Source organism: Rutilus rutilus (genome assembly GCF_951802725.1).
Source record: "Rutilus rutilus genome assembly, chromosome: 8".
In the NCBI taxonomy this organism is placed as follows: domain Eukaryota; kingdom Metazoa; phylum Chordata; class Actinopteri; order Cypriniformes; family Leuciscidae; genus Rutilus; species Rutilus rutilus.
Window position 1 is genome coordinate 41,337,167 of NC_140222.1, and position 72,089 is coordinate 41,409,255.

At 36.4% G+C, this 72,089-nt stretch overlaps 3 protein-coding genes and 1 long non-coding RNA gene across 7 annotated transcripts in view; 3 read left to right on the top strand and 1 right to left on the bottom strand.

Moving 5' to 3' along the window:
• Positions 1-1,482: 1,482 nt before the first annotated feature.
• On the top strand, positions 1,483-15,629 carry ttc14 (tetratricopeptide repeat domain 14). 2 transcript variants are annotated; one of them, XM_084416285.1, is made up of 13 exons: positions 1,495-2,083; positions 5,530-5,568; positions 5,760-5,878; positions 6,082-6,281; positions 8,049-8,133; positions 8,238-8,367; positions 8,439-8,594; positions 8,677-8,748; positions 9,820-9,939; positions 10,038-10,160; positions 11,220-11,337; positions 12,290-12,396; positions 14,645-15,629. In XM_084416285.1, the coding sequence occupies exons 1-13, from the start codon at positions 1,950-1,952 to the stop codon at positions 15,342-15,344; spliced, it is 2,103 nt and encodes a 700-aa protein (XP_084272411.1). In that variant the 5' UTR covers positions 1,495-1,949; the 3' UTR covers positions 15,345-15,629. The 2 variants fall into 2 exon arrangements, with proteins under 2 accessions (XP_084272412.1, XP_084272411.1); XM_084416286.1 differs by lacking the exon at positions 5,530-5,568 and having other exon boundaries at positions 1,483-2,083.
• Positions 15,630-35,773: 20,144 nt separating this feature from the next.
• Positions 35,774-51,385, top strand: fxr1 (FMR1 autosomal homolog 1). Of its 3 annotated transcripts, XM_084417323.1 has the most exons (17): positions 35,809-35,946; positions 38,398-38,450; positions 38,535-38,625; positions 38,707-38,778; positions 38,860-39,008; positions 41,329-41,422; positions 41,502-41,618; positions 42,338-42,508; positions 42,585-42,663; positions 43,085-43,194; positions 43,283-43,369; positions 43,456-43,666; positions 45,480-45,695; positions 46,080-46,280; positions 47,645-47,722; positions 48,810-48,895; positions 50,433-51,385. In XM_084417323.1, the coding sequence occupies exons 1-17, from the start codon at positions 35,896-35,898 to the stop codon at positions 50,544-50,546; spliced, it is 1,980 nt and encodes a 659-aa protein (XP_084273449.1). In that variant the 5' UTR covers positions 35,809-35,895; the 3' UTR covers positions 50,547-51,385. The 3 variants fall into 3 exon arrangements, with proteins under 3 accessions (XP_084273450.1, XP_084273449.1, XP_084273451.1); XM_084417324.1 differs by lacking the exon at positions 47,645-47,722 and having other exon boundaries at positions 35,774-35,946; XM_084417325.1 differs by lacking the exons at positions 47,645-47,722; positions 48,810-48,895.
• Positions 51,386-54,276: 2,891 nt separating this feature from the next.
• Positions 54,277-59,075, bottom strand: dnajc19 (DnaJ (Hsp40) homolog, subfamily C, member 19). The gene is made up of 6 exons (XM_084417714.1): positions 58,941-59,075; positions 58,395-58,446; positions 58,221-58,291; positions 58,064-58,143; positions 54,527-54,597; positions 54,277-54,421 (listed from the first exon to the last, which is right to left on the bottom strand). The coding sequence occupies exons 1-6, from the start codon at positions 58,941-58,943 to the stop codon at positions 54,351-54,353; spliced, it is 348 nt and encodes a 115-aa protein (XP_084273840.1). The 5' UTR covers positions 58,944-59,075; the 3' UTR covers positions 54,277-54,350.
• Positions 59,076-62,732: 3,657 nt separating this feature from the next.
• The window catches only part of LOC311296054, a 148,309-nt gene continuing 138,952 nt past the window's right edge, over positions 62,733-72,089 (top strand). Inside the window, exon 1 of the long non-coding RNA XR_014628467.1 lies at positions 62,733-62,922. This is a non-coding gene — a long non-coding RNA (uncharacterized lncRNA). The remainder of the gene's footprint in view (positions 62,923-72,089) is intronic.

A 72,089-nucleotide genomic window follows, 5' to 3' on the forward strand; every position in this document is an offset into this window, starting at 1 on the left:
CATAAACAATTCAAAATTGTATTGAAATGAGAATGACATGGAGTTATAGTTATAGTTGCTCAGCCTGGTGGCTTTGTTGTCACATGACTGAGGCACTCTTGAGGTGTGCTAGGCAGGTATTTTGAATAACCAGAGGTGGACAGTAACAAAGGACATTTACTTGAGTACTGTACTTAAGTACACTTTTTGAGTATCTGTACTTTACTTGAGTATTATTATTTCTGGAAACTTTTTACTTTAACTTCCACTACATCTGAAAGACAAATATCGTACTTTTTACTCCACTACATTTCTGTCAAGGTCCTCGAGTAGAAAGTAGTAATGTCAGTCAGGGAATGATTTTGGTTGGAAATGAAAGTCAGGTTGACGTGAGAACACGGCATTCTGACGTCAACCTGATTTTCATTTTCAACGTTGGCTTTGGTCTTCTAAATGCGAATTTTGTCATTGTTTTGTTGCACACTAGCTTATAGATAACAGTAAGGCTAACATATTCAAAGTCAAAAAACTTTAAATAGGGCACTCTTTGAGGGAAGAGCCATTTGGGTGTCCAAAACCATTGTGGATGTTATTGAGTGCACTTATTCAATCTCACATTCAATCCCACTACTGGAACTGTGTTCTAGAAATAAATGTGATATTGATATGAGGGCAGGCATAGATTCAGAGGCATAAGGTACTGTAAGTATTACACACAACAATGCAACAATAATAAAACAATGCATTGACATTTACTTTTGATACTTAAGTACTTTTAAAAACAAGTACTTCTGTACTTTTACTTAAGTAAAACTCGGTCTTTACAACTTTTACTTGTAACGGAGTAATATTTGACCAGTAGTATCTGTACTTTCACTCAAGTAAGGAAGTTGTGTACTTTGTCCACCTCTGTGAATAACTACTTCTAAAACTGGTAAAAAAGAAAAAAGGATGTTCTATAATAGTATGAAGTGTGTGTAGAATGTAATCTATGGCATACTACATCCGTCATGTTGTCATAATCATGTGACCTACCAGCATCAGTTCACTGTCATTCATAAATCCTCTGGTTAAATGCCATATTGAATTTAAAACAGATGAAAATGAAGTTGTGCGGGATGGACGTACAGTCAGACGTACAGCATGCACTGTATAATCCTAGATCACGTAATTTTCACAGCTCACAACTTATAAAATGTTTTATGTAGATTTTGTCTACTGAATTATTATTTTTTTGTAAGATGCTTTTGTAAGTCTCATTTCAATTCCTCTCGAAATGAATTTATTTATTTATTTATTTATTTATTTATTTATTTATTTATTTATTTATATTCTACTGTAGTCTTTAGAATTCAGAGCATTTGAGATTAAATGTGATTGCAGTTTGAATAAAAAAAAATGTGTTAGTAGTGGAATAACTTTAATAAAAAATAAAATAAAAAAGCGTTCCTATTTTACTTTTATTTTGAAAACCGCGAAACCTGATCCTTTTGGTTTATCACCGACTTTAATTTTGAAAACAAGACAACAACAAAACGTTTCCCGTTTGTATCTCCTCTCGTGTGTTTCTTGTTTGGCTAATGCTCCGTTTAAGCGAAGCAAACTACAGTCTAAATGGCTGTATTTTAATGCAATTGCGAAGATTTAAAAAATATATATATCTTTAAGGATGTCCAAACATGTTTGAAGTAACGTTAAAGTCTTTTTCCGGTTCGCTTCCGGTTTCCACGTCTCGCGTTTGGCATAGTCACGTTTACAGTTGCAGTTATTTCTGCTCAATTTCATACACTTTTATCTTCTACAATCTTTGTCGGGTTTTCAGCAAGTATCTGAAAGGTTAACAGATGATAATAGTTAACTTGCTTAATCAGTTAAGTTGAAGTCTCCCCTCTATTTATTATCTGAGTTAATATTGGGGTGATATTTCTGCACACGTTTAGTGTAAAAATGTGGTGTTGGAGACACTGATAATGGAGAGAGATTTACTCAGACAGTCTGTATCGTATCATGGGGAAAACCTGTTGTCACTGTTAAAATGTGAACAGAATGAAAACCCAGACTTTAAAGATGTGGCTGCTGATCTCGCCAAAACTCTTAACCAAAGGTAAGATTTGTTTTATGATCAACCAAAGATTGTTTATAACCAAAGAATGTTTTATGATCGTTGTGCATGGGTCATTTGATCCCTAATATCATGTTTGCGTTGTGACCCCAAGACCCTATAAATAGCTCGTTAGGCTACTTAAAGGAGTAGCTATTCTGTCCAAAATAATAGAGTAATTAACAATGATAATGCTGGTTAATCAATTAGCTATTCGACTGCATGTCGTTTCAAACATGTATGACGTTTTTTTTTTTTCTCCTGTGGAAAGCGAATTGAGACATTTAACAGAATGTTCGTGTTGTTCTTTTCCGTACAATGAAAGTGAATGGAGACTAGAGCTTTATTATATTTAAAAGCAGCATAAAAGTAGTCCATACGATACGACTTGTATTACTACAATATGAATCTTTTCTGCCACTTAAGAAAACATTGACATAAAAAGACATAATTATGATATAGAAAGTCATAGTTTCGACCTTGTATCTCATAATTTTGACTTTTTAATCTTTTAATTATTACTTAAAGAGTTAGATCACCTAAAAATGAAAATTATTGCATCATTTACTCACCCTCATGTTGTTCCACACCCATAAGATTTTCATTATTGTAATTTTTTTTAAATGAAATCTGAGAGGTTTCTGTCCCTCCATTTACAGCTACACAACAACCACTTTGACACTTCAAAAAGTTCATAAAGTTGAGCGGTTTAGTAAAAAAAAAAAAATTTAAAGACAGGATTGTTTTACATGACAACCAGATTAACTTTAGGCTTTTATTCACATTAATCAGTAAACATAAAAGCTGAACCGTACGTGCTTGACCTCATTGGTTCTTGAGAATCTCAAACGTGATGCGTAACACGAGAATGAACCTCATTGGTTCTTGAGGAAGATCAAACGTGATGCGTAACACGAGAATGAACCTCATTGGTTCTTGCTAAAGCTCAAACGTGATGCGTAACACGAGAATGAACCTCATTGGTTCTTGAGGAAGATCAAACGTGATGCGTAACACAAGAATGAACCTCATTGGTTCTTGCTAAAGCTCAAACGTGATGCGTAACACGAGAATGAACCTCATTGGTTCTTGCTAAAGCTCAAACGTGATGCGTAACACGAGAATGAACCTCATTGGTTCTTGCTGAAGCTCAAACGTGATGCGTAACACGAGAATGAACCTCATTGGTTCTTGCTAAAGCTCAAACGTGATGCGTAACACGAGAATGAACCTCATTGGTTCTTGCTAAAGCTCAAACGTGATGCGTAACACGAGAATGAACCTCATTGGTTCTTGCTAAAGCTCAAACGTGATGCGTAACACGAGAATGAACCTCATTGGTTCTTGCTGAAGCTCAAACGTGCTGCGTAACACGAGAATGAACCTCATTGGTTCTTGCTGAAGCTCAAACGTGCTGCGTAACACAAGAATGAACCTCATTGGTTCTTGCTGAAGCTCAAACGTGCTGCGTAACACGAGAATGAACCTCATTGGTTCTTGCTAAAGCTCAAACGTGATGCGTAACACGAGAATGAACCTCATTGGTTCTTGCTGAAGCTCAAACGTGATGCGTAACACGAGAATGAACCTCATTGGTTCTTGCTAAAGCTCAAACGTGATGCGTAACACAAGAATGAACCTCATTGGTTCTTGCTAAAGCTCAAACGTGATGCGTAACACGAGAATGAACCTCATTGGTTCTTGCTAAAGCTCAAACGTGATGCGTAACACGAGAATGAACCTCATTGGTTCTTGCTAAAGCTCAAACGTGATGCGTAACACGAGAATGAACCTCATTGGTTCTTGCTGAAGCTCAAACGTGATGCGTAACACGAGAATGAACCTCATTGGTTCTTGCTGAAGCTCAAACGTGATCCGTAACACAAGAATGAACCTCATTGGTTCTTGCTAAAGCTCAAACGTGATGCGTAACACGAGAATGAACCTCATTGGTTCTTGCTAAAGCTCAAACGTGCTGCGTAACACGAGAATGAACCTCATTGGTTCTTGCTGAAGCTCAAACGTGATGCGTAACACGAGAATGAACCTCATGGTTCTTGCTAAAGCTCAAACGTGATGCGTAACACGAGAATGAACCTCATTGGTTCTTGCTGAAGCTCAAACGTGCTGCGTAACACGAGAATGAACCTCATTGGTTCTTGCTGAAGCTCAAACGTGATGCGTAACACGAGAATGAACCTCATTGGTTCTTGCTGAAGCTCAAACGTGATCCGTAACACAAGAATGAACCTCATTGGTTCTTGCTAAAGCTCAAACGTGATGCGTAACACGAGAATGAACCTCATTGGTTCTTGCTAAAGCTCAAACGTGCTGCGTAACACGAGAATGAACCTCATTGGTTCTTGCTGAAGCTCAAACGTGATGCGTAACACGAGAATGAACCTCATTGGTTCTTGCTAAAGCTCAAACGTGATGCGTAACACGAGAATGAACCTCATTGGTTCTTGCTAAAGCTCAAACGTGATGCGTAACACGAGAATGAACCTCATTGGTTCTTGCTGAATCAAAACGTGATGCGTAACACGAGAATGAACCTCATTGGTTCTTGCAGAAGCTCAAACGTGATGCGTAACACAAGAATGAACCTCATTGGTTCTTGCAGAAGTTCAAACGTGCTGCGTAACACGAGAATGAACCTCATTGGTTCTTGCTGAATCAAAACGTGATGCGTAACACGAGAATGAACCTCATTGGTTCTTGCAGAAGCTCAAACGTGATGCGTAACACAAGAATGAACCTCATTGGTTCTTGCAGAAGTTCAAACGTGCTGCGTAACACAAGAATGAACCTCATTGGTTCTTGCAGAAGCTCAAACGTGATGCGTAACACAAGAATGAACCTCATTGGTTCTTGCTGAAGCTCAAACGTGCTGCGTAACACGAGAATGATCCTCATCTGTTTTCGCACGTCAAGCGAACATGCTTGAGCTTCTGTTTACTGTAACTGATGTTTGCGTTGATGAATGTTTATGTGTGATTAAAAGCCTACATTTAAGTAGGTGAGTCTCTAAAAGTCTAGAAAATTTGGACTAAACCATATTCGGTTAGTTTTAGGATCTCTTTATGAACTTATTGAAGCATCAAAATTGCGTCAATGCATTGCTGTCAATGTATTGGCCCAATCTCTCAGATTGCATTAATAGATTAAAAAATATATATTTATTTGTGTTCTGAAGACGCAAGCAAGTTTGACGGGTTTGGAATGACATGTGGGTGAGTAAATGATGTCAGAATTTTCATTTTTAGGTGAATAAATTCTTTAATATGTCATAATTTCTACTATTTTATGTCAGAATTATCACTTGGTTTGTAATAATTTCCACTGTTCATCTCATAAATACGACTCAGCACGTCAGAACTTCGACTTTTTGTTTAATAAGTTTAACTTAGTATTATGATTTATCAAAGCATGATTTTGTTTTGTGGCAGAAATGGCCTTCCATGCGCATCAGAAGTCATGCAATTTAAGTAAGTTTTTATTTTGTCAAGTGAATTTATTTTTACATAATTTGATGGGAAATATTATTTTAACTCACTGTTATTATTTATACCCTGGGGCCTGTCTCATATACTATAATTAAAATACACTATATAAAATAAATACACACACGTGTAAAAGACATCTCTGATTGGTGGATGTTGTTCTTGTTTTAAAACAGGGATAAAGATGATACAAGCCCTGTTCTGGAACAGTACATAGCAAGGAAAGCTGATCTTCTGTTTGCACCATCATGGAAATCCTCCACACCAGCAGATGAATGGCAGGAGGAATCTGGAGGTGGACTGTCATCATTACCTTCAACTGAAATTCAAAATCTTAATTCTGTTTAAGGAAGATTTATTCACACTCATTTTGTTCCAAACCTGTTCCCAATTCACTTTAATTGTATGGAAATGAGCAACCAGGATATACTTCTAAAATTCTACTTTCGTGTTTCACACGAACTCTTTCTCTAATGATTGCGTATGTTGTTGTCTCAGAGGCGTTCGCCATCATGCCCCCGCTGGAGCAGTTCATGGAGGTGTCGTTTGAAGAGCGACGCGAGCTCTTCTACCGGGACGTGGAGCGCGGAGACATGCTTATCGGAAGGATCAATTCCGTACGAGACTTCGGCTTATTTGTAACGCTTCTCTGCACTGCTGGGGGACTGGAGAGGGATATCGAGGATCTTGAGATAAAGGTTGGGTTGATTTATCTGTTTCTTCTCTGAAGTGTGTAATTCTTCACCACTAATGGCCGGCATCAGCAACAGAATTCCAAATATAAATTTATTATTAATAAATAATTCACAATGGTTTTTGCAATTAATGATTATATGGAAGCTTGTTTCCACCATGTAATAAAAAAAGAAAAAAGGAAACTTTTATCTCAATTATTATTTTATATCTCAATCCTGAGAAAAAACTAAACAAATTAAAGCTGCAAGCAGCATTTATTGGGGTTCAAGCAGTTAAGGCCTTTAAGCTCAAAAGCATAAAAAGTTATTAAGTTTTATTTAGCAAGCATTTAACCACTGAAATAATAGATGGAAAAGTCCATTTACAGCCAATACAGGCAATTTACCATAGGAAATATATGGTTTTCACATATTTTTTACAGTTATAGCACCACCTATGGTCCGATCTCCATAACATTTTGCATGAATGTTTACTATGTTATGGCACATATGCCCACCAATTTTTGTGAAGTTCTGAGTTTTCATTTAGGATTTATAGGCTTTTTAGTGTATTTTGCCACGCCCCTTTTCTAAATTACCCTGTTACAGCCACCGAAATGCAAAAGTTCAAGGTTTTTTTTGATAATTATTGATCTAGAGAGTCCAGAGAATTGTCCTAGACTGGTCTGGTTCCGATCGGGCGAAAAACCAGGGACTAGTTCGCAAAAGTAGGTTTTGGACAAAATTCGAAATTCAAAATTCGAAATTTTTCCTGCCTAAATCGATATTGGAGATGCACATTTTGTCCGCCTTGAGCCAGGGATCACAGTGGTGTAAGACACGTAAGTCTAGGATAAACGGTTACAAACTAAGAGTTATGAGCGATTTTTGTACTTTTGGTTGCTGTAGCGCCACCTATGGGCCAATCGGGGTCATACTCTGATAGGTTCTCCCCAAATTGAGGCCTACCATCTGGCCAGGTTTCACGTCTCTAGGCCTTACGGTTTGGCCTGCACGATCAGTTTTACAAATCCTTACAATTACAATAGGGTTTCAGCATTTCATGCTTGAACCCCTAAAAATAACATAGCTAAACTTTCAAATAGGGTTGTCAGTAGGGATATCAATTTATATATATCAAATATCAAAGGTCTGGATTCTATCGCAGGTTTCATTGGCCAAGGACCGCGCAAGAGGACGTCTGACTGACATATAAATCAACCAGTCACAGTTTGTAATTATATAAATGTAATGTAAATGTTGATGTCCCTATGACAACAGACCGGCGTGCATCTAATAATTATTCATTCAAGAGTGTTGTGCAAGTTTACTGCGACAATACATGAACTTCACATACTTTAAAAATCCAGCGTTTAGTTGATCCTGATTAGCGCTCATTGTCACTGTTGTAAACATGACGGCTTTCTTCTTCCATGAGGGGGTTTGGCTTCACATTAAAGTAAAAAAAAATCTGAATTGTGGGATATAAACTTGCAATTGTGAGAAGAAAAGTCTGAATTTATAACTCACAAATTCAATAAGTTTATATTGACTTTTTTTTTTCTCAAAAATGTGAAATAATCTTGCAATTCTTACTTTTTTTTCCCTCAGAAATGTGAGATATAAACTCATAATTGCGAGATAAATAGTCATAGTTGCCTTTTCAATTTTTTTATTCTGTGGCGGAAACAAGCTTCCATATGATTAAGGTCAAAATGTAAGGAATATATTACTTTTTACTTGAGTCTTTAAATGGAAACTTTTGCTGAAATGAATGTTCTCTATCAAAAGGCCCTCTGTCCAATAAGAAATGTACCTTCGACTGGAAATCATGACGATCCTTTGTCTTATTACCAAATTGGGGATTTAATCAGAGGTATGGTGTTTTTTTGTACTCTTTTTTTTAAAAAAAAAGGAAAATCAGTGCATTAGTGTATAAACGGATTATTCGATTGGATAAAGTGATGTTTTATGCCACAGCTGGGGTGAAGGACATTGACCGCTACCACGAGAAGTTGACGCTATCCCTGTATTCATCTTCGCTGGCTACTCACTTGAATAAAGTCAAGCTGGGTGTCATAAGCAAAGAAGAGCTTCCTCTTCATTATACGTATGTTGAATCAAGAAAACGAACATTTATCTCAGACTTCCTGTTGTTGATTGTTACTTCCACTCTTTCAGCCGGGGTGAAATGGTGGCCACAGATTGCAACGAGACTTATGAGAAGCTTTTGGAGGACTCGCTTGGCTTGTCCAACCCCTTAAATGTGGACTACCTCATGGCAAAGCTGGGAATAAGTGGGACACAAACTCCTTCTCTAATGAGGGGGCTACAGAGGTACATTTTCTCTTATACACTTATGGCATTCCCAGTTGTATTGGTGTTTTCTCAGTTAAACAGATTTGTTTTATATGTACAGCAAGCGCTTCAAAGAGGAGGATTTTGGAACAGCTATTCGGAAGAAGCAATCTGTGTCCTGGGCCTTGAAATGGTTTGTTTTTACCAAGTTTTTGAGACTTACTGCATTAAATCCAATACTAAGTGGACACGTGATTTTTAATTCTCAAATCTTCTTAGTTTCAAATATATATATATATATATATATATATATATATATATATACTTACTTTATTTAATCTCACTTTATTAACCAGTGTCTTTGTTGCTGACCTTCGATGGTCCAGGTCAACCACACTAATAAACAAACACATTTCCTTCAGCATGAGGCTTTATTAATTTCACTTTTGCTTTGGAAGGACGTTCACGTTTGCCAGAACTTGTTTTATTGTTAATATAAACAAATAACCAAGCCCCAGCCCAGGTGAGAAGTAACACAGATGTAACGCATTGCTTTCCATGAAAAGTAACTAATGCAATTAGCTACTTTTTTTTTTTAGGTAGTATCACATTATTGTAATGCATTACTTTTAAAAGGAACTTTCCCCAAAACGTATTATTATTTTAAAATATATAATTTTTTTTGGTAACTGTACAACAAGGCCTCATTTGTTAAAATTAGTTAATGTATTATCTAACATGAACTAACAGTGAGTAATATATTTGTTACAACATTTAATTATCTTTGTCAGTGTTAGTTAATAAAAAAATAGAATTGTTTGTTCATGTTCACAGGGCATTAACTAATGGTAACAAATACAACTTTTAATGAAAAAAATGTATTAGTAAATATTGTAAATGACTTATAAATGCTGTATAATTATTTTTAATTGTTAGTTTAACTAATGAAACCTTATTTTAAAGTGATTTTTATTTTAATTAAGATGTGCACTCACATGTTTTCAAGGTGCAAGGAAAACATATTACTTTTTTTCATCTTTTTTTATGGTTGCACCACATGACATTTTTAGAGTTATTAAATTTAAATGTTTCTTGAAAATGCTGTTTAGGTTGTAAACTAACATAAATACAAATAAACAAGCATAAATACAAATTTCATTTCATTTTTTTTTTCTTAATGACTCTTATTTTTCATTTACTAAATATTTAAGTTCAAAGCTGAATAAACTAATGCTGACCGTATCATTTCTTCAAATCGTTATAGCGTTAAAACTGGTGTTGACCATTTCAAATCGGGCCGTCATGTAGAAGCAATGAACGAGTACAACAAGGCCTTAGAGATCGACACCAACAACGTGGAGGCGCTTGTGGCGCGCGGAGCTCTGTAAGTCACAACACTCATTTTTTTCATGTGATAATATTTGCGACTGTTCCTCTGGCTCGTGTTGCATGATTCCTGAAGCTGTTTTTATTCTCTTGTAGATATGCAACCAAAGGAAGCTTGATGAAAGCTATCGGCGACTTTGAGCTGGCCTTGGAGAGCTGTCCCACGCACAGGAATGCTAAGAAATACCTCTGCCAGACGCTCGTGGAAAGAGGAGGACAGTATGTCATCAACAAACCCTGTTACTTCCTCTAGTTCTTCAGTGGGAAAACAGAAACAAAGCAAAACTGCAGAAAATACAGTGATTTTACTATGATCTGCGCTGCATTTACATGGCCAAAACTTCATGATCAGATCCAATGTTTTGACACGTTTTTTTGTGACCTTCCTATTTAATTATGTTTACATCAAGACACACTATGCTGTCAGGCATTTATTTGATGTTTTTAATCTCGAGACATGACAAGAATGCATGCATGATTCACCTGTAGGAATGCCCATATCTTCATTTCCTGATCGGCACATCACAATTAAAGTGATTATTCCGGTTACCTTTTTATCAGTACGAACATCTATTCAGAATATTCCCGTATAAGAGTCGTTCTTGTTCTTGTTTTTGTTCTTGCTTCACTTCTGGAAATGCCGGGGATGCTCGCTTGTTTCATCAGTGGTGTATTAAACTTTATTAAACAGTGTAATTGCAGACTTAGAACCTGGAGTATCATAGAGACTTGGGTGTTGGGCTCATCTGAACTGGGCATCCACCCCCCAAAAAAAACCTAGCAGCCGCCTGTAATTTGAACAAACCCCTACCTGTAAGAATTAAACTTCAAAAATGTAACTCAATATGAAAAGTAAGTGCCCTGACTAGTGACCTGACTGTCACATAGACTTGGAAGTGGACTCTTAAGAACTGACTTTAGTTTGTTCTTCGCTTAGGGGTAAAAATATTGCTTTAAACCAAACAGCTTTACAGTATTAAACATGAAACAAGAATATGCTAATACTATAAATTAGCAGCTCTGAAATATTAATGCCCAAGAAGCTACTAAAACACGACACCGGTGACTTAGCAATGCCCTAACATCAGCAACACTCTTTTTACATGATTTTACATAAATGTTTATTTAGCCAAATATCAGTATAGACATTGTAGCTTGGAGAACTCACTGCATCAATATCAAATCCAACTGTTGTGTGGATGTGTTGTGTGTAACACCTGTGCATCCTTTTAGCGGTTTCATAATGATTTTAATTTTGATCTGATCTTTTCTGCGCAGACTTGAAGAGGAAGAGAAGTTGGTGACCGCCGAGGGTCTCTACAAAAGAGCCGTGGTGTTAGACGACACATTTCGAGAGGCAGCCGAGGCTCTGGAGAAACTTCAGATACGCATCCAGGTGAGCTGGATAAACCTGACTGTCACTAATACACGATTGGCTGCCGCTGCAGATTTAATCCGACAGTTAGCTTCTAGTATTTCAGGTACATAGATATGGGCATGTGTTAGAGTCCCCCTGTAGTCAATCATTTCTGACACCAAAATTTCCTTGAAAAAAATGTCTTCATGCCTTAAAATATCTTGAATGTAACTCGACACCCTTGCTTCATTTAGTATGCGTGGTTCTATGAATATGCAAATGAGCCCCGCCTCCACTCACTCACTCAGCTCAGAGATCCACTGGTTGACGATCACACGTTGATCTGATTGGTTACAAGGAAGTTTGTGACGTCAACGATTTCAAAGCGTGTTTTTGAGACTGTCTGACACTGCAGTTTTAAGGAGAAAATACTCAGCAATGGTGTCGACTTATGAATTTACACATGGTTTGTCTTACAGCACATTAAAAACACCACATAGACACATAAACAACATTAAAAGCTGGATTTTTCACCACAGGGGGACTTTAAGACGCTGCATTTTTACTTTTTTCGTTATCAAAAACAAAAATGCATGACGTTTTATTTGAACTGATCAGTATTGAAGTACTGATGAAGTATTTTTGTTATTTATGTATCTATCTGATCTTGGACCTGTGAAACCTGACTGATGGGACCTTTAACCCTGATTGCACTGGGTTGACATAATTTCCCCATGTGGACTTAAAACCCCACCACCTTTGGTTTGTATTCTGTTCCTGGTACTACGGTAACTGCATCTTGCTAAATATAAAATGTTTTCTCGCTTTTTTTGTCATTTGCTTAACATCCTGACGCTGAATACTTCGCCTGGGGTGTGAAAACGGCACTTGTGTGAAATTGCTCGTCCTTGTGCGCTGCACGCATGCATGCTTGATGAAATTTCCTGATCATTTTTCCCAATTTTACCCTGTAAAATGAACTGCTTTAAAGAAATCGCTTAAATTGAAAGAACAGGAAGCTGCCAAAGAGCAGGAAAAATCTAAGACCGTGGAGACAAGTGCCGAGAAATTGCGTAAAATCCTAAAAGAAGAGAAAAGGTAATGTCAACACCACCATTTTGATTGACGTTTTTATTCCTGTTATGCATTCCTATTTGGTCACGTACACACTGCAGATAAATACAGCTGTTCTGCACACACTGAAATCAGGAAGTCCTGGTCACACCAAAGACAATAACTATATTAAGTTTTAATAATCGCTCTAATTCTATACGAATAGTGTAGTCCACATTATAACAACACAGAGGAACGATATTGATATTGTTGGAATAACTTTTTTCAGGCTAATTAATTATAATAATCGTGCCAGCCAATCAGAATCCACCCCACTTTAAAGAGTGAGCATATAAAGCGGCAGATGTCATAAATACATTGTGCTTATAATAAGCAGAGCGTAATCAATGTGGACGGTAATATATTTAGCATTATAGTTATTGTTCTTGGTGTCAACAGCCTTAACAACTAAATTCACATTAAATCTGCATTGTGGTTTCTTATGTACATCGGGAATGTGGGAAACAATGGATAGACTGAGACTAAAACGATCATTTTGGTCCTTAAGTCCAGGATTTAAATCAGGGCTGGGCAATAAACCTAAATATTCACAATATATTTGCATGATTTTTCTTGTGATATAAATTTAATCAACGTTAAAAATACCACGATGATTTTAATGCACTTATTATTGTTTTGTTTTTTTAAATAGAATTATTATTTGCCTGTGATTTTTCCAAAAGAGTAGTTTTACAGTCCTATCTTGTTTTTTCTACTCTGAAATATGAGGATTTTAGGTTGATTTTTGTTTAGTTTTACAGTGCGTGTACTCACAGGATACTTACCTAAGAAAGTACTTGTAATATAAGGTAACTACATGGGTTAAGGTTAGGTTTAGGGTTAGTACCTAGTTATTACCCAGTTATTGTAATTAATACAAGTAGTACATAGTATGCACATGGGGAACAGGACTGTAAAATAAAGTGCTACTGGATATTTTATTAGCACCTCTGATTAAAACTAGGAAAATAAGCATTTTTAGTTGCTAAGTTTAATTCATGTAAATCAGTTCTGTCACTTGCTTGTGATTTTAGTAAATGTTTTCTACAAGAAATGATTGTTCTCTCACCATCTAATCTACCCCAGACCCTGACATGTGTCCTTTTTAGGAGATAATCAACGAAAATTGCATAATGCTTTTGCTTGTATATGTTAGTGATGCCCCAAAAGTTCTGCAACCAAAACAATTTTTCTGAAATGGCAACAAAATAAATGTTCTGTAGTTTTGTAGGGCTGAAATCATCAGTTGAAAACGCGCTGACCGAAAATGGTGCTAGAGTAGAAATATAGAAAAATGTGTTAAGCTGAAATATCGAAACTTTACTATGACTGGTTTAATTTCCAATTTAAAAAAAAAAGTCCTCAAAAGCTAAAAATGTGAACATTATTAAAGGAACACGCCGACTTTCTGGGACTTTAGCCTATTCACCGTATCCCCCAGAGTTAGATAAGTCCATACATACTCTTCTCATCTCCGTGCGTGCCGTAACTCTGTCTGACGCACCCACCGCTAGCCTAGCTTAGCACAAACACTGGAGGTAAATGGCTCCAGCTAGCATACTGCTCCCAATAAGTGACAAAATAACGCCAACATTTTCCTATTTACATGTTGTAATTTTGTATAGTCACAGCCTGTACGAATAACAAGGTCACATGAGACACAGCCATCTTCTAGCCGTATACATACTGGGAACTATATTCTCATCACTCCGCAGAAGTAGCAGTGCTTCGCCTTCTGAGAATATAGTTCCCAGTATGTATACGGTTAGAAGATGGCTGTGTCTCATGTGACCTTGTTATTTGTACACGCTGTGACTACAAATCACAACATGTAAATAGGAAAATGTTGGCGTTATTTTGTCACTTATTGGGAGCAGTATGCTAGCTGGAACCATTTACCTCCAGTCTTTGTGCTAAGCTAGGCTAGCGGTGGGTGCGTCGGGACAGAGTTACGGCACGCACGGAGATGAGAAGGGTATGTATGGACTCATCTAACTCTGGGGGATTCGGTGAATAAGCTAAAGTCCCAAAAAGTCGGCGTGTTCCTTTAAACTATCGCCTAGCCCTGATTTAAAAATCTGTTCTCACTCTAAAAACTTGCCATTGTGTACGTGACCATTGAAATCTGAGTGTTTCTTCCATCAAAGCAAGGTAAGAACTCTCTTGTGTTGTACTCTTTTAATCATTGTTGACGTCCCATGCGAGTTTCAGTGTGATGTTTGCTTCCATGTAGAATTAAGAAGAAGAAAAGAAAGCGGTCGACCTCTTCCTCCACGTCCTCGGACACGTCCTCAACCACAGACGACGACTCTCCTTCAACGAGTCGGAAGAAATCGAAGAAGCGGAAACACAAACGCCGACGCTCGTCTCACGGCAGTAAGAAACACAAGCGGAGAGTGTCGTCTTGCAGCGATAAAACGCTCGAGGACGACTGGTTTCCGGCTCCGGCGAACACCTCGGCCTCTTACATCAACCAGAAACAGTCCATAACCAAACTCCTCAGCGAAGGAGAGCAGTCTTGGGGGAAAAGCCGGAGTGAAGACGGGAGAGGTAGGTTTGAAGACGTTACCGACAGGAGTCCGGAGAACGTCAAAGATGGGTCTAGACTGGGAGGTCCTGACGCAAACGGTGAGGGTTACGGGACTCACGGCACCTCAGGTCGTGCCAGAAACAGGAGGGATTCTTCCTCTTCAACCCAATCCGAATACTCTCACAAATCTGATTGCTTCTCCAAGGAGTGTTCCTCGCAGGGCAGAAACCGCTGCGTGTCGGAACGAAGTAGAGACGAGAAGATGGAAAGAGCGGAGAGATACAGTCGCGATCAAGACGACGGACGGTCTTCTGTTGGAAGCCTTAAAAAAGATCTTCCTTCCAATTTGGTGGACATTTTCAGTCAAATCGCCGAGTTTAAGAAGGACAAAAAGCAGAAGTAGTAAAAGAGTCCGTCTGTACGGTTCAAGTCCCTTTTTCTTACCGATCTCTCTCTGATGTGGTAAGAGTAACACTAGTGCTATAGCAGGTTTAAGTTTCAATTATAGTGATTTAACTGTATGATAAGTTGATTTAGTTTCATAATTTCCGGTTAGATAAATTTGCTTTTGGGGAAGCAGCCTGAAAACATTAAGAGCAATGGCCAAAATGTGTGTTGCGAATGATGCCTCAGTATTATAAACTGCCTTCAGTGTAATGTGCAAATAAACACATGTAATGATCAAGTGCTATTGTGTAGATTTGTCCTTGAATATTAATGGTATAATCTAACCATTGGAGCCAAGGGATCAGGGGTTTGACTGGGAATGGGATTCAGTGATACATTTAGCCATATTTAAGTTAGAGGTTAGCACACTAAATTGTAATGCAGATATTTCAGAAACACTTTATATCTTTTTATTACATGGCTTGGTTGAATTTCAATGTAGAATGCGGTGTGTTATTTCTTGATAACAGACCGCTGCGAAGTTTAACACACCGTTGCCATGAAAAACAGAGCGTTGCTATGGACGCGGAACGGACTATTTTCTTTAGCGGAAGCAATACAATCGTTTTTAAATCAATAAACTCCCTTTTAAATCAATATTTTGTGTCAAATTATTTATTTATGTTGTAGGTAGCCATGTAATAAGCGGGATAATGTATAGCGAGGCGGTTGTTATAGCGAATAACAACAACCCCTTCAGGCTGATTCAAGACTCCTCCGCTTCGCGTCGGTGTCCCGGTCAGCCTGTCGGGGTTGTTATTCGCTATTTACCGCCTCGCTATACATTATCCCTTATGCCTGGTTCAGATTACACGATTTTTTTGTCTGTTACGATAGTCACTGTGTCAGATTACACGATTTTGACTCCTAAAAATCTTATGTCGTGGACAAGAAACATGTCAGACACGTTGTTTTCAACCAGTCATCGCGAGTCGTCTCACACACTCATTCACTCGCACATATACACATGCTCACTCACATAGCCTATACTCACTCACATAGCCTATACTCACTCACACACACACACACAGCCATGTTTATGTGATTTGTGAGGACATTCCATAGGCGTAATGGTTTTTATACTGTACAAACTGTATATTCTATCCCCTTACACTGCCCCAATCCCTAAACCTACCCATCACAGGAAACATTCTGCATTTTTACATTTTTTAAAAAAACACTGCTTAGTATGTTTTTAAAGCCATTTGAAAAATGAGGACCCCCAAAATGTCCTCATAAATCACGTATTTTCCCGAGTGTCCTCATTTGCAGGTGTGTTATCATAAAAATGTCCTCAGTTGTCATGAAAACAAGTACACACACTCACTCACTCGCACTCTCTCTCTCACACACTCAGTCACACACACTCGCTCACTCACTCACTCACTCTCCCTCACTCGCGCGCCGTCGTCGTGGAGGACCGTTAAAAAATTAAACATGCTAGTCTTTCTGTCGTGATATCGTGAAGCATCGCAGACGCGATGTAGGTTGTCGCCCACTATGACACACTATACGAGATGAAACGATCGAATCTTGCGTCCCGACGCCCGTTGTCGTTTGCGAATCCCCACGACACTCTACGTCAAACGGATCGTGCCAAAATCTGGCTAAAATCGTGTAATCTGAACCAGGCATTACATAACAACTTTACATCTTGATTATTTGCTCAATGGCCCTTTACAGTAACTAATATGTGTTGACTTGAGGTTAGTTTTATTGCTCTTTTTGGTATAGGCCTACTGAACTATGTAGATTTTTAAAACTCAATGAAATGTATTAAATATACCAAAAATCAATTCGCATGCACGCTTGTTACTGAGGTTTGTGCTGTTGTTTAAAGCATGTTATTTCCTGGAGGAAGAAACTGGCATCATTTTGGAGGGAAAACAAGAGCACAAACATCAGTCAGTAATTCTATTAACTCTGGGGTTTGTTTCATATATTCGGTTTAAGGGATTAAAAAAGACAATACTCAAACACTTTTAAATTAAAACAATATTCAAAAGACAACATGTTTGGTTTGGAAAAGAAAAGACACAGACAGAACCGGAATGTTTCCTAATGGCTGTTTTTGATATTAGAACTGAAATTATTTAAAATTCATCCCATGTTTACTCATATTGTGAATAAAAATGTTTTTAAGACAAACTGGGTTAAATCAGTTAATGCTGTAGTTTAAAGAAAGTGCTATGAACATTTGAGATATTTATTGGATTACTGTTTTAGTTTGTTATTGCCACTACTCATGAAATATTAATTCAAAATGTCACTTTTTTTTCCCCAAATACAGTGTGTAGTCCATCAGAGGGCAGTGTAACACTGGGCTTCCTCTGTAATGGGCTTTTAATGTCCTCCTGCCTGCCCTCTTATAGTGTTGTAATAACAGTAATCTTGGCACACTCTATTAAGCTCAAGATGCAATACACTGGTCATTTTAAATGAAGTGAGAAATTGAATTAAATAAAGACTGTGAATGTGCATTAAGACAGTCGGTCGGTTTGATGTCACACGTTGACGTGTTGTTAACTGCCTGTTTGGAAATGTGCACTTTAGCATTTAAAAAGAAGATTTCTTATGTATATACTTTAAAATAATATATTGAAGTAATGTTCTTGGATGCTTAATTGCAAATAAGTGAAATTGTATTATGGTTGCATTTTATATTAAATGCAATTATCTGAACTTTAGAGGGTAACATTAGTGTCCTTGTTACATGTACTTACCATAGTAATAACAGTAAATTATGCATAATTACATGCAACTAACCCTCAACCAAACCCTTACCCTATAGTAAGTACATGTAGTTGCTTAATATCACTCAGTACTTAAATATATAATTACACTGTAACAATGACACCTTAAAATAAAGTGTAACTCTTTTTAAGGTGTCCATGTTACACTGTAATTAGTAACTACATGTACTTTCTGTAGGGTTAGGGTTTGGTTTAGGCATGTAATTACGCATAATTTATAGTAACTACATGTAACATCTGTAACAATGAAATTGTAAAATAAAGTGTTACTGAAACTTGTATGTAACATATTTACACACATGTAATTACATTTTAATTACAAATTAGTAATGGTGAAGTTGCAATGCAATACATTTAAAATATATTAAAGGTATAATGGAGGATTTTTTACTTCCGGGTGGATCACCTATACTATTGGTCCTCCTAATTGTCAATCATTCTGGTGAATCAATCAAACTTATTCAAAAAGTGGAGAGGGCGTGTCTTATCTAAAATTCGGAAAGATCCTCCACTATACCTTTAACTTTAAATGTTGAATTTGTGTAATTTTGTCAATGTAATTTTGAATAACACACTATATGTTAAAATTATAATCAAGTACTTTACATGTGCTTTAAATTAGTCAACATAATTGCACTTTAAATCAATACATAAGATTATTAAAACAATTATTTAAATTACAATTAGCTAAATTTATAAAAGGTGAACTTGAGTGTGTCTTGAAAGTGTACTTTATTTCACTTTAAGTCAAAAACTACAATTCCACATTCAACACAATTAAATGCACTTCTTTTTCACAAGGTAAACACTTCTTTTAGCAGCATCTTTCTTTTAATAAATGACGGTTCGATTTTTGTATCTAATGTCACGACATTGTAAACACGACTTAATACTTTTTTGGGGCCAATGATAGTTCAAGTGTATATGAATTTAAGCACATATGCAGCAGAATATGTGTGTCGCTAAAGGTCCTCTAGTCCTTGAGTGGTAATAATGGCTGTGGGCCTTTAGGACAGACATGACTGCGTTTGATGAAATGGCAGATTTTCCGTCCAGGAATTACCCATCATCCCCCTCTGCCACTCAGTGATGGAAAACTGGACAGGCCCTTTCAGAGGAGAAATTTGGTTTGTATGAAGCTATTCTCTGAAGGGATAATCAGACGGAGGAACATGCTGACTATCAAGAGGCTTTCAATTCAAGCTGAAACAGGGAAAAGACGTCTCCTGGTTAAACTAAAGGAAGCACCGCTGAATTCTTGGAGCATGACTTCATGTTCGAAGGGAAAATGAGAGTAAAATCCTGGGCCTTAAGTTTGAATAATAGGAACGTAAAGGCCGGACAAAGGAATACATTAGATATAAATAGCAAGAAGGAATCATTTTTTGCTTTGCCATCTTCAGAGAACCAAATCTCATCCGTCCTTTGTGGGTTTATGTTACACTGTGGCGAGATAAACATTAAAACACAAACTTTTTGGCTACACGAGTTACCATTACAGTAGTTAATTCTGTTACCGCATCTCGAATTATTTATTGGTTTTAATAGAATTATATGGTGAAAACCACACTGGAAATATTTTGCCACTTTCGACAGTATTTTGACATAAAATGGCTGACTATTTTGTCTTGATATGGCTAATGTTAATATTACATAATATTTATATGCAGTCGTGATCAGAATTATTGGCGCCCTTGGTAAATACGAACAAAGAAGGCTGTGAAAAATAATCTGTATTGTTTATACTTTTGATTTTTCATAAAAAAAAAATCACAAAAGTCTAATCTTTCATTGAAGTAAAACAATTGAAAGTGGGGGAGGGGGTGATTATGGAATAAATGTTTTTCTCGATTACTGGTGCCCTATAGAAATTATATCTCTGAAGTACATTCCCCTTCATATTTACATTTTTTTAGCACACCAAGGAGCATGAAATTGTCCAGCCATGACAGGAGTATAAATATAAGAAACACAAAGGCCAAATTCCCTTAAAGGATGAAGATTTCCTAATAATTTACTCACCCCAATGCCATCCAAGATATCCATGTCTTTCTTTCCTCAGTGGGAGAGAAATTATGTTTTTTGAGGAAAACATTTCTGGATTTTTCTTCTAACAATGGACTTCATTGGTTACCATCGTTTTTAAGTCCAAATCAATGCAGTTTCAAAAGTCTTTGAAGTGTTTAAACGGGCTGTACACGATCACAGCTGAAGAAGAGGTTGTTATCTAGCGAAACGATAGGTCATTTAAAAAAAAAAAAAAGATAATTTATAGACTTTTTACTATACTATCAACAAACGGACAGGGAACTACGTCATCACGTTGAAAGGTCACGCCGGCGCCGGCAATACTATTTGAACTACTATTCATATTCATCAGAATGTTATACTATTCATATTCACTGAATACTATTACTATATATATAATAGCAAACAATAATATTTGAACTATCCTCCTACGTACGGTCGCATTGTAAACAGTGGGGCGGTACTTCTGCCGGCGCCGGCGTGATGACGTAGTTCCCTGTCCGTTTGTTGATCAGCTCAATCCGAACTATTGAAGGTAAAAAGTCTATAAATTATCTTTTTTTTTTTTTTTTAAATGACCTATCGTTTCGCTAGATAACAACCTCTTCTTCAGCTGTGATCGCGTACAGCCCGTTTAAACACTTCAAAGACTTATGAAACTGCATTGATTTGGACTTAAAAACAATGGTAACCAATGAAGTCCATTGTTAGAAGAAAAATCCAGAAATGTTTTCCTCAAAAAACATAATTTCTCTCCCACTGAGGAAAGAAAGACATGGATATATTGGATGGCATTGGGGTGAGTAAATTATTTTGGGGTGAACTAATCCTTTAATCGTCCATCACAAAGAGTAAAACCACAGAAAATAGTTCTGAAAAAGATTGACGTGCAAAATGGCGAGTGGCTAAAGCATTTCCACCATCAGGGCAATACTTGAGAAGTTCAACTACAGATGTTACGAATCTGCCTGAAGAGGCACGGCGTATCAGTGTATTAATGCACGGCGAAGAGGAAAGCTTGAGTGGCAAAAGACCCTCCAAGGATCACAGATGGAGAATTGCAGAAAATAGTCTTCAGGTCCACATGGATTTGGTGCAAACAGGGATAAAAAGTACCCCATGCCCACGGTTAAATATACTGCTGGATCTATAATGTTGTGGGCCTTTTTTTTTTTTGCTGGAGGTCCTGGACTTCTTTTTCATATACATGGTATCATGAGCGCAAAATGAAGCTTCTGCCATGCCATGACCCCTGACCTGAACCCTTTAGTAGATGAGTGGGCTGAACTGAAGAGGAGAAACACTAACATGGATCTGGGAATCTGAAGGATCTGGAGAGATTGTGTGTGGAGGAATGATCTCTGATCTCCAAACTCATAAGGCATTAACAGAGCTGTTATCTAAGCAAAAGGAGGTTGCAAAAAGTATTGAATAAAAGGGTGCCATTAGTGGTGGCCAATGAGAAGTGGAGAAAAAACATACATTTCATGAAGATATTTTGGTAACACTTTACAATAAGGTTCATTAGTTAACTACATTAGTTAGCATGAACTAATAATGAACTGCACTTATACAGCATTTATTAATGTTAATTTCAACATTTACTAATACTTTATTAAAATCTTGTTAACATTAGTTAATGCACTGTTGAACTAACATGAACAAACAATGAACAGCTGTATTTTTATTAAGTAACATTAACAAAGATTAACAAATACGGTAACAAATGTATTGCTCATGGTTAGTTCATGTTAGTTAATACATTAATGAACCTTATTGTAAAGTGTTACCATATTTTTCTGACCAGGCCTGAATATACCCTTTACATGCAAGCAATCACATCATTACCGTATGACACAAGCTGATTGGCCTCTGCTGATCCTGCAGCCAATGAGATCGCTGGCTGAACATTTAAATAGTCTGGTTATCTCTGAACCCCTCCACCTCCCCAGCTCCACCTGCCTAGATCCAGTCCGTCAAGACCAAACACATTAACATTGCCATATTCAATAACGTTTTAAAATTGTTCCAAGAGTTGTCATGATTCATGATTTAAATGTGTGTGTGTGTGTGTGTGTGCCTGCATTTGATAAACAACAAAAACAAACAAAAAGTGGAAAAAAAGTGGAAAATAAATCAATAGAAAAACTATAAAAAAAAATTAAAAAAAGTTTAAATCTGTTTGCCCAAAGTGTTGTATAGACCTAAGAACGTTCTTAATAAGGTAGGCAACATTCATGTCAAGAAAAACTCAGATCAAGAAAAAATGAGTGGAATCGCATTCACAGGAAGGATACTTTCTTGTTGAAATGTTTTTCTTATCAGCAAAACATTATTTTACTCGACACGTTTTAAAAAGTGCATTCATACGTTACTTTCCAAAAAAAAAGCATCCCATCAAACTCGAGAAAAATTTCACTAAGCAAACCCACTCGCAACAAATCACTATGCAAATGAGCAGATATTGTGCCGTCCACGCGCGGCGTCTCCGGGCTTGTTGTTGTGGCAATAACCGATGATGCAACACGATTAGCGCCAAACAGACATTTTCTACAGCGCCCTCCGATGTATTCAAACGCATTTGAATGTACAGGTTTAGAAAAGTCTGTGAATTGCATTACACTCGTACCCTGGAAAAAGATTTGGGTTAATTTGGCAAACACAGACTCTCAACAGCGCTATAGAAAAACGCAGAAACGAGGATGGAGATTTCAAGAAGAGAGCAGAATTTCCGAGACAGGAAGGAGAAAAAAGTGCTGACTCCGGATTCTGGGCTAAATCCAGTGCAGAGATACGAACACTTTCTAATTTGCGTCCCCCCTATTTTAATAATAGCTGTGCATAAGTAATTTATGAAAAGGCCAGTCGGCACCGGGCACGGGGAAATTAAACTCATTTTATCGTAAAGCAGGTGAATTTCTATTTATCATTAACATGCATACAATTTTCACAATGTTATTCCTCATACTGATGGAATGTAACCAAATAATGTATGAAGGCTTGTGCACAAGTGAAATTCAAAGATAAAAGTGCCAGCCGTTTGCAATTTTCTGCCACCCCAACCTAATTCTGGAAGCTTCTTATTACAGCCCAGATTCATTTGCTCTGAGTTAAAGGGACATTAGGATTCAGATCTGATGAAATGCAGGACGTCCTTTGTATAAAAAAAAAAAGACGCGCAAATTCAAACCTTGCTAACAGCCGGCAGAAACACATTACATTATGTGTTATCGCATCTGTCTCGACATTAAAACTGTGCCATTTAAAACTTGTTTTTATATCAAATGTGCATGTTTCCGTCTGTTGTGGTTGTGCGGGAACACGTGTGGGACGGGGGAAAAGTGCTAATTCGGAATATATATGAACCCCCGGACATAAGCAGATTATGGGCATTTAGAATGGTTTGTTATCATAATATTCTGTGCAGCATATTGCAAACTTGTGTTGGCCAGTTTTAAACATGCCGTTGAAGATCATAGTTAATTCTGCTGATTTATGGTAATTCTGTGGCGCTATCACACATGGCATCAGAAACACTAACAAGCTTAGCATAAGCTTCTGCTGAAACCTTATGAGGTTTGAATTCCTGGAACGACTGCGGACTGTGGCGCAAAATCTCGCTTCAGCAGAAATGGGGCAATTCCGGCTGTAAAAATTAGTGCTACTGCATTTTTTTTTTTTTTTTTGCAAGGAAAGGTAGTCTGGGCCTTGCTGGGAAAAATGCCGTGTTCATACATTTAGGGAAAGTCAACTCTTTTCCACTCTAATCATTACTGAGCTGAATTTTGCATGAGTAAAAAAAATGGCAGATTAACCAATTAAATCAGTGTAGATTATGCGAAAAAGGGTTTTTGGCTGTGTTATCTGAACAACCGGAATAACGAATCATTACTTTTCTAAGAGATCAGAAGAATTATGATTTTCAACTGGTGGATTATAAAACTACACCAACAACAACCACAACAAAATGATATAACTACACTGAAGGAGCGACCTGAATATATTTAAAGACCAGAATATCATAGAGACTTGTGTGTCGGCTCTTTCGACCTTGGCTAGTAAGCAACCTAGCATTCATTCAGAAATCCCTAGCAACCACACCGCACCTAGAAGACCTTAGCAACCACGTAGCAATGCACTAAAAATCACCCAGAGGACCACAGCAACCGCATTAAAATATCCTGACAAACACACAGCATATTTTAACAATCCTGAATGTTGTATCAAATACATAACACCCTAGTAATCACTCACCACAGCAACAGACCACCTTAGCAACCGCATCGAAATTTCCTAGTAACTACCCAGAACACTTTAGTAAAACTATATAGCAACAGTCTAATTACACCTTATCAACCATGCAGAACACCTTGGTAACCACGTAGCAATGCTAAAGCAACCACCTAGCAACCACTCATCATATCTTAAACCACATAGCAAAGCCTTAGCAATCATTTACTAATGCTCTAGCAACCACTAATAACGCAATAACAACAACACCCTAGCAGCCACAGAGAACACCTTAGTAACCAACAATGTTAGAGCAACCACCTCGAACAGCTTAAAAACGCTTAGCAACACCCTAGCAATCATGCAGACCATCTTAGTAACCACTCAGCAATGCTAGAGCAACCACCTCAAACACCATAACAACCACTTAGTAAACACCCTAGCAACCACTTAGCAATGCTAGAGTAACCACCTCGAACACCATAATAACCACTTAGCAACACCCTAGCAACCACACAATACACCTTATTTATCACTCAACAACACCTTAACAACTACCCTGAACACTAAAACAACCACTTAGCAGCACCCTAGCAACTACACAGAACACCTCTGTAACCACTCAACAATGCTACAGCAACCACCTCGAACACATTAGCAACCACCCGAACACTAAAATAGCCACTTAGCAACACCCTAGCAACCACACAAAATACCTTTAGTAACCACTCAGCTATCAACCATTATACCTTCTTACCATCAACTACCCTGGAGTTGAACACCTTATCAACTAATATCAGTTACCTAGCTAGCAACCACCAATAACACAATAGCAACCACTTAGTAAACACCCTAGCAACCACTTAGCAATGCTAGAGTAACCACCTCGAACACCATAATAACCACTTAGCAACACCCTAGCAACCACTAAGCAATGCTAGAGTAACCACCTCGAACACCATACTAACCACTTAGCAACACCCTAGCAACCACACAATACACCTTATTTATCACTCAACAACACCTTAACAACTACCCTGAACACTAAAACAACCACTTAGCAGCACCCTAGCAACTACACAGAACACTTCTGTAACCACTCAACAACGCTAGAGCAACCACCTCGAAAACATTAGCAACCACCCGAACACTAAAATAGCCACTTAGCAACACCCTAGCAACCACACAGAATACCTTTAGTAACCACTCAGCTATCAACCATTATAGCTTCTTACCATCAACTACCCTGGAGTTGAACACCTTATCAGCTAATATCAGTTACCTAGCTAGAAACCACCAATAACAGAATAACAACCACTTAGCAACACCCTAGCAACCACACAGAACACCTCCGTAACCACTCGGAAATGCTAGAGAAACTACCCATCATACCGTCCAGCCGGAAAGCAAAGGCTTAGCAAACATCAGAACAACCATACAGAGCACCTTATCAACTCATATCAGTGGCTTAGCAACCACCAAGAACACCATAACAACCACTTAGCAACACCCTAGCAACCACCTGACTGCAGACTGATGAGGGTGAAGAGAAGTCTCCTTAGAAATCCGACATATCCTAACAACCCCGAATGTTGTATCAGCCACATAGTAACACCCTACTAATCACTCACCACAGCAACAGCCCAGACCACCTAAGCAACGGTCTCCTAATGCTCTAGCACTGACCTAAAACATCTTATCAACTACAAATACCACCTTGAACACCATAACAATCACTTAGCAACACCTTAGTAGTCACCCAGAACTTGGAAACCAACCAGGATGCCTAAGCAACCACATAACATTGCACAACACTTTAGCAGTGCCCTAGCAACCACCCAGAAGACCCTAGCGACCAATGACAGAGCAACCACCTATCACACATTCCAGCTGCTGAACAAGACAGCATCATGTGGTTATATTCCGGCTGGAAACATCATTTCGCGACCTTAAAAACCATTTCCCCTCATTTCCCGTGTGTAATAATTCAATACCAGACGGAACCTTGTAGCAGGTTACTTGGAAAATTTCATTATTATAAACTCTCAGTATTATCGAAATTATACATTTGGAGCCGTTATAGTGTGGCTCGACAAAAACGGGGGGAAAGATGAGGACAGTCTCATCTCATTAAAAGAGATGAAATAGTGGAATTAGCTTCAATCTAATTACAAGCCACACTATCTAATGTAAAAACATGCCTGTTTTTTTTTACTCTCATTCATTTGGACTAGTAATTAGTTTTGGCCTATAAAATGCCACCCTTTAATCATCCAAAGGCAGATGTGATTTGCAGTGCAATTTAATCTTGCTTTAATGAAGAACTAATGGATGCATTGCAAATTACTTTTTTTTTTTTTTTCTGTACAGGAGGGAAAAAATCTATTTCCTGCTTTTGAAAAGATCAAGAGTATCTTTGATAATAGCCGGAGAGGGCCGGAGAGCTCCACTGCATCGAGCCAACAAGCTCTTTTACTCGACTCACTATTCAATAGAAAGGAGGCCACAATTAGCAACAAAGCAGCGAAAATGCATCCGTACACCAGAATTGCTCGTCATGGCTCAACCCCTCGGCTCCCGAAGCCTTGTTAGCGGCAGGGCTAAAGTGTCACGGAGGAACAATGGGCCGTGATAAATTACCCTTCCCCAAAAAAAAGATGTACGGCTAATTTTCAATTATAGCTAAAAATGCATCGCAGATTGAAGAGAAATTGGACATGTGCGGGGCACAAACTAATAGATACGCTCGCTCCCGTGTCACCCTCTTCAGTTTTGTCTGATTATGAGAAAATAATTATCATTTTTCACTGAGGAAGACATTTTTTTTTTTTGTTATATGCTCTAAAATGGTCATAGCTCAAAATATTGATGTTTACATACTTACGTGCCACAATACCAAAGTGTTATGGGATGAAATTTGAGAAAATGAGTTTATTTAATAATAATAATAATAATAATAGTTTGTTTTTGCATAACAAAGGATTTTCATTTGAAACGAAAAAAGCTGAAAATGTCTGGCTCTGTTTGAGAAGATGCACCCTTGTGCAAAAGAAGTGCACTTGATTGTAATGATTGTTCCCTTGTAGTGTACTTCAAATCTTGAAAGTATATTGTAAAAAAAAACTGTTCTTACAGATAATATAATATTAATGATATAAAAGGTATCTTAAGTGCACTTAAAGAGTCACTTGCTTGATTATGTTTCTTAACACATAAATATGTGCAGTCAAATGCAAAATTTTTAAATGATCACTTTTTAAATAAGTACACTTAAGTATACTAAAAGTACTTTATTATAATTTGAACTGTAGTGTGTTATCCAGTGTTGGGGTAACATGTTACAAGTAACATTAGTTACGTAATCAGATTACTTTTTTCAAGCAATGAAAAAGGAACGCATTACTTTAAATATGTACAACAAAATATCTGAGAAATGTTGTTTTTCAGTTTTATTAGTTATTAAACCAAAGCAACTAAGCACAGCCCGGGTGAGAAAAAGTAATGCAAAAGTAATTACTTTCTATAAAAAGTAACAGTTACACTTTTTTTTTTAAGGTGTCATTGTTACAGAGTAATGCTATATTTAAGTACTGAGTAATATTAAGTACTTACTATAGGGTTATGGTTAGGATGAGGGTTTGGTTTAGGGTTCGTTGCATGGAATTATGCATAATTTAGAATTATTACTAAAGTTACAACATGTAACATGTAACAATGGCATTCTAAAAAGTGTTACCAAAGTAACTACGTAACACAATTAGTTAAGTTTAGGGATTAACACAATATTGCATTGCTTTTAAAACTTTCCCCAAGTTAGTTAGTTAGTTAGTGTTATCTGAAATTACATTTAAAGGTAATATATTTAACATTGCAACTTCATCATTACAAATATATTTAAATACATGGCATACAAGTTTCAATAGAAATGACATTAAAGTATATTTTAGTTTACTATGCATGCTTGTCAGTTCATTCAGCAACACTTTAAGCATATTTTAAAGGCAAGAGAAGTAATTATGAGAAATTATATATTTAGGTGGTACTTAAGTGGGTCAGAAAACACTTAAAGTTCAGCTAATTGTATTTAATATAAATTTAATGTAATTGCAATTAACATGCAATAAGTGTCCGCAAACATTACATCCAGTTTGCACTTAAGTATATTCTTTTAAAGTATAGATAAAGTAAAAGTAAGCTTAAGTGTACTTCTTTTTCCACAAAGGAAATGCTATTAGATTGAACTAAACTGAGTTTACTAATAATGAATTTCTTGTTAGCATCTAAGACTGTCAGCACTCTGACTGAAATATTGAAGATGGATTTCATCATATAAACGCATTAAAACCATTGAAACTAAGGACGGGGCTTGGCCAAATGAGCCCTGGAGTATCTCAGTGTGTACGCGTGTTTCCTAAAAATGAGAGAAGACGAAATCCTAATAGAAGTTGGGCTTAACTCCAGAAACAGCCTGCCTGTATATCTGATTACTGGCGGCCAGTAATTTCTTTTTTAAATAAGGGAAAAATTGGATAGAATGAATGAAATTTCCCTGTCATAGTGCAATGATGGTACCACGGGAGATTATGTATTTTTATAATCATTCATCAGCGGTGAGAGTGCCCGGGCTTAGCATAATGGAATTCGTAAACTGGTTTAAGTCTGAACATGGGGCTATACTATCAGTCAGACCATAAATGCTTATATGGCGGAGCGCTGGTGAACCCAGGCGAACATCTGCACCGCACACGCTGTGGGTTATTCGCCTGGAGATTTTACACATCTGGGGTGCGAGTGATTGCGGGGACCTTGCCCCAAATATTTATTCCCAGAAACATGAGGCTCTCATGATGAATAACATTTGCTGAATAAATTTGTCTGAGCTTTGGCCACCCAAACATGATGTAAATGCTTAATGCATATCAAATATGACTATAAATCTATGGTGAATGAGTGTTCTGTAAATAACATATGTAGGTAAGTTTAGTTTTAGGTGACCTTGCCTATTCAAGTAATGAATTATGTGATATTATTTTTTTAATTAATAATCAATATTAACATTTTAGCATAAGTAATGCTAAAAGTGTGTACTGATATATAATTATACATTAATATACATTAATATGAATATAGGCATACACATTTTAAGAAGTCAATCTATTATTATTTTTCAACCTTTCTCTTTTTAAATCAAATATTAGTGGCTGATATCAGTGTATGAGAATATCCAAATAAAAATGATTGGTATTTCACCACTAGATGTCAGCATCAGATTTTCCCTATTTTTCCAACTTCTTGCACTTGGTTTGGTTGGTTTTATACTCATTATTATATCATTTCATCATTAAAATGACAGCCAAAAGGAAGATGTTTTGTTTTGTTTGTAAAACGATAAAATTAGGTTTTTAATGTTTAAAGTATGCTTTCTATGATGTAAAGGTGTGTGGAATATGTGTATAATAGAGGATCTGGGTAATTAGTAAGTGCATCATACTTAAATAAATGTAAACAGTTATGGAAATCTGTTTAACTCTTTCATGAATAGAGGTCACTACAGCTATTCATAAAAGCATTTTCTTGCATATGCATGGGTTTTGATGGCATAGTTGCACATCAACCACTACAGTGGACATTAGTGCATCATCCTATACATTGCCTTCAAGTGGCAAGCCGTTGTATGTGGATTTTTTGTTTCTCTAAACCTAAATGGCCGATGGCCAGCCAGAAATGCCAAGTTGAACCGAAATATCCATTCTATAATTTTGCAGGTAAAAAAGTAGTTTAAAAAAGTACATTTTAGATTGGGAGGAAACTCTCCACTAAATTGAACATCATGCATCACTATATTTCAGCTACAATTATGTGACTGTTGTTCTTTAAAAATACTTCAGCTTAAGTAACTATTTTGGATGTAAATAAATGTAGCTTATATTTGTTATTAATGTAATTTGCAGTTATGTACACTTTAAAAAAGCAATGTGATTATGTAATGCATGTTACTTGTAATGCGTTACGGTAACATTGTTACATATGTTACATGTACTTACCATAGTAATAACAGTAAATTATGCATAATTACATGCAACTAACCCTCAACCAAATCCTAATCCTAACCCTATAGTAAGTACATGTAGTTGCTTAATATTGCACTCTAAAAAATGCTGGGTTGTTTTAACCCAATTTTGGGTCAAATATGGACTTACCCAACGTTGGGTTAAAAATGCAATTTAAAAATGGACAAACCCAGCCATTGAGTTACATTTTTAAATTGCATTTTTAACCCAACGTTTGGGTTAGTCCATATTTTACCCAAAATTGGGTTAAAACAACCCAGCATTTTTTAGAGTGTACTCAGTACTTAAATATATAATTACACTGTAACAATGACGCCTTAAAATAAAGTGTAACCTGCGTTACTTTACTCGTTACATCAGAAAAGTAATTTGATTACGTAATGCATGTTACTTCTAATGCTTTACTTGTTACATCAGAAAAGTAATGTGATTATGTAATGAATGTTACTTGTAATGCTTTATCTGTTACATCAGAAAGTAATCTGATTACATGATGCATGTTACTTGTAATGCTTTATTCGTTACATCAGAAAGTAATCTGATTACATTATGCACATTACTTGTAATGCTTTACTTGTTACATCAGAAAAGTAATGCGATTATGTAATGAATGCTACTTGTAATGCTTTACCCGTTACATCAGAAAGTAATCTGATTACACTATGCATGTTACTTGTAATGCTTTATTCGTTACATCAGAAAGTAATGCGATTATGAAATGAATGTTACTTGTAATGCTTTTTTCGTTACATCAGAAAGTAATCTGATTACATTATGCATGTTACTTGTAATGCTTTATTCGTTACATCAGAAAGTAATCTGATTACATTATGCATGTTACTTGTAATGCTTTACTTGTTACATCAGAAAGTAATCTGATTACATTATGCATGTTACTTGTAATGCTTTTTTCGTTACATCAGAAAGTAATCTGATTACATTATGCATTTTACTTGTAATGCTTTATTCGTTACATCAGAAAGTAATCTGACTTGTAATGCTTTATTCTTTACATCAGAAAGTAATCTGACTTGTAATGCTTTATTCGTTACATCAGAAAGTAATCTGATTACATTATGCATGTTACTTGTAATGCTTTACTTGTTACATCAGAAAGTAATGCGATTATGTAATGAATGTTACTTGTAATGCTTTTTTTGTTACAACAGAAAGTAATCTGATTACATTATGCATGTTACTTGTAATGCTTTATTCGTTACATCAGAAAGTAATCTGATTACATTATGCATGTTACTTGTAATGCTTTATTCGTTACATCAGAAAGTAATCTGACTTGTAATGCTTTATTCGTTACATCAGAAAATAATCTGATTACATTATGCATGTTACTTGTAATGCTTTACTTGTTACATCAGAAAGTAATCTGATTACATTATGCATGTTACTTGTAATGCTTTACTTGTTACATCAGAAAGTAATCTGATTACATTATGCATGTTACTTGTAATGCTTTTTTCGTTACATCAGAAAGTAATCTGATTACATTATGCATGTTACTTGTAATGCTTTATTCGTTACATCAGAAAGTAATCTGACTTGTAATGCTTTATTCGTTACATCAGAAAATAATCTGATTACATTATGCATGTTACTTGTAATGCTTTACTTGTTACATCAGAAAGTAATCTGATTACATTATGCATGTTACTTGTAATGCTTTATTCGTTACATCAGAAAGTAATCTGATTACATTGCATGTTACTTGTAATGCTTTTTTCGTTACATCAGAAAGTAATCTGATTACATTATGCATGTTACTTGTAATGCTTGAAAACACCTGGTTGCTACAGTCTGAAAACATCAATAGATCAATGTCGATATCAGCCTGAGAACATAATCAGAATTATCAGCTAATAAGGGTAAATGGATGTACTCTTGTAGACTGGAGGGAGCATGAGCATTTCGTGAGCATTGGGTTTCCACAGTCGTACCTTTACCGGTTGTAGAGATCTTTGATGGAATCACGTCCTCATGTTCTGATATCAAAGTTCAACTTGAATGAAGGTCTTCATCTATAACAAACTCTATTTTTTATTTATTTTTTTACAGATATTTTAAAGTTTTCACATGATTTTAAATAATTGTATTAATTGGTTGGTTAAATACACACAGTATTGCTTTGTTATTACTGTATAATGTTTATAACAGTATCTCTTCAGTTAAAACCAAAAACGCACATTGTCCACTCAAGTGGACATCTGAAAATCTATTTGAAAGATATATGTAAAATAATAATAATAATAATAATCTTGTTTTTCATGCCCTACAAATCCTGTCTGAGGTAGTCATAATTCATGTATGAAAGAGTTAAAGCAGTCCATGAGAAAAATACTTGTATGATGTTTAATATCAGTTATTTTAATACTTGGCAAAATTATTAAAGTAACTGATATTAAATGTACTTATACATCAAGGGTACAATTGAATAGCATAAATAATGGCACAACTGATTATACAGTAGCCATGGCAACACTGATGACTGGCAGGCGCTGATGGCAGGGTGCTTGAGTCTATGTTAGGATATCCAGGGTCTCTTTCCAACAGATTCTGTGAATGAATGAAAGCATGCTGGCATTCCTCTGCCACAATAATAACACAATATTTATATGTAACGTCTGGGGTGATGCATATTTCCCCAGTCTCACTGGACATGAATGCAACCACATGGCAATGAACTAAAAACACTGAGAACACCTTAGCAACTGCTTAGCAATGCCATGGCAACCACCCAGAACACCCTGGGAACCGCATAGTGATGGTTAAAAAAAATACGGTATCGACTTCTTACAGTAGCAACACTCTGGCAACCACCCGGACCACCCTGCAACCACTCTAGCAACCTTATAGCAATAAACAAAACAAAAAAACACAGAGAACACCTTAGCAACTGCTCTGACAAGCCCTGGCAAACACCCAGAACGCGCTGCATGGCAACTGCAAAGCGATGGATAAAAACACTGAAAAAACTGCTTAGCAACACCTTGGAAACCACCCTGAACACTATAGAAACCTAAAAACCATGCACTAAAAACACTGTAACAACTGCTGAGCAACACCCAACACCCAGAACACCCTAGTAACCTTAAAAAAAATGCACTAAAAACACTGATAACACCTTTCTAACTGCTTAGCAATGCCCTGGCAACCACCCAGAACACCCTAGCTACTGTATAGCAATGCAGTAGCAACTCAACAACTGAGAACAGCAACTGCATTACTCTAACAACCACCCATAACTACTCAGTAACTGCAAAAACAATGCACTAAAAACACCCGGCAACTGCAAAACGATGGATAAAAACACTGAAAACACTGCAACAAATAATTAGCAGCGCCCAAGCAACTGCCCAGAACACCTTGATAACCTAAACACTGTGCACAAAAACACTGTAACAACTGCTTGGCAACACCCTGGCAACCCTAGCTACTGCTTAGCAATGCTCTACAAACAACTGAGAACACCTTAACAACTGCATTACTCTAGCAACCACCCATAACCCTTTAGTAACCACAAAACAATGCAAAAAACCACACACAAAAAAAAAAACCACTGACAACACATTAGCAGGGGCTTAATGCAACCACACACTGATGGATTAAAATAAATAAATAAATGAAAACACCAGAGCAACTGCTTAGCAGCGTCCAAGCAACTACCAAGAACACCCTAGCAACTGCATAACAATGCTCTAAAAACTTTGAGAAAACTTTAGCATCTGCAGTAACTGCAACAAAAAAAAAAAATCCATTAAAACGCTGAGATCACCCTAGCAACTGGGTAACCACAACTAGCAACCACATAGCAATGCCCTAGCATCTACCCAGAAGACACTAGCTACTAGCATAACATTCTACAAACCACTGAGAACACATTAGCAACCCATAATACCATAGTAACTGCAAAAACAATGCACTAAAAACACAGAGAACACTTTAGCAACTGCTGAGAAACACACTGGCGACCACACACAGACACCCTAGCTACGGCATGGGAATGCTCTACAAACCACTGAGAACACCTTAGCAACTGTCAGTGTGATACTGTTCATAATTAATGAATAATTTTTCAGTTTATGCATGTAGCCTACCACATAACCCTATTTTACAAGTGCAATATTAGTACAAAGAAAAATGTTATGTTAGCTGTTTTAGGTTGAATTATTTTTCGGCTCGTTGATTATGATATTATATAAATGCTATTAACACACTTTATCTGCTAAATATTACAAATATGATTTTTTTTTTATGGTCCAATTAAATGATTATTACTTATTATAACTTTGCCTTTTCACAACATCCAAGCCATTGGCTGTTTCATGCCGACTTTGTGGGAAGAAACAGTCAAACAATCAACAATAAAACATTTTTTATTGAGATTCGGAAACCTCTCTGATTGGTGGATCTGAGATCGGGTCCCAGGGGGTCGTAATATACGCAATTCTACCATTATATCTAGTGTTACAACATAACAACCAAATGCTTCTGTTTTTTTTTTTGTTTTTTTATAAATGGCATATTAAGCAATTAAAAATGTATGCAGGGTGGGCATCCACTGGCAGAAACATTAAAGGGATAGTTCACCCATAAATGAAAATTCTGTCATCATTTACTCACCCTCAAGTTGTTCCAAACCTGTATGAGTTTCTTTGTTCTGCTGAACACAAAGGAAGATATTTGGAAGAATGTTTGTAATCAACAGATCTCAGTCCCCATTGACTTCCATAGTAGGAAAAAAATATACTATGGTAGTCGATCTGGGGACCGAGATCTGTTTGGTTACAAACATTCGTCCAAATATCTTCCTTTGTGTTCAGCAGAACAAAGAAACTCTTACAGGTTTGGAACAACTTGAGGGTGAGTAAACAATGATAGAATTTTAATTTTTGGGTGAACTATCCCTTTAAAAGGGCAATTATGTATCCGAGTGAAATGGCTCCTCGCCCATGAAAAAAATGTAGTCTAGGACTGGATTTTGTTGTCTATCAGGAATTGGTTGTGGTTTGCTTTTGGTGGATCTCAATTGAAGTGCATGTATAAATCATTTATAATACTACAATATCTCATAAAAAATTAAATAAGAATGGTCCATTTTGATTTCATGGTGAATTTAAGAGATCTTTGATGTGTGTTTTCTTTTCAAAATGTTGTAAAAGTAGAAAAAAAAAGGTCAACAATCTATTGGCTACTTGAGTAAAGTATTAAAACATTACAAAAAAAAAAGTTAAGTACTATTCAATTACATAAGTATTTATACTTCCTTATCTCCGGTTGAAGTGCTGTATGTAATAAATGCATAAATGCCAAACGCATAAAATGTAAATGTAGTATGAAGGAGTTCCTCAGGGTTCACTGCTGAGCCCTGTAGAGTTCGGGAACTTTACCCAGCATCCTCTTCGCGCTCAACATGGAGGAATTGACGGTGGAGGTCCGTGGCTCCAATGGAGCTTATTATAAGGTAAATGCATCATTTTACTACATTATCTTCTACTTCACGCTCGCATTAGTCTCTTAAGACAGTATGGATGGTAAAACCTTCAAGAAAATATTGAAAAACGAACTGGATCATGTACTTTCAACGCTTATAAATAGTAACGTACTGTACTCAGTGTCTGCTAGCCGTTAGCCGGTTAGCAGCCGCGCGAGGATATTTAAATAATCAAAAACATTACACCATGTAATGCTAAGTTTTATTTAACCTCAACTACATACTAAAGAAGTTTACATTACGAGAAACTGAGCTTTAAGGCTCGAATAATTTACTTTTGATTTCACTTTGTTTATCTGCTGTTATTGAACATTATGTAGTCAGGCGTTCGGTTATGTCGTCTTTTAACGATTTATATTAATTGAACCATAACAAATGCTTAGATAAAAAATAATACTATCTAAATACCAATATAAAAGTCAGTAATTGGCCATTGTTGATCATCAAGCCTGCTATCGGTCCGTGTTCGTTAGTTTTACTGTTATTGTGTGGAAGCACACAACCTATTAACCTTCAAAATCCATTTATAATGCAAATAAATCTGTTTATTTGAACAAGTGTGATTACGTCTCTCAATTGTAGGTTTAGTCAAGCTAAAATAAAAAAATGCCAGGAAGCTCATATTCATATTTAAGGTGTGGTCAGACATGATCAAATCATAAAAGCAGCTTGTGTTCTTCCACCAGATGATTTCACTCTCAAGACAATTCAAAGAAATCTATTAGTTTGAGTACAGTCCTATACAAAAAATAGGTATTATTACTTTCCACTTAAAGTATATATTAATAAACATGTTGTAAGTCCCAGTTGGGAAGTTATTATTCTGTCTCCATCTCATCCCTCAGTCATTCTGCTCTGCTTTATCAGCTGTCGGCTTTCCATCGCACCTGTCATCCACACTGCAGATATTTTAACACCCGTCTATTTTGAGATGAGCTTTAAGAGATACCAACGTCCATTTTGGAGCCAGTTGCCATTGAGAGGCAGTGCCGACCAGTTAGTTGATCTTAAGTAATGAAGTACCAGTTTGTTTTTATATAATATCAATTTAATTTGGTAACACGTCTTTATTTTACAGTGTTACATGTACTTATCATAGTAATAACAGTAAATTATGCATAATTACATGCAACTAACCCTCAACCAAACCCTACCCTAACCCTATAGTACGTACATACTTTAATACACTGTAACAATGGCACCTTCAAATAAAGTGTAACCTTTAATTTTATATTTGATCGATCACACGTTATGATTGGTACTACCTGCATATTAAACAAAACAATGCTCCTTTTTTTGTAACATATTTACATTTTTTATTAATCAACATACTATTATTTATTAAAACAAAACGTACTGTGAACGTATAAACACGCTTCATATAAACAAGCTCTCTGACGTAGATTCATTACAACAGTGTCATTCTTATGTCGTACTTTGTTTTTTTTCTGTTTTAAAACGTAATTAGAAAGTCTTTTATTTAGTTTAAGTCTTTTAAAGTGTTTGTATTTTATAAATTGTTTATTTCTTACATTTATTCTGTGGTGCTTATTCTTTTTATCTCATAACTTTTAGGCAAGTGTTATTTTTGTATTATTTATTTATTATTTTAGTGTTTATAGATTTTTTTTTTTTACAATTTGTTTTATTTCTTAATATTTTCATTTCAATTTGAGTTTGTTTTAATAATTTGAATGTTTTTATTATTATTTTCATATATATATTTTGTATTTTTGTAACTTATTTCTGTTAGTTGCCAAGACGACATTTTTAATTTTCATTGAAGTTCGTCATCTAATATTTCTTAATTTATTTTCAGCGTTATTTCAATAACCGATAGCTATTTTAATATTTTTAGTATAACACTCCACTGAGTGCAACAGGATATTCAAAGAGAAAATGTTTCAGTTTTTAATTTTCTATTTAGGTTTAATTTATTTTTATTATGTTGGTTTGAAAAAGTTATAATTCAGTTTTAGTTTTTGTTTATTTATTTCCAGTAGTTATTGTAGAAAATAGTTTTTATTTTTATTAATTTGTATTTTTTAGTTTTAGTTTTTGTCTGTTTTCGTTAAACTTAAGAGAAATGTTGCTTTTTGTTTCAGTTTTTAAATTTCTATGTTTAATTTATACTAATATATATTTGTAATGTATTAGTTTTAGTGCTTAAAGTTAGTTTCCAAGGCAACATTTCTATAATTTGTTAAAAAAAAAAAGGTCTAATATTTATATTTTATTTTATTTCAATGAAGATTTTTATTTATTTATAATAACTGTTTTGGACAGCACACACTTTTAAAAGTTGTGTAGTAGCATTAGTGAATTCTCACTCACACTTTGTGTGTGTGTAATAAATTATTTTAATAAATGTATTTACTTGTTTACATATATTTTAATAAATAATAAATCTTATTATTCCAGGGCTTTGTCAAAGATGTTCATGACGACTCTCTCTCCGTTTCGTTTGAAAATAAGTGAGTAGAAGCCAATAGTTCACAATCATGAAAATATGAGAGAAATATGAGATGAGCATAACTATATGAAAACGATTTTCTCAGCTGGCAACCTGAAAGACAAGTCCCCTTCAGTGATGTGCGGTTACCTCCTGCTGATGGCAAAAAGGAGATCACTGAAGGAGAAGAAGTGGAGGTGAGGAAACATGTTTATTACTAGTATTGCACTGTATTGAGTTTATCCATAAACCCTTAACAAGCGTGTTCTGCTGCTCAGATCTTCTCCCGGGCGAACGAACAGGAGCCATGCGGCTGGTGGCTGGCTAAAGTGCGCATGATGAAAGGAGATGTGAGTGTACATGACTCGCTCGGTTAACTTTCGCTTTCTTGTGAAGATCTCTGAGTTCACTTTCACTTTTGTTTCCCGCAGTTCTACGTGATCGAGTACGCCGCATGTGACGCAACCTACAACGAGATAGTAACGTTTGAGCGTCTCCGCCCAGTCAACCGTAATAAAGCGGTGACGGAGAACACGTTCTTCAAGTGTTCTGTCCCTGTCCCGGACGATCTCCGTGCAGCGTGAGTCCTGTTTGAACACAGCCATCACTGTTGCTCTAATGTGTAGAATGCAGTCATAATTAAGACGTTACACAAATTATACTTTATGAGAATTCTATTAAACAGAAAGTACAAATTTTTCAAATTTTTTTTTGAAAAACAAAATGTTTTGCCTATAAAACTAATTTCAGGCATTTAATCATAAGAATCATATTTTTAAAATAAAAAAATATATATATATATATTTTTAGAAGTATAAAAAAAATTGTGACGTTTTCGTTACGTATTTCCCTCTCGCTTCCATTGAAGAGAATGACTGTCAGAGCCATAACCTTGTGGGCAGCAAAACATTTTCCGATCCTCTCCCATTGTTTCCTGTTGCTTCTTTTACAGTCCTGTCCAATAAAGGCAAAAAGTAGAAAAAAAAAGGTTACACTTTATTTTAAGGTGTCATTGTTACAGTGTAATTATACATTTAAGTACTGAGTAATATTAAGCAACTACATGCACTTACTATAGGGTTAGGGGGTAGGATTAGGGTTTGGTTGAGGGTTAGTTGCATGTAATTATGCATCATTTACTGTTATTACTATGGTAAGTACATGTAACATATGTAACAAGGACACTGTAAAATAAAGTGTTACCAAAAAAAATTATACAGTATATATAAATAGAAAAGGTAATTGCGACATTTTATCTGACAAATCTGACTTTTTTCTCAGAAATGTGTGAGAGAAATTGACTTTACGAGTCTTTCGAAATTACGGGTTTATATCTCTTAACGCTGATTTTTTTCTTAGAATTGTGAGTTTATATCTCGGAAATTACGTTTTTCTTGCAATTGCGAGTTTATATCTCGTAACTCTGATTTTTTTCTTAGAATTGTGAGTTTATATCTCGGAAATGACGTTTTTCTTGCAATTGAGAGTTTATATCTCGTAACTCAGATTTTTTTCTTAGAATTGTCAGTTTATATCTCGGAAATTACGTTTTTCTTGCAATTGCGAGTTTATATCTCGTAACTCAGATTTTTTTTCTCAGATTGAGTTTATATCTCGTAATTGAGTTTATATCTCGTAACTGATTTTTTTTCTCAGATTGAGTTTATATCTCGTAACTCAGATTTTTTTTCTCAGATTGAGTTTATATCTCGTAACTGATTTTTTCTCAGAATTGAGTTTATATCTCGTAACTGATTTTTTTCTCAGATTGAGTTTATATCTCGTAACTGATTTTTTCTCAGATTTGAGTTTATCTCGTAACTGATTTTTTTCTCAGAATTGAGTTTATATCTCGTAACTCTGATTTTTTTCTCAGATTTGAGTTTATATCTCGTAACTGATTTTTTCTCAGATTTGAGTTTATATCTCGTAACTCTGATTTTTTCTCAGATTTGAGTTTATATCTCGTAACTGATTTTTTCTCAGATTTGAGTTTATATCTCGTAACTGATTTTTTTCTCAGAATTGAGTTTATATCTCGTAACTCTGATTTTTTTCTCAGATTTGAGTTTATATCTCGTAACTGATTTTTTTCTCAGAATTGAGTTTATATCTCGTAACTGATTTTTTCTCTGATTTGAGTTTATATCTCGTAACTCTGATTTTTTTCTCAGATTTGAGTTTATATCTCGTAACTGATTTTTTTTCCGCAGAATTGTGAGTTTCGTACATGCCGTTTTTCTCGCAATTGCGAGTTTATATCTAGTAAGTGATCTTTTTTTCTCAAAATTGCGAGTTTATTTCTCGTAACTGATTTTTTTCCGAAGAATTGTGAGTTCTCTTAACTGATTTTTTTTCTCTCACAATTGCAAGTTTATGTCTCGTAACTGACTTTTCTCTGAATTGTAAGTTTAGACTGTCTCATAACTGACATTTTTCTCGCAATTGCAATTTTATATCTCTTAACTTAAGTTTTTTATATAATTAATATAAACTAGCAATTATATTAAAAAAGTCAGCTCACAATTCTGACTTTTTTTCTTGCAATTGCGAGTTTATTTCTCACAATTCTGTGAAAAAAAGTCAGAATGGCGAGATAAAAAGTCGCAATTACGTTTTTTTTTTTTTTTTTTTTTTTTTTTACAAGCTCAAAATCATTTTGATGCAAAGTAATGAATAAAAAAAAAAAAAAAAGATTATTGACAATTTGGGTGTGAAATGTGCTTAATATAATTATATTGCAATGCAAAATAGTGTGAAGTCTTCTGTTTCTTTAAGCAGAATTAATTTCTTCATTTGATTTTGGGGCAAAATGTGACCTGCACATATATTATAGTTCATCTGTGCTGATGCAACAATATTGGTAAAAACCATGAACTCATTTCTTCATTGCTCGTTAGATGTGAGAACGAACAAGCCCACAAGGATTTCAAAAAGGCGGTTGGAGCCATTCGGATTGTTTACAGCCCGGAGCAAAGTGAACTGATTGTGCTGGTGAGTCCCAGTTGACCATAGCACTTCTGTAAGTGGGTTTATGATGAAAGCTTAATCCAGGTTCTCTGCACTCCACTAGTCCATGAGCGAAGCCACCGTCAAGCGCGTCTCGCTGCTGAGTGACATGCATCTACGGAGCATCCGCACGAAACTCATGCTCATGTCCAGGAACGAGGAGGCCACCAAACATCTTGAGGTACATCAGCTCTCGTGTCTGGTTGATTATTAATGTGGGGCTTTTCACACCGCACTTAACCCTGTGCATGTAATGTAAATCCAAAATATATGAATAAACAGTGTTATTTTAGTGTCATTGACATGACATACTACTATAGGTTTTGTTAATAGATTTTTTTTCATAAGTTTTAGTTATTTTGTATGTTTTTTCATTTTAATTATTTTATTTTATATAGATTTCTTTTTTTTTTATATATATATATTTATTAGTTTTAGTAATCTTAGAACTAAACGAAGGTTTAACTTAGTTAAACTAAACGAAAATGAGAAATGTTACTTTGGCAGCTAAAATAAAATAAGTTAGTTTATTTAATTTCATTTCAAGTAACAAAAATAATTTACGGTTTGTTTTTGTTTTAGTTAATGATAATAACTCTGAAGTTATTGTACAATATACAACACTCAAAAAGTTATGTTAGTACCAAACAAGAGTTAAACGTGGTTTTAGTAAACAATATTAACAATATTAACTCAAATGTTACGTTAGTACTAAACGAAAGTTGAGCTAAACGAAAATGAGAGATGCTGGTTTGGCTGCGGAAATTAAATAGTTTAGTATTTTACTGAATTTCAAGTAACAAGAATAGTTTTAGTGAACGATAATAACGCTGCAGTGTGTAACTCTAAAATGAACTTGGATTTACCAGTGAACATGAGCATGTGTCTGTGTGCGTGTAGAGCACTAAGCAGTTGGCCTCAGCGTTTCAAGAGGAGTTCACCGTGAGAGAAGACCTCATAGGTCTCGCCATCGGCAGCCACGGCAGCAACATTCAGCAGGCCAGAAAGGTGCCGGGAGTGACCGCCATCGAGCTGGACGAGGAGACCCGGACCTTCAGGGTCTACGGAGAGGTGCGTACGGGGTCGTTTCGTCAAACGGGGCTCCTTGTAATGGATGCAATGCATTTCTAAAATTCTTTCTTTACAGAGTACAGAGGCGGTTCAGAAAGCAAGAAATTATCTAGAGTTTCTGGAAGATTCAGTGCAGATTCCTCGCAATCTTGTTGGTATGCATGTTTTTCTTTTAGAAACCTTTTTATTTATTTATATTACTGTATTTTAATTACCACAAACCATTTTTAATATAGTTTTGTCTTAGTTAACAGGAACAACTGAGTGTGCAACAGGACATTTTGTTCAATTGTTGAAATAAAAAAATTTGATTGGAGGAGCAATTATATTTCAATATTTTTGTCTTCCTCCTAGAAACTTTGCGTTCGCTCACAAAACTTGTGATGGAAATATTATGAGGTGTGAGGAAAAACTATGTTTCAGTGCTTTTGCGAGCAAATGCAAAGTTTCTTGGGAAATGCAATAGTTTGCGTGTTTTTTTGAGAAAAGTCACTTCTCAAAAAAGAAGGGTAAATATTTAATGTCATTTTGAATTTAACCATCAAAATAATTTTCATACGCATTTTCCCTTTGCAGGAAAGGTTATCGGAAAAAACGGCAAGGTCATCCAGGAGATTGTCGATAAATCCGGTGTGGTGAGAGTGCGCATCGAAGGCGACAATGACAACAAACTCCCCCGACAGGAAGTAAGACACCCGAGAGTAGCACAAAAAAGCGAGCCAGATGAATGTATGCATATATACGATAATGCATTTTTATCATTTTATTAAACAGGGAATGGTGCCATTTACATTCGTTGGAACGAAGGAGAGTATCAGCAATGTGCAGGTTCTACTGGAATACCACATTGCTTACCTGAACGTGAGTATGAGAGACGCACACAGCCGGCGTGTTGACGTAAGGCGTCTGGTGTTTGAGGAGCTCAAGCGCTGGTTTGTGTCGTGCAGGAGGTGGAGCAGCTGCGACTGGAGCGACTGCAGATCGACGAGCAGCTGCGTCAGATCGGGATGGGTCACAGGCCTGGCCCAAACCGGCCCGGCGATAAGGACAAGGGCTACGCCACTGAAGAGAGCACTACTAACACCACCGTGCACGTCAATCGCTCCTACTCCGGCAGGGGCCGCGGACGCCGGGGGCCCGGATACACGTCTGGCTACGGTAGGGCTTCGGTCTTAAAAGCTTTTAAAACCAGGTCATGTTTCACCCCAAATTCGAGGGCACTCGAAAAAGGCTAGTTTTTACCTCTGGCAAAATGGGCTTTCAATAAAATTTGCCCGCCTATGCAGTAGAAACGTGGAAATAAATTTGAAACGCCGCTACACGACTAGAGAGAAAACAGAAGAAAGCCTGTTGTCTTCCCTTTTTGCCAAATACGTTGGGAAACTTCAATTGAGGGAATGCATTGACGTCACTTTCCCGCCGAAACACGCTCCCTCAGCCGGACTGAGTGGCAGAAGAGCTGCTGCGTGATGCGATTTAACTGGGGAAACTGTGGAAACACGAGTTAAACGAACAATTACCAGTTTGAACTAAAAGTCGGACTTGATATAGTGTTCCTTACAACTTACCAAAGATCCAGTGATCCGTGGATATTGACACGCAGCAGGAACATGTTTCCTGACATTTATATGAGCCTGATTTCCACGCCGGGGAAATACATACAGCAGATGTGCATGTGAACGCTTTATATAGATACAATATAGGTCTAATATCACTCATATCAATGTTATATATATCATCATATCGTCCAGCCTTAAAACTTCTACAGTTTTTTGTCAGTGTTTTTTTAAAAGCATCCGATTATGCAGAATATACGATGGTATTTAATTGATGAGTTGTCAGTACAATATATAACAATACAATATATAGGGTGTGATTTTACCCCAAATGCAGCATATTGACACAAAATGATAACAGCACTTTTTGCTGCCATCTTTTCCTTGGTTAACTTATAGCATCAAATAAACACGAATGAACATCAGAAGTTGTTTTAACCGCGGAAAGACGTCATTACACACCGCTATTCAAATTCAAACCCACCGACGTTAATCTTCTAATCCTCTCCTGACTGCTTTGTCGGACAAAAACGTCGGATTATGATTGGTCAGATCACCTGTCATTCAAACTGTCACAGATCACCTGTCACCTCCCTGCGAAGGGTGAATGACGTTAATTTAAAAGTGAAAGTAAAATGCTTTAAAACCAGCTTTTTATAGGCTAAGCCACAGGTGTCAAACTTCCTGGAGGTGTCAAACTACAAAGTTTTGTTCCAACCCTGCTTCAACACACACACACACACACACACACACACACACACACACACACACACACACACACACACACACACCTGCAGTTTTCAAATAAGCCTGAAGGACTTGATTAGCTGAATCAGGTGTGTTTAGTTAGGTTTGAAGCTAAACTCTGCAGGGCTGTGGCCCTCCAGGAACTGAGTTTGACACCCCTGGGCTAGGCGATGTAAAAAATAAATAAATTGTTTTTGCGTTTTCTTTTGCCTTCAAATTAGCGATTTAAAAACCCCTGCCTGTTCTGCTTTTAGTTTCGCTTTTAAATTAGCGCCAATTCGGGGGTGGATTGCTTGAATGGTGAGTTCATTAGCCTATTATTATTAATGAAAAGCACAACAACAACGTTTTTACATTCCGCTTTGACACCATCATCGTCAGCTCCTCGCTCTCGTGATTAATGAAATCTGACTCCCGCTGCTGATCTTTGCTGCGACTCTCGTTCAGCTCACGATATATTAAGCAGAAACGTTCAGTTTTATAAGTGTGGTGTCTGTTCTCTAACTGAACTAAATGCTTCTGAACACCGGTAACTCCGTCAACAACACGGACTATCGTAGCAAGCCTAGTGTCGACTTGTATTGTTCCCGGGAGTAAACGTTACTTTGGGTTTCCAGTGAAGGATCCAGCACGTTTGGCTAACACTTTCACGTTTTCATCACTTTCAGGCACTAACTCCGAGCACTCGTACGCCTCTGAGACGGACTCCGAGCGTAAGGAGGAGCTGAGCGACTGGTCCCTGGCGGGAGAGGAGCCCGAGCGTAACCCCAGACAGCAGAGAGACAGCAGGAGGAGGCCGGGAGAGGGCCGGGGGAGAGCACGAGGAGGACCTGCAGGCAGAGGCCGCGGATCGGGACGGGGGGCGTCCAACTCCATCAGCTCAGGTACACATTAAAGCTGAACGCTTCTTATTCACCAGCACACAAATTGTTGTGTTTGTTTGCTTGGTTTTATTATATTGAAATTAGATTTGTATTTTTGTAATTTAAAATGTGCCATAAAAAATATTCTTTTTCTGGATTTTTATTTGAATGGTTTATTAAGATTTTAAGTATTAAAAAGTATGTCTAATCATTTAATTTTATTAAAAATAATTTACTAAAGTTTAAGCTATAATAGTGACCAATGAAATGTTTTATTTTTTCTAACTGAAATTCTCTGTTGTCTGTTTTAAATGTTTTAAATGATCAAGAATAGTGGTAATCAAATGAATGCATACAATTGTATTATATTAGTATTAAATATTAGTATCGGTGTGTTCATGTCAGTCCTGAACGATCCCGATGGAAACCCATACAGTCTGTTGGACAACACTGAGACTGATCAGACGGCAGACACAGATGCCAGTGACTCCCAGGTGAGCGTTAACCGTCGCAGACGCTCCCGCCGCCGCCGCACAGATGAGGACACCACCGTCATGGACGGCATGAGCGAGTCCGACAACACCTCGCTCAGCGAGAACGGCCTGGGTAAGGATTTACTGCATCAGTCTTTTTACAACACATGCATCTGATGATTTCATTTGATTGATTGATTAGAGCTGCTGTTTCTTGAGCATCAAATCATCATATCAGAATGATTTCTGAAGGATCATGTGACACTGAAGACTGGAGTAATGATGCTGAAAATACAGCTTTGATCACAGGAATAAATTACATTTTACAATATGTTCACATAGAAAACAGTTATTTTAAATTCTAATAATATTTCACAATATTAATGTTTTTACTGAATTTTTTGATCAAATAAATGTAGCCTTGGTGACTTCTTACAAACCCAAAATATTTGAACAGTACTGTATGTATCATCACTTGCATTATATTTAGGATTTAACTGAATTTTGATTTAATATTTGATACCTAAATGTAAAATTCAACAATAAATATATACACACAGTGCTTAACAAATTTATTAGACCACCAGCCAGTGTAAGGCACAAGCCTCAGCTGCCTTAAACTAACAGTGTTCGTGTTTTTATATGTCTGTAATGGTTAATCCACCAGTGTATATATATATCTAAGCTCTTCAGTCTCAAAGTCTGGACTTGAATCCTATTGAACAAATTAGGGATTTAGTGGATTCAAAGATAGAACGCACAAAAGTTTCATCAAAAGCAAGTCTTTGGGAGCAACTAGTATTGTAGGAACAACTATTTGGAAGTCAATAACAACAGAGACAGTGGAAAATTACTGTACGTAAAAACAATGCTAGCAAGAATGCAAGCTGTTATCAAGGCCAAAGGACAAATTAAGTTATTTTTTGGTTATTATTTGTGAATAAAGACTGTTTAGGTGTTTATTTGCCTAATAAATGATTTTTTATGTATTAGATTAGATTAGATTAGATTCAAGTGTTAGATTATACTGTTATTATGACAGATTATATATTATACAATGAATGGGTAACACTTTACTTTAGGGTCCAGTTCTCACTATTAATTATTTGCTTATTATCATGCATATTACTAGGATATTGGCTGTTTATTAGTACTTATAAAGCACATATTAATGCCTTATTCTGCATGATCATATTCTACATCCCTTAATCCACCCGATACCTAAACTTAACAATTACTTTACTAACTATTAATAAGCAGTAATTAGGAGTTTATTGAGGCAAAAGTCATAGTTAATGGTGAGAATTGGACCCTAATCTAAAATGTGACCAATTAATGCACTTACAAACAATTATTGGTTGCCAGTTAAAATGATCATACATGTTTAGGTTTTTATATAACACTGAGACCGATTCCACAAAGTGCAACCTGCTCAAATGGCTTTTTCCAAAGCGGCTGTCAGTATTTAAGGTCAGGTTCTGCACCGATGTTTTGTAGATGAAGCTGAAGCTAAACAAGAGCGGCGCAACCGTAGCCGTCGCCGTCGCCTCCGCCCTCCTGAGGAGAGGCAGCCAGGTAACGGTGTGAGCTAACACTGGGCTCCTGTGCCAGTGCTAATACAAACTGCATGGCATTGAACGCCAGGCCTTTTAAACTCAACTAGAGCTCACATGATCCAACATGCCAGATCACAACTAAAGTTATTTTCAGACGTTTGCGTGAAATAACATCAAAAAATGATCTTTATCTAGAACTTTTAAATCCGTTGGTTACACAATTGACCGTTCGCAAAGACCCGCCCCCTTTAGTTACTGTTGCTATGTCCGACAAGCCACGCCTCTCTCACGCCACACCATGTTCTCGCGCAGTGAACAATACATCGCGGAGCAGAGAGGACACTGACAACACACTGAGACAGGACACACCAGGTTACTTTTGATATCAAACAAAGTCTCACCTTTCAAATTTGGTCATTTATTAACGAAATTTAAACAATAAATACCGTTTTGTGGCTCTTTAATGTGTCTGAGAGATCACTGTTAAAGCTGCTCGTGAACCGATCATCTCTTCCTTCTAGTTCATTTATAGCATCAAATAAACATGAATGAACATCAGAAGGTATGTTGTTTTAACCGCGCAAAGACGTCAGCACACACCGTGTTTTCAAGTTCAAATCCTCCAACGTTAATCTACTAACTCTCCTGACTGCTTTGTCGGACAAAAATGGCGGATTCGGCAGATGGAGGATCATGATTGGTCAGATCGCCTGTCAATCAAACTCCCTGCGAAGGGTCAATTGCAAATAACATTGGTTTATAAAGCTGTAGGTATATGGCCTAATATGCATGGTTGATGTAAATGCATGTAGGTTTTGTCTTCTACCTTCTCAACCTAGAAGAGTCAGTCCAAAAGCTGTCCTTTTCCATACAGTTAAAGTGAATCTTCCTCTCCACCACGGCTCTCCAATCTCTGCTCGCCACATCACGTATCGGATCAGGTTCAACAGCGCAGTGTAGGGTTTCTCGAAACTCACACACAGCTGGAAGGGCGAATGAGATTTGAGAGCTCCGGCAGAGGAACATTTCCAGTACTAAACGTTTCACCCTCATTTAAGAATCATAAAGATCTTTTGCGAGTTGAATCATTGCCGTATCTCTTGCAGTTACGGTGGCGGACTACATATCACGAGCTGAATCTCAAAGCAGACAGAGAAACCCAAGAGACCTGAGGAAGAGCAAGAAGGACATGGTGACTCTAGATTTCTTCTTTCACATTTCGCTGTGGTTTCAGTTGATGAACAGGGATGGACAATATTTATATCTAATAAGTAATGCTATTTAGTCATATTATTAGTTGCATATGAATGCATATGATTAACAATGTTTATAATTTTATTATACTTTATTTTAATATTGGATATTTAATTCTTTCTGCTTATTTTAAGTGATTTTAAGCGATAGATTGACACAGAGTTACAATTTAACTGTTATTTTACTATTCATCTTTTTTTTTTGTCCATCGCAATTTCGAAAGGAATATTTATTCATTTTTCATGCGGTACATTATCATGTGTTCAGGGTCATCATGGTTAACTAAAGCTAAAAAATTAACATTTTCATAACCATCCCTCATTTAAGTTCACTTTTTTAAAACTTTTGTCAGTTTCTGAGTGATTCTGTCATTTTTGACCGACAGCGAAGAGCACCCTTGTTCGTTAATCGCCACAAACACCTGGGAAGAGTCATGGTAACACCGTGTCCTAACCAGACGCGATGCGATTAGATTCCAGCCACAAATAATTTGTCTGTCCACAATAGCGATAGCGACTGCGAGATGCGTCAAAATCAATCAAAACACACAGCCAATCAGAACAGTGTGTGGGCGGAGTCAGCCAATCAGAACAGTGTGTGGGCGGAGTCAGCCAATCAAAACAGCGTGTGGGCAGAGTCAGCTAATCAGAACAGTGGGTGGGTGGATGACTGCGAGATGCGTCAAAATCAATCAAAACACACAGCCAATCAGAACAGTGTGTGGGCGGAGTCAGCCAATCAGAAGAGTGTGTGGGCGGAGTCAGCCAATCAAAACAGCGTGTGGGCAGAGTCAGCTAATCAGAACAGTGGGTGGGTGGAGTCAGCCAATCAGAACAGTGTGTGGGCGGAGTCAGCCAATCACAACAGTGTGTGGGCGGAGTCAGCCAATCACAACAGTGAGTGGGTGGAGTCTGCCAATCAGAACAGTGTGTGGGCGGAGTCTCGCAGCGAGTGCGCGGCACCAGAGAGTAATCTTGACGGCACTCGCAAGAAAATGGATAAGTGCTACATAATCAAATTCACAAATATTACACCATTTAAACATTATTAAAAATACATAGACTGAGTTACTAAAACAATCTTTGTCAAAGAATACACTTGTTTGTTCACAGTTTGAACGTTCTTGTTTCCATTTGCTTAATTTCAAGATCTGAGGTGAATTATATCCATTGTTGCTTTTACAGCTTCAAAGCTGGAGCACTAAATGATATTCAAAGTCACATGACACGCTTTTAACATCAAATAAAGCACATAAACAGCACCTGAGATTCGCACTTTGTGTTTGTTGTTCCAGCGCGACGTCACAGAAAAATAGAAACCGTTTCTAAAATAGACTCGTCGCGTGTCGCCGTCGCGGCCGGTTAGGACAAACACTCTGATTAACATGGAAAAGAGGCATTTTATTGTGTGTAGTAAGGACACGGTGTCAGTCATTGGGGTATTTGTGTTTAATCTGTGTCCCGTGTGCTCCTCAGGCTCAAGTGGAGTTGATATCGGAGCACAGCCCCGCTGAAGCTGAAGCTGTGAGCAACGGCCCCACCAAAGCAGACGATCACCAGAGCCAAGCCGTCGTCAACGGACTCTCCTAATCACTGCAACTCCTAAACCTTTACAGTTTTACAATAGTGCTTGTACAAGCTTGCCAAAGATAGACGTACGGACTTCCACATTCTCGATTGCACTTTTCAGTTCCTTCGCAATGGAACAGATAATTACAATGAAAAAACAAAAAAAGATGAGATGACAAAAACAAAACAAACACACACACAAAAAAAACAACCTAAGTCACACTTATGTTCCTGATCAGATGTTGTGCCTTCAGAGCGTAGTTTCAACATGACGTTGGCTGGCTATAGAGAAAACGAAACAGAAAACAAACAAACAACTTTGTCTGAAAGACTCCCAGACATCCTTAGCTGCTTTTTGTTACGGTTTAATATGCAACCACTTCTTTGCGAGGGGTTACGGGGGAAAAAGGATGTTTTGCACTGAATAGTCATTTCTTGACCTTTAGAATAATGTTAGTCTGGAAACTGGTCTGCTAACTCTGTCCATTTTAAATGCTGTATGTAAAACACTTCCTGAACGATTGAATTTGGGTTTCATCTTTGGCCTGTTGGGTTGTAAGGGTGGCAACCGAGACTGTTTTGCTAAAGGAGCCTTTTTTTTGGGGGGGTTTATTTATTTTAAAATGTACAGTATTTAAAATTAACTAGGCAGTCGTTTTTAACACTAAGCTGTCAGAACTTCTTAGCTCGCAGATTGCAAATTTGGACTACTGAAAAGATCAATTTCCAGATGTTCTGTTCTGTAAACTACGTTCGTTAGTCTTTATGGGTTTTTTTTTTAAAGATCATTCTGGTTGTTTGATGTGCAATATGTTTTGTATGCAGGTAGTTCATAAATAAACATTTGATCTTCCAGCCAACCTTTCAAAGTTGGTGTATCTATTGTTTTGTTCTTTCCTTGTCCAACTTTTAGTTTGTGCTGTAAATTTGGTTGCAACAGAGATGAGGATCATATACAATCTTCATATACAACATTTCCAATTTCTCAGCAATTCAATCGATGATTCTTTCAGTATTGGTGAGGACCCACACCCCATAATAATCCCAATTATATTTAAAAAAAAAACTTGGGGCAATATTTGTATCGTTCATTACATTTACCTGCGATTACTTTGATCTGAATGTGTATATGTATTTACACCGGTTGATTCAAACTGAGAACTCGTCAGCTCAAGAGTCTTTTTGACTGGTTCATTTCAAAGAACTGGTTCATAGGAGTCATTGGCTCATGAATCGGACTTACACTGGTTCATTCAAATTAACTGGTTCATAGGAGTCATTGGCTCATGAATGATTAATTTAAAAGAACTGGTTCATAGGATTCATTGGCTCATAAATTGGACTACACTGATTAATTTAAAATAAATGGTTCATAAGAGTCATTGGCTCATGAATTGGACTACACTGATTAATTTAAAAGAACTGGTTCATAGGAGTCATTGGCTCATGAATCGGACTACACTGATTAATTTAAAATAAATGGTTCATAAGAGTCATTGGCTCATGAATTGGACTACACTGATTAATTTAAAAGAACTGGTTCATAGGAGTCATTGGCTCATGAATCGGACTTACAATGGTTCATTCAAATTAACTGGTTCATAAGAGTCATTGGCTCATGAATCGGACTACACTGATTAATTTAAAAGAACTGGTTCATAGGAGTCATTGGCTCATGAATGATTAATTTAAAAGAACTGGTTCATAAGAGTCATTGGCTCATGAATCGGACTACACTGATTAATTTAAAAGAACTGGTTCATAAGAGTCATTGGCTCATGAATGATTAATTTAAAAGAACTGGTTCATAGGAGTCATTGGCTCATGAATCGGACTTACACTGGTTCATTCAAATTAACTGGTTCATAGGAGTCATTGGCTCATGAATGATTAATTTAAAAGAACTGGTTCATAGGATTCATTGGCTCATAAATTGGACTACACTGATTAATTTAAAATAAATGGTTCATAAGAGTCATTGGCTCATGAATTGGACTACACTGATTAATTTAAAAGAACTGGTTCATAGGAGTCATTGGCTCATGAATCGGACTACACTGATTAATTTAAAATAAATGGTTCATAAGAGTCATTGGCTCATGAATTGGACTACACTGATTAATTTAAAAGAACTGGTTCATAGGAGTCATTGGCTCATGAATCGGACTTACAATGGTTCATTCAAATTAACTGGTTCATAAGAGTCATTGGCTCATGAATCGGACTACACTGATTAATTTAAAAGAACTGGTTCATAGGAGTCATTGGCTCATGAATGATTAATTTAAAAGAACTGGTTCATAAGAGTCATTGGCTCATGAATCGGACTACACTGATTAATTTAAAAGAACTGGTTCATAAGAGTCATTGGCTCATGAATGATTAATTTAAAAGAACTGGTTCATAGGAGTCATTGGCTCATGAATCGGACTTACAATGGTTCATTCAAATTAACTGGTTCATAGGAGTCATTGGCTCATGAATGATTAATTTAAAAGAACTGGTTCATAAGAGTCATTGGCTCATGAATCGGACTACACTGATTCATTTAAAATAAATGGTTCATAAGAGTCATTGGCTCATGAATCGGACTACACTGATTAATTTAAAAGAACTGGTTCATAGGAGTCATTGGCTTATGAATCGGACTTACAATGGTTCATTCAAATTAACTGGTTCATAAGAGTCATTGGCTCATGAATCGGACTACACCGATTAATTTAAAAGAACTGGTTCATAGGAGTCATTGGCTCATGAATGATTAATTTAAAAGAACTGGTTCATAAGAGTCATTGGCTCATGAATCGGACTACACTGATTCATTTAAAATAAATGGTTCATAAGAGTCATTGGCTCATGAATCGGACTACACTGATTAATTTAAAAGAACTGGTTCATAGGAGTCATTGGCTCATGAATTGGACTACACCGATTAATTTAAAAGAACTGGTTCATAGGAGTCATTGGCTCATGAATGATTAATTTTAAAAAACTGGTTCATAGGATTTAACGGCTCATGAATCGGACTACACTGATTAAAATAAATGGTTCATAGGAGTCATTGGCTCATGAATCGGACTACACTGATTAATTTAAAAGAACTGGTTCATAGGAGTCATTGGCTCATGAATGATTAATTTAAAAGAACTGGTTCATAAGAGTCATTGGCTCATGAATCGGACTACACTGATTCATTTAAAATAAATGGTTCATAAGAGTCATTGGCTCATGAATCGGACTACACTGATTAATTTAAAAGAACTGGTTCATAGGAGTCATTGGCTCATGAATGATTCATTCAAAAGAAATGGTTCATAAGAGTCATTGGCTCATGAATCGGACTACACGGGTTGATTCAAATAAACTGGTTCATAAGAGTCATTGGCTCATGAATCGGACTACACTGATTATGCTGTACAGTATTGTATAAATTGTTGATTTGCTCATTGAAACTTCAGAACAAAAGATGGCGAATCGACCTTTTGTCTTGACTGTTCACACTGGTGAAAGTGGCCCACATTGGAACTGAATTCAGATTAAATGTGATTTCACAACAGGTTCAAGCTGGTCACACAGATTTCACTGCGTTGACCAACCGAAAGTTGCTTGGTGTGAGCCGTCAAACACACACGATAGTGGCCCACCATTAACTGAATTCAAATAAAATGTGATGTTGCTGTTCACACTGTCCTAAGCAAAAGGGAATCGATCTGATTTGGGTCCACATTCAGCTCAAAAAGGAGATCAGATGGAGATGACAACATGGTGTTTAATGATCAGGAAAATAATTCAAGTGGCTCGTTCAAACATTCATTCGATGAAGATCTAATTCTTTGTTTGTCCATCAAGTAAATCTTTAGCCTCGTTGATTTTTGTGGCCAGATACGGGGATCCACCTGCCGAAGAAACAACACCGACAGCTCAGAGGAGGTCAAAAACTGCAGAGTTTCTATTTTATGATTGAGCTTCGACAAAATACGAGTGCCTAGAGAAAGCCTCACCTCGGTCAGGATGGTTTAAAATCATCAGTTTTCTGTGTGCCTGTGTGATCTTGCTTTTGTTAGCGGTAGGACTACAGGAAAGAGAATGAAAACCTTAAGAAATGCACATGGGTCAAACTTTGGCTTTAAAATGATTTGAATTACATGTATTAACATCCATCAAGCTTATGGCTCAGAGAGCAGATTTAAAGCCCGTTCAACACAAAGGATGAGAAGTTTAACTAAAGTTTTAGTAATCATTCTAGTTCTCAGAGTCCACGCCTCAACTATAATGACACAGAGACAACATCGTTGGAATCACTTTCCGAATGTTTTTTCCAGCTGATGAATTATAAAAAAAACATTGATTTTAAGAAGTGCGAGCATTTAAAGCATCAGACGATAAAACTGTGGCACACTTATAATAAAACAATGGTGTTGTGTGTTGAATGCTAGTTATCTTTATCGTTTTTGGTGTAAACGGGTCTTAGCTATAACTATAAAAGTTATAATAATTGTTCTAATTCTATGGCAACGTCCACACCACAGCTATAATGACACAGGAACGGTATCGTTGGAATCACTTTCAGAACGACTTTTTTCCCCTCGCTGATGAACGATAAAATCACTGACAGCCAATCACAATCCATCCAACTTCTTCCATCCAAGCATTTAATTGGCAGCCGACAAAACCAGAATGTTAACGTGGACACATATATAGGGTTTCGTTCTCATCACAGTGTTGAAACTGCACTTGTAAAGATTTCTAATGATCTATTACTAGCTGCTGATGCTGGTCTGTTATCAGTACTTATACTTCTTGATCTTAGTGCAGCATCTGACACCATTTCACATCCTATACTTTTGAGCAGGCTGGAATCTGTTGGAATTACTGGTATGGCTTTATTCGTGATTACACGGGCCGCATTCAATTTGTACAACTCAAACAGTTTAAATCAAAACCCACCTATTGTTGTCACTGGTGTTCCCCAGGGTTCTGTTTTAGGACCTCTTCTGTTTATTATTTATCAATTGGCAGCATCTTTAGGAAATATGATATTCATTTTCATTGTTATGCCCGACGACACCCAACTTTATCTGTCTTCTAAACCTTCTTCAAAGTTTCCCTCTTCTGCTCTTGCTGAGTGCTTAAGGCGAGACACGGCAGGCAAAAACATCGTTTTTTTTTTACTGGTCAATTTTGAGATTTGGGGATATTTGTCTTCAATAACATGTCTTCTTTCAGACTTGTGTTGAAAAAAAGTCCGAAATACACATTTAGGTCTTTATTTTACTACACTTTGTCTGTTTGCATCTGTAGATTTCTCATAAATTCAACAAAAGTTTGCGTTCTTAATCAACGTGCTGCTCGCGATCTCTGCCGTCAGCCTGTCATCAGAAGCACCGTTAGGAAGCTCTCTATCTTGTGTACAATCCTGTCGGATCCAAATATGGTCATTTCCTTTTTATCAGCAACCAATCGTGAAAGTAAAAGGGCTGAATGCGCAATCTCATTGGCTGATGAAAAATCTTTAAAGCCCGTTTTCTCAAAATGACTTTTCTCTCATTCTCCAAGTCCGAAATCTCCCCCTTCAGTAGCACCTATACACACCAAACCTTCCAGTCTTGTACCTAATTATATTATGAAGACATTTACAGAGGGATTTGTAAATATATTATTCCTAGCCTGATTTATATAACATTTTATTCCCAAAAACATGGCGAAAATAATGTTTTTAAGGCTATTGACAGTATTTTCTGATTTACAGGATAACGAAAGTAGATATCCATAAATCCCTCTGTAATTTTTTTCCCATCTAATATGTGAACACAATGAAAAAATTATTTTTAACCTGGCTTTATCCAATACTCAGATTTCGTTTTTTAAAATATATGCAAATTAGTGCATATTTGATTAGATATTGCCTGATTTGCATTTTTAAACATTAAATTACAGAAAACTTGTAATACATTTTTTTCTCATCTTAATGTAGGTAATCAACTGGGAAAGTTTCATGGTAATATCTGCTAGTTAAAAATGTTACCCTATTCACCTGTAGTGTCTCGCCTTAAGTGGATTAAAAAATTGGTTTTCAAGTAATTTTCTAAAATTGAACAGTAGTAAAACTGTAAGGTGTCCTTGAGTGCCATGAAAGGCAGGTGCCTTTAAATAAAATGTATTATTATTATTATTGTTATAGTTATCGATCTTAATGTGAATGGGCCATGTGTGTACAGGTCAGTACAGCGCATGATTACATAAAAAACAGTGCAGCGTAATGCAAAAATTGCGTTCAAATGTGGCATAACAGGGTTGAAGAAGCACTCAAAATTGAACTTTGACAGTTGTAGATATTATATGAGCGCAAATGAATGACCGAATGAACTACACTGTAATTATATATATATATATATATATATATATATATATATATTCATATTCCACATGGATGTGTAACAGGGTGGACCTTAACATGGTGGAGATGTAAAGTAAAAAATGCTGGTAAGTAAAAAAACTGAAAATGCTAAAAATATCTGTTAGGATCAGCAGCTGATCTTAAAGTTTTCTCTTGAAATTTTGCCTAACAGGGTGGAATTACACTTGAATTTATTAACATCTACATTAACATATGTTTAAGGCTCAGAGAGCAGATTAAAGGCCCGTTCACACCAAGGATGTTGACTATATCTATAAAGTTTTAATAATTCTTTTAGTTCAGTGAGAAGAGCAGAGTTCACAACTCTTTTCCAGCTGATAAATGATTAAAAACATTGCCAGCCAATCAGAATCCATCCAAGCACGAGCATTTAAAGCAGCAGGCGACACGAGCAGAGCTTAGAATAAACAGAAGGTTAAAGTGCGTCGGTGTCGACGCAAATATATATATGTTGTTATGGTTATTGATCTTAATGGGAATGGGTCTTGTGTTGTACATGTCTGTATAGCGCAGGTGTACATAAAAAAACAATGGAAAAGCAGTGCTTTCAGAAGCAGATTTTAGAAATAAAGGACCAAATGTGGCGTAACAGGGGTTGAAGAAATGCTCAAATTTCAACTTTGTCATTTTTATATATTCTCTGATTACAGAATGGAAAGTTTGCCTAACAGGGTGGACATTTGCGTGACACTAGGTGCATATTAACAGGGTGGAAAGCAGTAAGCAGAAAACATACTATTTTTGAATAAAAAATTACTGGAATTAAAAACGAAAATGTTTACAAATATGTTTTCATTTCAATTTTAACATATTAATTAGTGATTTTGCTGTGTATTTTATTTTTTAAATATGTCTACATAGTTTTTTCTAATTTAGTTTTAGTTATTTCAGTTACATAGAGTTAAACTAAATTAAAAACAAGTTTTTATATTTATTTCAAGCAGCATTTTATGGGTTTAGTTAACTATAATAACCATGGTTTTAATGTTTAAATAATTGTATTGTTTTTGTGTAAATAAACACGGGCTACATCTAAACTTAAAACAAGCAACTGTAGTATATAATATGATGTTTTTGCTCGTTGATGAATATGATACTGTTTATGAAAACATAAGACTACCTGACGCCAAGAATAAGGGAAGCTTCTCTCCTGTTCATCTTTGGCTCAAACCCGCCTCTGTAGTATCCGCTACCAAAAGCCTGTCACACATATACAATATGCATGAGTTTACAGAGACAAAGTATGGATGGATCATAATGTGTGAAATATAACTTGCAGATTTGGATGCTTCCAGAGCTTGTTTCACTTGCGGCTCCATATGTTTCATGGCTTGCATTGCATAGCGACCTGTGAGAGTGGGCCAGATAGGAAACAATCAGGCTTAATTAATACACAGATGGAAATGTATAATGTTCCTGTGTAAATTGATCATATTTCGCTGGAGTCGTACCTGCAAACCCCGCTGCTGCCAGGGTAATGCCCACGGCCACCATGGTACTGGCCTAAAACACACAAAACAATAACCCTTGATTGAGCAATTTGCATTAATTGAGAAGCAATTTGCATTATTCAGTGCAACAACCACACATCAGACCTGTCAATCATAAAACATCCCTTATACAGGTTATTTCTCATCCAACTACATTGATTACATGCATCATAATCACATCTCACCAATTTACAGTATCAGACAATATCACACCTGATATGGTTGTCCAACCAGACTGCAAAAATGTCATGTTTTACATATAACATATTAAATAAACATATACTACGTTTAAAATAAGGCAAAGAAAACACGGGTCTTGAATGCAATTCTATCTCAAATAATTCTAAACATGAGTGATTTGCTCAGGCTGTCAGTCAGTAACAGCACTGAATGTCACTATCAGTTAGCAATGCGCTAATGCTACCTTTCATTTTCTATTCAATGACTTGATAAACGCTCCAGAATTACGCCAGACGCCGGGGTTAAAGTGAAGGAGGAAATACTTGCCATTTTTTTCTGCTAAGACCCTGTGTTGTGATCGCTTATAGTTATAACTTTAATCATAACTGACTGCTAAATGTCAGGCTCATGTGTTGTTGTTATGGGGACTTCTGAACTTCAGACAGCGACCTGCCGCAAAACAAGCCAGTGCGTCGCAAACCTATGGTCGCAAAGCGCGAACCTGCGTCGTAAAACGTCAGTTGCAAAAGCAAGCTGCTTGGTTTCGTAGCGCAGAAATGTGAAGGTAACCATAATATTACAAATTATAAGTACCTAATGGTATTTATTAATGATAAGCTGAGACTATTTCCGTATCTGTCATTTGAAAACGGCCTGTTTGTATAAAATATATCATATAGACTAAGTATATTATAAATAGCCTACAGACTTTCTATATGAGCTAAATTAGGAAAATTAAAAAATAATAATAATAACTTTAAACAGACGAAAGTTATCCATATCATCAGAAGTACTACTTTACAAGGGACTACTTTATGAGTGAGTCTCTTATTTCACTGGTCATGTTTCACCCAACATAAATTTTAAGGCACAAGACTCTCAAATATTCATTACTGTTATGCAAAAATCTCATTCCCATTATGTAGTGCAAATAGTGATGGCAGCTATATATACTGTTTACACACACACACACACACACACACACACACACACACACACACACACACACACACACACACACACACACACACACACACACACACATTCAAAAATACACATACACACACAAACACTTACATAAACACACTCACACACATTCATACACACACACACACACACACACACACACACATTCAAAAATACACACACTCACTCACTCACGCACACACACACACATACACACTCACACATTCATACACACACACACACACACACACACACACACACACACACACACACACACACAATGTTTCATTGTCATTTCTGTAGTAATTCAAAAAGAATAAAAATATCATTGTATTAGTTTTTTCAAGTTGCTTACACACAATTTCTGAAACTATGGCTCCATTTCTTGAAACTCTACACACAAAACACACACACAACATGCAAAACATCAGACATCTCTTGCAAAATCAAACACTTCATTCAAAACTATTTAAACTCTTCCAAATATTGTATTTTTGCGAAGTAACTCTACACACAAACATCAAATGATTAGCCACTCACACACCAAACGACACACAGATGTGTGTACACTGTATATACAGTATGTGCACAACTGATGAATTTTGCACAGTTATTTATATATATATATATATATATATATATAGATGTACACTAAATATGCATACAAGCCAAGTCAGAAAGTCAACTTTATTTCGAAAGTGTTTTGTGCGTGTGTGTGTGTGTGTGTGTGTGTGTGTGTGTGTGTGTATATATGTATATATACATATATATATATATATATATATATATATACATACACATAAATATATATACATATATATTTACAGTATAAACAGAAATTCAAGGGGTTATCTCATTAGTTATCTCATGATTATGCTAAGTGTCATAATTGTGACTTTCCATCTCATAATTATGACTTTGCTACACGATCAAATAATTTTATTTCGTAAAGTGTATAATGTGCTTGCAGTTTTGCAGACTCGATCTGAAGATTCAGTGCATGAGTGAATGGTTTCACCGAGTGAGCCTTAAGTTCCACTTTTAGTGTCTAAGCAATTTGAAAAAAAAATACATTTGTATACATCAATAAAAACTAATGCTAGAGCGAATTTGTTCTGATTTACGTTTTGAAAATCTTTACATTATAGTAATTATATAAAATTTAGTAGTGTAATATAATATAGACATTACTGACTAGTACACAGTGTCGAGAATAAAATGAAAAATATTGACAATAATCGGAATAAGAAGAAAACATGTTTTCATTAACAAACAAAAAGTAAAATAAATGACTTTTTAATTACATTGAGATAATGACATCTGGGGGAGAAATCTGCTTATGTAATAGTCATGAAAATAATATGTGTCATATGTCATAATGGGAAAAAACATATTTAATGGACCTAAATAGTCTTATTTTCTTTATGTAAATTATACATAATGCATTTACATAAAGTCATAAAAGTAAATTGTTTTATCTCATAACTTGGAGTTTTTATGCCATACGTTTTTAATGTCATAACCAAGACTTTTGTCATAATTATGACTTTTTAGCTCATAAATTCGAATTATCTCATAATTGACATTTCAACTTTTTGTCATTATGACTGAAGTATCTCACAAGTTAGACTTTTTATATCATAATTATGACACAATTTTGAGGTTTATCTCACAATTATAAATCACAATTTTGGCTTTTTATCTCATTATGACTCACAGTTTTGACTTTATCTCACAATTATGGCTCACAATTATGGCTTAGTATACCATAATTTTTATCTTACAATTATGACTCACAATTGTGACTTTTTATCTCATTATTATAACACAATTCTGGCTTTTTTATCTTACAATTATGTGCCATAATTCAGACTTTTATCTCATAATTATGACAAATTATGTATCATAATTTTGACTTTTCATATCATAATTATTACTCACAATTTTGAATCTTTATCTCACAGAAGTCATAATTATGACACAATTTTGATGTTAATCTCATAATTATGACTTACAATTTAGACTTTTTATCATAATTATGCTAAGTGTCATAATTTTGACTTTTCATCTCATAATTATGACTTTGCTATATGATGAAATGATCTTATCTCATAATTATGACTCACAATTTTGACATTTATCGCATAATTATGACTTTGTTACACGATCAATTTAACTTATCTCAAAATTGTGACTCACAATTTTGACGTTATCTCATAATTACGACTTTGCTACACGATCAGATTATTTCATCTCATAATTCCGACTCACAATTTTGACGTTTATCTCATAATTATGACTGTGCTACACAATCAAATCATTTTATCTCATAATTATGATTGTGCTACACGATCAAATCATTTTATCTCATAATTGCCTCACAATTTTGTCTTTTTAACTAATAAACCATGCTTTTTTCCCGTTATGTGGCAGAAATGGCCTTCAATAGATAACGCATCATAACTATATTCACAGGTTTGAAGATCATACAATTTCATCTTAATTCGATCTTGGATTTGATCAACTTTGGCTAAAGTTTCCCCCCCGGCTCGCTTCAGACTCGCGGGAAACACAAGGCAAAACGCAGGGCTCTTCCTATGGGGATGGATTTCACTGCAGCAACACAATGAACGGTTGAAGGTCCTAATTATTACCCCCATCATTTGCATAATTACAGCGTTTTTATACCGGCAAAAGACAGTACAGAAATTGTAAATTGTAGTGGACGGGGCCGCAGTCAGCGAAAGTCACGTCTAATGACAAACGCTCTCCTGGCACGCCGTCTGGAGCTTCAATAGCATTGCAAAAGCTACAAAAATGAGAGTTTTGCCCCCAAATCATATGGAATTACAGTGGCGGGTGCATGTGCTGCATCTCCACACACACACACACAAAAGCCCAGAGGAAGCAGAGATTTCTGTTGGTTTTATTAAACCAACCAAGCAATTTAATTCTTTTGTTCAGGAGAGTTCTACTTCATTGATTAACAAAAGCAGGGATATAATTTTTTTCAGCCTTTTTCAAAAGCCTGAAATGTCAAGCCTTTTAAAGCAGATTATTCTGCCTGTGTGCAGTGAATGCAGCCCGAGTAACCTTTTGTCTACAATTAAATATTCCAGCATAAATATAAAAGAAAATCAGAGATGGGGAAGATTGACTCAGGAGAGATTGGCGAGGTAGATCCTCACACTGATAGTGCAAACAGCTTGCTTCTAATTAAATATGCCACAGAGTCTCAAAGCATTCGCTTTCTGCCGCAGAGAGAGAGAAGCTGCTGAGAACGAGAGGAAGAAGTGTATCGCCCCCATCTCTCCGGCCGCATGCTTCCTCTGGGCATCGCAAGGTATTTGGGGATTTTTTTTTTTTTTGTGTTGTGTTGTTGTTGTTTGCTTGGATAATGATTTGCTTTAATAGCAAAGGCTATTCCTGCCGGGAGGCTCTTGAATGGAGTCGAAATGAAAAGTTCCCGGCTTGTTTATGATACGCACTTTGATAATTGGGCTTGACAATGTGACTTCAGGGACGTGAGATGTTTATTTGCCATTTGCTCAAGTCTCTTGCTGTGCGTGAGAAGTTTTTTCATTTTTTTTAAGAGCTTGCTATTTCCATGCATGTTGACTTGTTTTCGCTCCTCATTTAACCCCTAAAATCACAGCCATTCGCTTAATTGAGAATTTAGATGATCTTATCCATTTTGGAGGAAAGTTAGGTTTAGATTTAAGCATATTTTAGTCTGTGTTATAAGACACAAAGGGTTAGAATGGTAGTTTTTGGTGCACAGTTATGAACATTTATTATGCAACAAGATTTCAGCTTTGCAAGGAATCCAAGAGACCAAACTTTTCCCATCTGACCTGAAGGGTTATGTTATTGCTCAACTCCTCATATGTTTTTAGATGCAATAAATTTGCTAGATTTATTTACTTATTATTTATCAGTATTATTAAATAATAAAATATTGTTCTGATGCCTTATTATGCAAGATCCTAAATGTTACAAATTGATTTAATGCACAGTTACATTTTTTATTTACATTATTACGCAGTGATAAAAATAAAACGTTTTTTTCCTCAAGCTCCTTTTAATGTCTTTGAAACTACTTTAACAAGTAAAAAAATACAAGAAAAGGTCACAAACCTATAAATATTATAACTATATGATCATGATTATCTACAAGTATGAAACTACAGTTGATTTACTGGTAACACTTTACAATAAGGTTCATTAGTTAACATGAACTAAGAATGAACAATACTTCTTCAGCCATTATTAATCTTAGTTAATATTAATTTCAACATTTTACTAATACGTTATTAAAATCAAAGGTTGTGTTTGTTAACATTAGTTAATGCACTGTGAACTAACATGAACAAACAATGAACAGCTGTATTTTTATTAACTAACATTAACAAAGATTAATAAATACTGTAACAAATGAATTGCTCATTGTTAGTTCATAATACATTAGCCAATGTTAACTAATGAACCTTATTGTAAAGTGTTACCGATTTACTTAAACATATTGGTTGTGTCTTTGAAATTTAAGTTGTAAAGTTGTAATAAATCGTCATATTTACATAAATAACTGATGTACTTGACTGCAAATTTGGGAAGAGCTTCAGCTAAAGGTCTGATTCGTAGGCCATTACTTTTAAAAGCAGAATTGACTGGTCACAGGTCACAGTCTGCATTCGTGGGCATTATGGCTTTGGAGAGTCTCTCTGTACTCCAGGTCGCACACGTCAGTCGCACATTATGCTGGATTTTACTCACAGAAATAAGACTGCCACGTGTGCAGAAAGGAAACAAGAAATATTAGTCTCAAACCGGCAGATTTCTCCGCAGCGGCGTAATGTGCTTCACTAATCCCTTTATCACGATTAAGTGCTTTTATTGGAAGCTGGCAGAAAAAAAAAATGACTTGACACATTATATGTAAATATATTTAAGGTCACCCTATCACTCAGTTTAATTTGATATTAGAAGTGCAGATTTTTAATCTTAGGAGACAAAAATGACTGAGATTTCAGTGCAGTGTCAGAATTCATATGTTTATGCAGTTTCAGTATATCATTCTCAGAACTGTTAAATCATGCACATTTATATTCTGATAAATAAGATACTATATGCTTTTATCAGACTCGTAAGATCAGCAGATAAGCATGCATCAAATAATATTACATACATAATTTTTTCATCTAAATGTGAGAAAACTGTACAAAGACTTTTATTCAGTTTTTATTTTATTTTTAGGCGTGGGAACCACCACAGGCCCCACGATATGATATTATCACGATTCTTAAGCCACGATACGATATTGACATTTTAAACACTTTGCGATATTGCAATAAAATAATTGAAATATATTGCGATTTCAACTGCAAATGTGCCCAAAGGAAAAGTTTGTCTTATCTAATACGATAAAGTTCTCAGTCTGTTAATTTCCTTTGTGCCTATCTTGTTAAATATTTTCCTTCCTTGCATTTAAGACATGTTTTTAAATAGAAATTACAATGTTTGCACATTTCAGTGTTTGCACACTTAATTCAATGCATTTGTTTTTTTACAATACATATTGTTTTAAGCAGTTTTACAAAGAACAACCTTCCTAAGCCTTTTAAATAGAATTTGTTTTAGGTATTTGTTCTTGAAATTTTGAGGCTGGCTTTCCGAAAAAATCTGCGTAATAATCTTAAATTAAAATGTTTGCACAAAACTGTCATATAGCCTACTAATGATATGTAAACGTACAACAAATAGATCGAATATGAAAGTGTTTTGAAACTCGATACTGATGATGTAATGGAAACGGAACTGTTGCTATGGTAACCTCCGCTTGCAACAGTAGCATCTGTTTTTATCAGGTAAAAATACACGCTCTGAATATGTAGAATTTTGTGTAGAATTAAAACTCACAAACTTTAATTTTGACTTCTTCTGGGTACGTTCAAGCCTCAACCCCCTGCAATTCACACAATGATATTGTCATCAAGTTAGTGGGACATTTATAAATCTATTTTGCATAATACTTTTGTGTAGCGTAGCATCCTGCGCTTCTTTACGTCAGTACAAAGGTGCGATCACATTAGCGAAATTTTGCCAAACTTTTGTAGGCAAAAAGGCCCATTATCTATGGTCAATATTGTAGCTATGTATGACGCACAGTTCATAAATATTTCACGCTTATGCGAAATTTACTATGACATGAATTCTATTTTGGTGAAAATTCACAGACCAGCGGTAAATGGGTCGGGACCTTAATGGGGGTGTTCGTAAAGGTGAATAGAGGATTTGTTATGTTCAAAAACAACATAACACATACACTACCATTGCTCATATAAACATTCACAATTCACATGCTTATCCATATGCAAATATGCTGTTCCCGCCCCCAGATGAATCTAATTGGTCCATTACTTTGACATTGTTGCACTCTGCTGAAATCGCTGAAATAGTTTTCAAACTGACCCACTCTTTCCACACCCTCAAACTGCATTATGCGTCCCATGCTACAATCAGAGCTTTCTCTAGCGTGTAAGCGCCCTCAAAGCGGTCCTACATTCATGCTACGACACGTATCTATGACGTATCAGAACAGCTGCCTCTCAAAATGTTTGTGGCTCGTATGATTTGAAATGAATCCAAATCGGAAATTCCTGCCAACAACATTTGACCTTTTCCCATTCAGCTTATCAAAAGCTCATGCAAATGGGGACGAAGGCAAAAGTCTGTAATTACAGGAATTAGATTCGCCGCATCTGCTCTGCACAGCGTTTGCCACCGTGACCGTCTGTAAGTGAACGCCTTACAGGTGGCCTATTGAATCAGTCGTTCATTCAGCCATCTCGAACAAGAAGAGCCATGCGGATGTTTCGCTCACTGAGAGATCTCTTTCTGAGGCTGCTATACACTTACACAAGTGATTTCAAGAAACAAAAATCCTCATTTTGTTAGTGTTGAGGAAGCTACCTTGTAACTTGAGCTTTCCAAGTCACAAGCCATTCAAGATTTGTTTAATTTGTTAAGCTGCAATTGAGAAAAAGTAGTAGCTCCAGTACTAGCTGTTACATCGATGCCACTTAAGGAGGGAATGTAGATTCCCCAAGTAATAGGCCACTCATAATTTGTCAAGTTACAAACTGCTCATAATTTGATTAATTAGTCAAACAGTTGTTTAGGAAAATCAAGCGTAGCGTCAGTTCTGGCAGGTCACGTTAGTCAAGCTCACATCAGCTGACTCTCAGCTGATCCACATCTACATATAGGAATACGACGCCTATCACTGTATTCATTTATAAGCTCCTTCACCTCAGTATTATCAGCAGCTATCGCGTTTCTCAGGAGCAAATTACCTTCCTCCCTCCCCAGCTCCACCTGTCGTCAGTCAGGATTTGGTATTCTGGTTCCCCTTGAATCAGAATAAATTCTCGAATTATGTTGTACTTTAAAATCTTGAATTAATGATATCTGCAATACATTCATGTTGGTTCTGTTCTGCTCTTATCCATGCTAGGCTGCATGGATGCACAGGGCGTTCTTGCCCAGTCGCCAATCCAAACTGTATGCTAATTGTCAATCGTATTCGACGATAGAGGTCCTGACAGAAAAGCAGTTAGCTATGCTATTAGCTTCTAAAACAAAGCTCCATTGAAGCTACTGTACTTAAGGAGGCAATATCAATCTGCGAACCAATTTACTACAGTGAACAAGACTTGTTTGATTGTTATTAGTTCCCTCGGCTGTAAAGCTACATGCGCAAAACATCAAAACCACTGATGTAGCGTTTGGACGCGCTACCAGTTGGAAAAAGTTGTTTTGTAAGTAAAAACCTACATCGTCTTGAAAACAATTGAGCTACGGTTAAAATTCTGGAAAAAGTAGTCAAGTTAGTAAAATTGCAACTTAGTTACTCCCTAAAGGCGCATATTATTTATAAATATAAATTTCATGGACTAAAAAAGGTCCATTGTCAGGAGTGTAACGATCACACTGAGATCACTTTTAGACATAGCATCTTTCTGTTGGTCAACACGGCGAATTTGTGTTACTAACTTGAAATCTGCATGGGGAAATCTTTCGCCCTGACGTGAAATTCCTGATCTCTTGGATTCCAGGTGAAATGACTGTTTTTTTTGTGCACAAAATTTCACGGAGCAATGGTAAATTTGACCACACCATAACACTTCATACCTCAGTCTAGGACTAGTTAAGAACTATTTTGATATAAATGTGTTGATGACTTGTTGAAGAACAGACTGTTAATGAAAAGAGTCGCATTACTTTGAAATACTATTATACAACTAACAGATAAGAATATTGTAGTTAGTCACCGAAACCTGCTAGGATGAAACTAAATGCTTAAGACTATTTGAAGAAGCATTAATATAACGTACTTCCGCATGCTTTGGACTGCTAGCTGTTATCTTGCCGTTTTCATTAGGTGTTTTACTACTGTAAAATGACATCACTTACAAAAGTTATGTGTGCATCAGTGAACCTAAATACCTAAAGACCTAAATAATCAATATTGAGATTTGCTGTCAAACTTTTTCACAATTACCTGTTGCAGCTAGGGGCAAAAATTTACATTTGGTATGCGCTAGAATTGCCATGATATCATATTTTTTACACCGGTACGGTATCTGCGTTCAAACCAATTATACCAATATTAGTGCTGGTTGGATGCTAGATGGTGCTGTGGGGTAATTTTCACTCTGCAAATTGCCAATGCCAGGGGTTGTAAACCAGGGGTTGTAAACCAAAAAAACATTGCAACTTTGGCACGTGGAGGAGGGGTAATCACTGGCACGTGAGCCAGAACAAGAGAGGTGTATATATTTTATTATGTGTATGTATCTGGGCAAAAAAAAACTAGCATGCTAACCGTGGAGGTCACATGGCCTCCGGTGGATGGATCTGTGATTGTGTTTCATGGATTTATGTTGTTTTTTAAAGACTTGTTTGAGATCGACCGGATTTGCACAAGTATAAAGGAGAGCAGGTGAACTTTATGATGTTTTGCTTCATCTAGTTTGTACAGGCTACCTGATAGCCTATTTATGTAATATTTTTGCCAGATTGGACATTTCTGTATAGTTTGCGGTCACGTTTTTCATTCACTTCACGTGGCCTGATACTGATACTGTCTGAAAAACTATTGTAACTGTGAGTTCACACACAAGTGGCCGGAAGTCATTCATTTTCATTGTGAGCTCTGGCGAGGGTGTCACGGTGTGTCTTAGACGGTGAGAGCGTCGAGGAGAGTTGAAGTCAGGTCAACGTTATGGTAATGAGCTACGACGCGGTTCGGCGCCAACCAATCGACATGTAGAAGTCCTCTGCTTAAGAGGATTCATAAGAACGCAGTCAAGTAAACTTTGGTTCCGACCACATTAGTTCCCAAGCAAAATGGAGGAGAGGTTGATCATGTTAATTTGATAAGAAGGTGCGCAACACTATTTATATAATAAGGTGCGAGTTTGGTCTTTTATATTTATATTTTATCTTTTACATATGTAGGCTGCACACAAATTTATGTTTAATGTTAGTTAAAGACCAAGGCTAGTAAAAGTCTCCTATAAACTGCATGTTGAAATTAGACTAGCATTTAACCATGAACACAAAAGCCAAACCACACATATGGCTTTTAATTGGTTTATTTCGTTAGCAAACATGCAACTATTATTGTTGAGTTCTTTCCATCGATCAATTTCTTACTTTCACATTTAAAAGATTTCATGAGGTTAACTTTTACCCTACTTGTGGTCAGTCTGCACCAGTGTCGTAGGCAGAAATTGTATTTTGGGCGGACCAGTGAAAAAGTGAGTGGGCCAATAGTTTTTCCTAGAAAAAAAAAAACTTAAATAAGAATTAAACCTTAGAGAGTAGAAAAAAGAATTCACCCAGTTCACCCCAAAATAAAGTAGGCTAAAAGTAAAAGAAATTCAAATAATGAAAAATATCAGCAGAGCACGGTTTGAAATGAATAACAACACACTCCCCAATTTCTGTTAAATCAACCATATACAATGCAATCAGCCTGGTGGAAATTAAGCTTTTGTGCAAAAAAAATTGCAACTAATTTAAACTAAACAATGTACAGTAGGCTAGCCTATAAGGCATTCAGCTATACTGTACACAACACACCACTAACTTAAGGCGAGACAGGTGAATAGGGTAACATTTTAAAATAATAGATATTACCATAAAACTTCCTCAGTTGTTCTGGAGAATGACAAACAACTAATTTTGAGAAAACAGCATTTAAAGATTTGTAATGTAAAAAAAATCATACTTTTTTAGCAGAAACAACTATTTACAGACACAATATCTTATCAAATCATCAGCAACAACAATACAAACCACCTAAAACACATCAAAACTTATAACACAGCATTTATGGCCAACAACTGAACAGAAGAACCACAGTCAAAAACAGTCAAAAACACACATCAAAATGTCAGAGCACGTCACGTGATGCATCTGAACGAATCACGTTGTCAGAAATTGACATCAGCCAATGAGATTTCGCTTTTAGAGTTAAATGCCCCATTGTACTTTCACGATTGGTTGCTGATAAAAGGAAATTACCATATTTGGATCCGACAGCATTGTGTACAGGAGAAAGTAGAGAGCTTTTCAACGGTGTTTGTGTTATGACAGGTGCAGACAGCGATCGCGGAGCAGCATATTGATTAACAACGCCAACTTTTGTTGAATTTAGGAGAAATATACAGACGCAAATAGACAAAATGTAGTAAAATAAAGACCTAAATGTGTATTTGGGATTTTTTTTTTCACCACAAGTCTGAAATAAGGCATTGAAGAAGACAAATAGCCCAAAATCTTAAAATTGACCAGTGAAAAAAAAACCCGATGTTTTTGCCGTGTCTCGCCTTAAATCACTTCACGGGCAAAAATTAAGGAAATTAGTTAAACAACTGGCCTACCTTTGTTGTTTTCATTCTACAAAACAAGATGCAAGTGCCTGGGTTTAGTATTAAAAACAGAAATGATCTCATCATAGTCCAAAGAGTCACAGTTATTTTTCAAAGAACTAAAGGGCAAGGCCGCCAGAGCCCGCCGCCTAGAGAGTCTTCCTGTCGGACTCGGAACCCCTAGCAACCATAGCAACCAATTACGTTCCGGAGGGAGGCTTTCACGTATTTTATTCGGAAACAGAATTAAACACACACCAGTCAACAATAAAGCAGGTTTATATTAATATATTTTCTTAAATACATTTGAATAATAAAAATAAACTAAAAATGTATTTTGATCAAACTTGCCTGGGCGGGCCAGTGAGTTTTGTGGGCGGGCTAGTGCCGCCCTGGCCCATTACTGCACAAATACCGATCAAACATGCTTGTTTACTTTGCATCCCCTTTAAATAAAGTTTGCAAGACCAAGCATTCAATCTACGTCAGAGCGTCCACAAATCTTTCTACTGCATTGTTGACACTCTCGCCGGTGGTGGTGCAGTTAGGCTTTATTTCGCCGGTGGTGGTGCAGTTAGGCTTTATTTCAGTTTGGATTGAATTTTGTGCATGTTCTCTGAGTTAAATGGTTTATAGTGCTTTAACACACAGACTGTACAGGAGCACATGCATATTTATTCATGGAACAAACAGGTTTGATGCACCGTTTATTCTGCTTATTTGCTGATTGATTCATTGTAAATTTTATGCCTCTGAATATAATATTTTGGTTTTGCTTTTCTGTTGATATTTTTTTATAAAATAACAGTTGTTCTGGGTGATGTGCCAGAGGCCTCAAATGAGCTGGAGGGACTTGATCACGCCAAGTCCCAGTATGCGTGGGGTTTACAGTCAAGTACTTCTAGTTGGTCATCAATAGTTTTTTTTTTATGTCATTCAAAGTTTTTAAGATCTTTTGCTGATTTATTTGATGAACATCTAGACCAGGGGTGTCCAAACTCAGTCCTGGAGGGCCACTGTCCTGCAGAGTTTAGCTCCAACCCCAATTAAACACACCTGAACCCGATAATCAGACCTTGATTGTCTGGTTCAGGTGTGTTTAATTGGGGTTGGAGCTAAACTCTGCAGGACAGTGGCCCTCCAGGACTGAGTTTGGACACCCCTGATCTAGACCATACATTCTTGGTTAAGCACAAAATTGACACCTATCCATCTTGCTCCAATACCATACCTTACCAGCAAAAAAAAAAGAAAAAGAAAAAAGAGTTGGTTAAGAGGCAAATCGAACTGATGTTAGTGGAAGGCATTATTGAAGCAGCGTCAGTTGTAATCGTTCAAAAGCCTTCCGGTGAACAAAGATTTTTTCGTAGATTATCGATGTCTGAACCGTTTTACGGTGAAAGACTCGTACCTGCTTCCGAGAATAGACGACTCCCTTGATTTTCTAGCTAGAGGCCATTTTGTGTCCACAATTGACTTAGCCAAGGCCTATTGGCAGGTGGCCATGGAGGAATCGTCAAGGCCAAAGACCTTCACTTCATTTTCATTTCTGATCGTGGGTTGTACCAGCTCT

Coding starts and splice junctions, on each gene's coding strand:
- ttc14 (XM_084416285.1), top strand. CDS start 1,950: ATGGAGAGAGATTTACTCAGACAGTCTGTATCGTATCATGGGGAAAAC. Junction 2,084..5,529: donor GCCAAAACTCTTAACCAAAG/GTAAGATTTGTT, acceptor GTTTTGTGGCAG/AAATGGCCTTCCATGCGCAT. Junction 8,749..9,819: donor GTGTCCTGGGCCTTGAAATG/GTTTGTTTTTAC, acceptor AAATCGTTATAG/CGTTAAAACTGGTGTTGACC.
- fxr1 (XM_084417323.1), top strand. CDS start 35,896: ATGGAGGAATTGACGGTGGAGGTCCGTGGCTCCAATGGAGCTTATTAT. Junction 41,423..41,501: donor AAAGTGAACTGATTGTGCTG/GTGAGTCCCAGT, acceptor GCACTCCACTAG/TCCATGAGCGAAGCCACCGT. Junction 48,896..50,432: donor GGAAGAGCAAGAAGGACATG/GTGACTCTAGAT, acceptor TGTGCTCCTCAG/GCTCAAGTGGAGTTGATATC.
- dnajc19 (XM_084417714.1), bottom strand. Junction 58,292..58,394: donor GGCAGCAGCGGGGTTTGCAG/GTACGACTCCAG, acceptor CCACTCTCACAG/GTCGCTATGCAATGCAAGCC. Junction 58,144..58,220: donor CTCTGGAAGCATCCAAATCT/GCAAGTTATATT, acceptor TATGTGTGACAG/GCTTTTGGTAGCGGATACTA.